Source organism: Quercus suber, unplaced genomic scaffold (genome assembly GCF_002906115.3).
Source record: "Quercus suber isolate HL8 unplaced genomic scaffold, Cork oak 2.0 scaffold_288, whole genome shotgun sequence".
Lineage (NCBI taxonomy): Eukaryota > Viridiplantae > Streptophyta > Magnoliopsida > Fagales > Fagaceae > Quercus > Quercus suber.
The window spans coordinates 1-71,052 of record NW_027069744.1 but is presented as its reverse complement, the minus strand read 5'-3'; the positions used below and the strand labels follow the sequence as shown (position 1 = coordinate 71,052).

General features: G+C 33.8%; 4 protein-coding genes and 1 pseudogene across 4 annotated transcripts; 2 read left to right on the top strand and 3 right to left on the bottom strand.

The window, feature by feature from the left end:
- Window positions 1-15,362: 15,362 nt before the first annotated feature.
- On the bottom strand, window positions 15,363-16,423 carry LOC136071139 (scopoletin glucosyltransferase-like; annotated as a pseudogene).
- A 12,709-nt stretch (window positions 16,424-29,132) lies between these two features.
- On the bottom strand, window positions 29,133-30,480 carry LOC111997109 (uncharacterized). Its single transcript, XM_065782077.1, is given in 3 exon segments — window positions 29,133-29,831; window positions 29,952-30,157; window positions 30,160-30,480. Coding segments are annotated over 3 exon segments (468 nt in total). The 5' UTR covers window positions 30,263-30,480; the 3' UTR covers window positions 29,133-29,672.
- Window positions 30,481-35,610: 5,130 nt separating this feature from the next.
- LOC111997079 (pentatricopeptide repeat-containing protein At4g19191, mitochondrial) lies at window positions 35,611-40,241 on the top strand. The gene is given in 3 exon segments (XM_024029133.2): window positions 35,611-36,007; window positions 38,122-39,201; window positions 39,204-40,241. Coding segments are annotated over 2 exon segments (1,974 nt in total). The 5' UTR covers window positions 35,611-36,007; window positions 38,122-38,192; the 3' UTR covers window positions 40,169-40,241.
- Window positions 40,242-55,345: 15,104 nt separating this feature from the next.
- On the top strand, window positions 55,346-58,472 carry LOC112026554 (uncharacterized). Its single transcript, XM_065782076.1, has 6 exons — window positions 55,346-55,422; window positions 56,898-57,073; window positions 57,743-57,810; window positions 57,959-58,058; window positions 58,212-58,375; window positions 58,434-58,472. The coding sequence occupies exons 1-6, from the start codon at window positions 55,346-55,348 to the stop codon at window positions 58,470-58,472; spliced, it is 624 nt and encodes a 207-aa protein (XP_065638148.1).
- Window positions 58,473-65,402: 6,930 nt separating this feature from the next.
- On the bottom strand, window positions 65,403-71,016 carry LOC112010827 (U11/U12 small nuclear ribonucleoprotein 59 kDa protein; the record flags this gene model as incomplete). The annotated part of the gene is given in 9 exon segments (XM_065782055.1): window positions 65,403-65,745; window positions 66,621-66,745; window positions 66,997-67,037; window positions 67,262-67,650; window positions 68,074-68,146; window positions 69,141-69,206; window positions 70,192-70,275; window positions 70,368-70,710; window positions 70,866-71,016. Coding segments are annotated over 8 exon segments (1,224 nt in total). The 3' UTR covers window positions 65,403-65,745; window positions 66,621-66,666.
- Between the last annotated feature and the right edge of the window lie 36 nt (window positions 71,017-71,052).

The window sequence follows — 71,052 nt, the reverse complement described above, 5'->3', positions numbered from 1 at the left end:
GGGGTGGGGGTGATGTCGAGCTTCGGTGGCGGCGACGTTAACGATGAGTCGGGCTGGTGGCGATAAACAGAGTGAGCTTGAGAGACCGAAGTTGAGAGAGTGAGCTTGAGAGAGATGAGCTTGAGAGATGAGATGAGAGTGAATGAGAGAGAGAGAGGAACGGTGATAAAAGAATGAAAAAAAAGGAGTGTGGTATTATTTTAATCACCGGGGTAGAACAAAATAATATATTTTTTTTAGTTCTCATGAACAATGCACTTCTATCTATAGATGTGCATTGTAGCAATGAAGTTAAAAAAAATAGATTTTGCTCCACTGCTAGAGCATGATTTTGGTGTTTAAGGAGCTAAAATATAGCAATATAACATCACTGATGTAAGTACTCTAATACAATATAAATTTTGTTAGTATCTATTACAAAAAGAATTAAATTTAATGTAATTATATGGCTGAGTTCAATTAAAAATTTTAGGATAAATCACCTAAGGAATTGGATCAAAGTTTTAAAAAATTCAAGAAAAAATATTTCATGATATTGTAATTGAATGTGATATGTTGTTTGAAAAATAAGCTATATAAAAATACAATTGAGCCTAAAAGAAAAGTCTTTCAAAAAGTTGCACATAAATTGCTCGTTAAAATTAATTGATATTTGACTAAAATGCAAAATACACGTTCTAAGTTTGACTGAAATTTATTTTAGTCATATAACTTTACTTTCGTTCAATTGAATCCTCTAAATTTCAAATTTATTTAATTTAGGTATATTCATCCAATTCCGTTAAAATTTGTCATTAAGTACTCAATTATCTAATAAAAGAAATTTGAAAAAAATATTCTCACATAAAAAATTTATAAAATATTTTATTAATTATATATATATATATTTTTTTTCACTTGAGAAAAATATTTCTAATGGTGACATAAGGACTAAATTGAATAAAATTAAAATTTAGAGGACTCAATTGAATAAAAGTAAAGTTAGAAGACTGAAATGAATTTTAGTCAAACTTAGAGGGTACAATTTGTATTTTAGTTTTGATATTTTTAGCTAAAACAAGCTTTTATCTACCTATACTTAAGAACTAAACATTAATATCACTCTTTTAACAACTATTTTAGAAAGCAATAAAAAAATCTTAAATGCAAAAGACCTAACACAGATGTTAAAGTTGAGATGGTATATAACACGTGTTTTATTAAGAGAGTTTCGCTAAAAATCTTGTAGCTCAATTGATATTCTTGGTATTTCTAATAAAAACATCAAGAATTTAAATCTCCCAACTCCCAACTATCAAATTGTAAAAAAAAAATTAAAATAAAAGTATATCTATTTAAAATGTTATATAAAAATTTCAAAATATTTTGTAATGAAAAATATATTCCTATATCAAAATATAAAGAAAAATATCGAAGTATATCTAAGTCAAAGTAGAGAAGTCGAATCAATAAAACTTCAATTTAAAAAAAAAATAATAAAGAAAGAAAAAGAAAACCACCTTCTATATAAAATTTCATTTCACAATACCATGTGATGAAGAAGAAACATATACAGGATTGGTCCGAATTGAAAGTAAGAAACCTATATGATTTGTAAAGGATGACTTGAGGCCGAATGTCAAACATATAAGAGGATTATTAGACAGAGCTCGTGTTAAGAAAACAGAAGAAAGTTAAAGGGGCCTTCAAAATTACCCAACTGATAAAAAAAATATGGATTTAGTAAAACTCACCATATATATATATAATACTTATTAAAACACATATGAAAATAATAATAATAGTGTTTTAAACTGGATATATAATACATTACACAATCAGAGTACAACTACAAAAAACACATACAACTAGTGTGGGATAAACATTCTAATTTTTTTTTGAGTAAACAGTAATACTTATTAGAATACACATGAAAATAATAATAATTGTGTTTTAAACCGGGTTTATAATACATTACATAACTAAAGTACAACTACAAAAGGCCTGGGGTTATAAATAGCAAACACTAGACACACTCAACCAATGTGGGATAAACATTTCTAATTTTTTTTTTGAGTAAACAGTAATACTTATTAGAACATACACGAAAATAAGAATAAGTGTTTTAAACCGAATTATAATACATTACATAATCAGAGTACAGCTACAAAAGGGCTTAACCTTTGTAGTTGTAGACTGAGGTTGTTAACAGCGGATACTAGACACACACAACCAATGTAGCATAAACATCCCTATTTTTTTTTTTTTGAGTAAACCTTAGTCTACAACTACAAAGGTTAGGCCCTTTTGTAGTTGTACTATGGTTATGTAATGTATTATAAACCTGTTTTAAAACACTATTATTATTATTTTTGTGAATTTTCTAATAAGTATTACTGTTTACTCAAAATAAAGAAAATAAGGATGTTGATTCCACATTGATTGTGTGTGTCTAATGTTCGCTGTTTATAACTCCAGTTTATAACTATAAAGATTATACCATTTTGTAGTTGTACTCTGGTTATGTAGTGTATTATAAACTTGGTTTAAAATACTACTATTATTATTTTCATGTGTTTTCTAACAAGTATTACTCACCATATATGATTGCTTTCACTTTTTCTTATATCGTATGCTACCAATTACCAAACTATATTTCTTCTCAAAGAATTTTTCTTTATTGAAATATTATTTTAAACCTCATAATTTAAGGATGATTTCAAATTAAATCTAACATTTTAAAGAGTTTTTAATCAACCTCTATACTTTTAAAAAGTTTTCAATTCATATCATCAACCCATTAGACATGATATGATGATAATGCTAATAAAAAAAATGCTTAAGCAAAACGACATCGAATGACTTGGAGTGAAATAATGTTAATACACCATCAATATATATGTTAAAATAATCAATTAAACAAACGATGTTGTTTTATTTAAAGTTTTAAACTTTTCCAAAGTAATTTTTTTCCCATGTAAATTGTAACCCAATGAGATTAGTCCATGGGCTTCAAAGGGAAGGAGCCGGTCTGAAGCTGCTCAAAAATGTTAAAAAGCCCAGCGGGGCCCAAAAAGGAAGAAATTGACGATACATACAAAGCCCAAACTAAACTAGCCTTGCTATTGGGGCTAATGCAACAATCTAGAATCCATAATGCATTAAACCAGACCCATCTCTCTCTCTCTCTCCTTACTTTTTTTTTTTTTTTTTACTTCACGATGATTGGTCTTTTATCATTGGATCACTCAAGAAACGAATTGGTTTTTACGGTAAGCAGTTGACTGGTGAACTTATTTATTATTATTTTTTAATAGTTAGAAATATATACATTTTATGTTGTTAACCCTGTCATTCGAACCTCTCATCTTTAAACTCTCAAGCACTTATACATGAAGATGTTTTAATTAAACTACAAGTCTGTTGACACCCCATTTTGCAACCCACATTTAACCTCACATGGAGGGTAAAATGGTACTTTCACTTTAAAAATATGCATCATGATTCTAGCCATTAGACTCATTTCACCAAAATGATCTTGATGTTGTAACGATCAAATCGACTGGTCATAAGCCCTAATCGGACCATTAGATTGAAAGTTATCATCAAATCAAGTTTTAATGGGTAAGATGTACTATCACAAATTGAGTCCGACTATATATGATTATGAACAATTGATTTCAATTGGTTATAGGTGTAATCAATTTGAGAACAATGATGTGTCATAATTTAATTGGTTAGGACTACATTTTATGGTGAGGTTGCATACACCTAATTAATTAGATAGTTAAACATTAATTATTCAATGAGTAATTTGTGTAATTGTCTTTTAATTAGAGTAAATTGGGAACCAATTAATTCTGAAATGGGAGTGATTGGAGCCATTTAATGTTAATTGAGAGCTAATTTGGGACCTATTAATGTTAATTGTGCTGAAACCATTTTCTAACAAATGACCTCTGCTCACTAAGTCTGGCCAGAAGCCTGTGCCTTAATGGTGTTATCTTGGGTGGTACTCGATGTCGAATTGGCTAAGCTCGATTGCCCATTAGACCATTCTTCCAGCTGCTTCGGGTTTGTTCATGGACTTCCTAATGGGTTGGTCCGTCATTACCAAGATGGGGTCACCTGAAAGTACGGTCGCAGCTTGCGCGAAGCTACTATTAGTGTTATTCTTCCTGTGAGCTTCTGGACTTCTTTAACGGTCTTAGGTGATGCCATATCGAGTATGGCTCATACCTTCTTCGAGTTTGCTTCTATCCCCCTTTAGGACACCATGAATCCTAGGAACTTCCCCGAGGCTACTCCAAAGATGCACTTGCTAGGGTTCAACTTCATTTGGTACTATCTGAATGTGGCAAATGTTTCCTTGATGTCGTCTAGATGGGCAGGCTCCTCCTTGCTCTTGACGAGCATGTCGTCCACGTACACTTCCGTATTTCTCCCGATTTGCTTGCTAAACATTTTTTTCATGTACTCGTCTCGGTAATTGTTGCTCCTCACATTGTGTTCAGTCCCTAAAGGGCATTTTACCTTGTAGGCAATTAGAAAGGCCCTAGTCGTGATGAAAGCGGTTTTCTCTGGTCTTCTTTAGCCATTTTTATCTGGTTGTACCCTGAGAAAGCGTCCACGAACGTTAGTATAATCCACCAGCTAATCTATCCTTGGCAAAGGGAAACTATCTTTTAAGCAGGCTTTGTTTAAGTCTGTGAAGTCTACGCACATTCTCTATTTTTTCATTTGCTTTCTTCACTAGGACGACGTTAGCGAGCCACTCTGGATAGTAAACCTCCCGAATAAAGCCAGCCGATAACAACTTGTTAACCTCGTCTGTAACTGCTTGATTCCGTTTTGGAGCAAAGACTCGTTGTTTTTGTTGGACGAGCTTCATCTTTAAGTCCACGCTTAGCTTATATTGGATGACTTTTGGGGATATACCTGGCATGTCCTCATGACTCCAGGCGAAGACATCCAAGTTCTCTTTAAGGAACTGAATCAGCCCCGTCCTCATCTCGGGACTCAATGTCGTCCCTATCCTAGTCGTCTTTGCTGGTTCTTCCTCAACCAATTCCACTGTCTCTAGGGCTTCCACTTTCTCTTCTTCTTCTCATAGATCATCCATGTATGGTTTTCCTTGGCAACTAGCATGGCTTGGTAGTAGTCCCTAGCTAATACTTGATCTCCTTTCACCTTGCCCACACCATTCTCTGTTAGGAACTTCACCTTCAAGTAGTAGGTAGGCGTGGCTGCTTTTCCTATGGTTAAGCGTGGGTCTTCCAATGATCAGATTGTAAGATGAAGGGCAGTCTACTACCAAGAAGTCCAACTGACGAGTCAATTACCCAGGTGAGCTCCTACTGTAACTGTCAACGCCACTATGCCTTTGGGATACACCTTATCTCCACTGAAGCTGACGAGGGGAGAGTCGAATGGGCGAAACCTTGTTGGATCTAGTTTCAACTACTAGAAAGCAGAGAGGTAGATAATGTCCACTGAGCTTCCATTATCTTCTAGGATTCTCTGAGTATTGAATCCTTCTATCACGAGCATTATGACCAAAGGATCGTCATAAGGCTACTTCATTCCCCTAGCATCTTCTCCTGAGAAACACATGTCCCGATCCGTCCGTCTTTGCTTGAATGGGGGCATCCTATGGATGCTGTTCACCTGCCTCTAATACGCTTTCTTGAGGGATTTGAATGACCCCCTGTGGATGGGCCACCTATGATTGTTTTTATCTCCCCGACTACATTAGGCGGGCGTTGTGACGTGTGATCCTCGTCACTGGGTGAAAATTTTCGTTGGTTCTTATTGTCGCCTCTGAATCTGCTAGATTCCCCCTGTTTTACATACTACTGCAGTTTTCCTTTTTGTATGAGCTCTTCTATCTGCTCATTTAAGTCCCTGCAATCCTCTGTGTAGTAGCTGTGATCCTTATGGAACCGGCAGTACTTCTTGTCACGGACGTTAGGGGACAAATATAATGGCCTTGGCCACTTAAGATAGTGCTCATCCTTAATTTATGCCAAAACACTCCGTTTTTTGTCCTCTGTGATCGTCTTTCTTCCTTCCCTTGTCTCCCGACTTTTCCACGTCCTTTGTGGCAACTAATGCATCTTCTGCGTTCATGTACTTCTGTGCCTTCAAGAGCATCTCTGCCATCGTCTTAGGAGGATTCTTCGCGAGGGAAACCACGAACTCTCTTGACTTCAACCCTACTTTAAAGGTAGTCAACTACACCTTGTCGTCAGCTTCGTCCACCTCCAGGGTCTCTCGAGTCAAGCATTTCACGTACGACCTCAGGGTTTCTTTCTCCCCTTGTCTAATGGTGAGTAAGTATTCTATTGGCCTCATAGGGCGTTGTCCCCCAGATGAAGTGGCGCAAAAATGCATTGCTCAACTGCACGAAACTGTCAATGGACAAAGTTGGTAACTTTGTGAACCACTCTCTTGTAGATCTTTTAAGAGTAGTGGGGAAGGAACGACACAGTATCTCGTCAAGAGGTTGTTGAAGGCCTAGTGTCGTCTTGAAGGTGTTGAGGTGGTCCTGGGGGTCCGTGAGTCCGTCAAATGGCACAAGCTGTGGTAGACAAAACTTTGATGGCACAGGGCATTCCAAGACTATCATTGTGAATGGTGAGTTTGTTGCCCTGACCATTCTATCCAAACTTCGGTCTGTTTTCTCTTTAATGGTGTTCCTCAACTCATCCATTTCCTTTCTCATCTCCCAGAGAAGGTCTAAATTTTTTTCGTCTGGAGTAGTTGGTCCTCGACAGTCACTCCTCCTATGGCTGTCCCCCTCATCCTCTTGGCTGGCTTTAGACCGATTCTCCCCCTGCTGAAGTCGTAGCCTCATTTCTTGATTTTGTCTGGTGAGCTCTTCGACAATAGCAACAAGAGCTTGGACTTGTAGAGCTAATGCTGTTGAATCTTGGTTGGGCTCCATCTGAATGTAGAAGTTAACTGGAAACTACGCTTTCAAACCTGTGTACAAAAATGTCGTTCCCCATAGACGCCGCCAAACTAATAAAGTGCAGATTCGTCAGTCGTTGTGAGTGCATCCAAATGGAGCCAAGTATTCGCCTATGTCGCCAAGAAAATGGTAAGATAGCTCCCTTAAAGTGGTCGCTGGTGTGGTGTCTACCACAACGTTTCCAATGCCAAAGTCAGTATAAGAAAACTTTCAAGAAACAACAAGGTATCAGAATAACTAGGAATGCTTTTAGGTGTGTCTATCTACCTTGTACTGGTGCTGTGAGGGTTTTATATATGTTTCCACAGTCTCTAGCCGTTGTGGTTGTTAACATGCCTTTAATGTCTCTCTTGGTAATGCCTCATGCTCAGTAATGTGGGCCTTAATGAGACATCCAACTGTCTGTACAGCTAGTCTTGTAACCGCTTGGGACATTATTGGTTGCATTGAATGGCTTCGTTATTTTCGTCAGTGATATGGACATGTGCTTAGCTCATCTCAAAGGACGGCCTCGTTGGTCTTAATAAGATTGTCTAGGGAGGTTGAGTTCGTCGGTCCCATCAAAGTGCTTCTTGGGAAAGATAAGGAGGACGATAATGATAAGGAAAAATGATTACCTAAAGGGTTTGAGGAAAAAATGAAAGAAGAAAATTTGGGTATAATTGTGAGAAGGTGGACCCCACAGATATTGATCTTGGATCACCCTTCAATTGGAGGGTTCTTAACGCATTGTGGAGTGAATTCTTTGATCAAAGCGGTCAGTGCAGGAATTTATTTGATCACATGACCATTTTATGTTAAGCATTTTTACAATGAGAAGTTGATCATGCAAGTGCACCAGTTTGGGGTGGAGGTGGGTGTAGAGGATTGGAACTTGTGGGTTGATGCTGGGAAGAATTAAGTTGGAAGGAAGAAAATAGAGAAAGCTGTGAGGAGATTGATGGACAGTTATGATGAGTCGATGAAGATGAGGAAACAGGCTCAAGAGCTAGGTGAGAAGGCTAAGAGAGCTATTGAGGAAGGTGGGTCCTCTCATGAAAGTTTGACGAACTTAATTGAAGAGCTTAGGGCCTGTTTGGATGGAGGAGGGAAGGAGAGTGAGTGGATGGGGAGTAGAGTAGAATTAGCTAAAAATAGGCTAATTTTAGGTCAAATCTACTCTACTCTACTCCCCCTTCCCTTTCCTTCAATCCAAACAGACCATTAAGGTGGTGAGAGCTAATAGGGCTAAAGATTGAAGTTTATCAATTGGTCCATATTTGTAGTTTGTAAGTTAGCAAAGCATAGAGTATTGTTCTCGTGGCCATGCGCGCATTTTTTTTTTCTTTTTCTTTTTTTGATTGGACTTTTAGAGGATCCTCCCTAATATGCAAATTAAGCATATTTATCGAGAAACAAATTAGTATGCAGATGCATTGACAATATTTGATAGTTCTAGTGATTATAGCTATGTTTTGTTTGAAAATCAACTACCTGTGGCGAGTAATCTTATAATGCTTGATAAGGAGGGTGAATATTGTAATAGACTTTTATATATATATATATATATATACACAAGATAGAATTTCTACTTTAACCTAATTTAAGTGTATATATGTGTGAATTTCCCTTCTAGAGACTTAAACTTCGACCTTTACCCCCAACACCCCACAAACACTTATACTTGTAAAGTGACCAACGCACCAAGAGTGTGCGGTGGTATATTTAATAGACTTATGACTATCTAATATATGATATTCCTTTTTTTACCAAAAATAAAAAATCAAAGCAAAATAAATTCCAACAATAGTATATATTCAATAATTAATATTTTCATACTTCTGCAGTTTTGCTAAAGAAGAGTACCGGAATGCCACCAAGTGCCCATGAGGTTGTGATGAAGTTGCTATCATATGATCTCTTTAGCACTTTGGTGGAGTGGATATTTTTTAGTTATCCGCTAGCATATTACAAATTTTATTGCATAACATTTTAAAACTAATTTTATCACATAATATTTATAAACTCGTGTATTATCAATCACACAGGAAAAGAATAATTAAATATTCACTTATTTGATTGGAGTTCACCAATCATGCAAAGAGACTTTGTGAGAGACCGCGCCCCCGGCCCATTTTTAATGAATGTTGGGCCAAACCCACGTGAATGGGTAGAGTCGTGTTATTGCCCCTCAAAATGGAGGTTCGACTAGTTATATTTTCCCCTTTAGATTAAGGTTTTACAATGGAGTCGCCACTTATTTAATTATTGGAAAAATAAGAAAACCATAATTAAAAAATTCCTCATTTTATTAATTTGAAATTGAATTTACATTAAACATGGGAAATTACATGGCTTTGGTCCTAGATACAATCTAAGATAAAGTACATGGCTTTGTTTCCTAGTTACAATTTAGAAATTGAAAATTACAAGGATAAGCATTTGATCTACTAACCCTTGATCTAAGTTCGGAGGCTATGTTACAAAGTGGGAAGGTGTTAGGCACCCACCTTGTCCGGTAAAACCGGTCTTCTAGACTATGGTGGCCAACAATCATATCATATCATCCAATATGTCAATCAATTTACATGTTGAATTTAATATGTGTGCATGTGATAAACCCTAATTCAATTTATTAAACATTGCATTTGGATTGAAAAATAAAATTCTAGTGAATGTGTGTGGATGGTGATAACCTAGATTCAAGGATTTGAAAGAATTATGAAACAAACATGTTTTTCATATTTTTTATGTAAATTTAAGATCAAAACTAGTGATATGCATGAACATGTGATGAACAACCAAGAACATGTAAAGAACGCATAAAAACATTTAAGAACATTCAAACATATTCAAGAGAATTTAAATAATCACTATCATGCTTTAATCCTAAATTCTAATCATGGCAACACAATAAACAAGTTAGAGAAAGGGATTATACCTTCATGCAAGATCCATACGGTGGAGGAGGAGACTCTTGGTAGAGGTCCTAAGGGTGGAGAAAAGAAGAACTAGGAGAGGGAGAGTGAGTCTCACTCAATACTTGAGTCTCAGGAAGACCAAGATATGACAAGACTACTCAACTTCACTAGAACTCAAGAGAGAAGAAGAGAGAGGTTTTTTTTTTTGGTCCCTTGGAATGAAGGAGGGGAGGGTTTATATAGTGGTAGTGGAGGGAATATGAATGGAAGGCCATTTAATGAGGGTTGACAAGGATTATGAACCTAGACCTCATTTTAGCCTTGGGGAAAATCTGGTGCATTAAATGGAGAGATTGGTGGGAGTGGGGAGCAAGCTAAAATTCGGTTTTCCGTAGCTGCTGTAACAGCTTGTAGAGCTAACTTCGAAAAATCATATCTGACCCAATTCTGATCGGAATTGTCTCGTTCTTGTGCTCAAATTGAAGCCCGGATGTCTAGTTTCTGGGAAAATTAACCTCATTCACAGATTCAAAATATTCTGAGAGATATTGATGAAATAGTGAGCAGAGGTCATTTGTTAGAAAATGGTTTCAGCACAATTAACATTAATAGGTCCCAAATTAGCTCCCAATTAACATTAAATGGCTCCAATCACTCCCATNAAACAAAAATGAAGTTAATTATTGGACCTGAAATGTGCATAATTCTGATGGAAGCCTAACTCAAAACCAAATCTAACTATAACTAAATCTAAACCAATCCAACCAAGAAATTCAAACCTAAATCATATTCAATCCCCAAATTTGAAAACGAAAAGAAAAAATAAATAAAACAATAACTTTACCAGTTACTGATATACAGCATACCTCTGTGTGCCTTAACTCTATCTGGTGCATGCTATTCCGGCAGAAAAAGCCTAAAATAAGATTGAAAAAGGAAAATAAATGTTAGAAATGGAAATACCCAATGATTTCAATAATCTTTAAACAATAAAAAAAACAATAAAAAAACAAAAGCAAATATCTAAAATTGAGGAAACAAACATTTTGATAGAAAACCCAAAAACCCAAAACAAAAACTAATCAAATCTAAACCCATTCAACCAAAAAAAAAAAAAAATGAAAGAACTCAATTAAAGTAACATTTCATACCCAAATCTAAAAAATGGAAAGAAAAAATACCGGAGCCGATTTCGACGATCTGGGTGGTGAATGTATGGCCTAACGATCATAGTTATCGCAGATATCAATCCAATTTTAAAAACCGTTTAGATCTACAAATGAGTAATCCGCCATTCGACGATCTAGGTGGCGACCCAAATTGCAGTAAACATAAATCATAGTTATTGCAAGATTTAGTTTTTTACTTATAAAAATTTATAAAAAAATCAAAAAACAAAGAAAGCAAAAAAAGAAAACTCACTCTGTAACAGTGCATTGCCAGTTGAGGGAAGCAAGAATTTTGGTGGTCAAAGTTCGACGGTTGTACTGGCCTAAGATGTCTCTAACTCTGCCTCTTTCTCTATTTCTTGCTTCTATTGGTCGCCACAGCCTCATTCCGGGTCTTCTTGGACCGGATCCGACCCAAGGACCCACAGATCTCTGTTTGTGCCTTCATTGCGAAGGCGAACTCGCGCTTGTGACCCGTCCGAACCCGAGATAGCAACACGAACTCCTCCGAATCCGTACCGTTCGCCATACACACACACACACAAAGATCGATTCAAATCTGATTTTTCAAAAAATTTTAAAAATTTGAGGAATTCAATAATATAGAGAGCAAGAAACAAATACGTGAATCTTGAATTGGAAAAAGATTGAATTAAAGAACAAATTTGTAGTCTGGATTGAAGGGATTGAATATTCATAAAGAAAAAGATTAGGGTTCGTGAGAAGAGAGAAGAGAGAAAGAGAGTTTGGGGATATTGGAAGAGACTGTACGGCTCTTCTTCATCTTGATTGGTGTCTGATGTTTTGGTTTTCAGTTTTTGATCTCTTGATCTCTCTCTCCTTCTCCGTTCTCTGCCTCTCTATTTCTCTGTCTCTCTTTTCACTTGGTCTCTCTTTCTCGGAGAAATCTACAGACCAACTGTGTAATGCTTAACAATGTAGTAAGTTAAGCAACGTTTGGAAAGATTATGAAAAATAGAATCTCGAGTTTTAGAAACTCGAGATCCATATTAAAACTCGAGTCCCAAAAACTCACTTTGCGAGTGTTTTAGATCTGAAAATGCCACATAGATCTCGAATTTTAGAAACTTGAGTTCCATGCAAAAAAAAATTTAGTTTTATCGCCTCTATAGTGGCATTTTTAAGTCCTATAGTGACGTTTTAAAACCCTATAGTGGCATTTTCCTGCAAAATTTTTCATAAGTGATCAATACCAGTTCAAGGAGCCCTATAGTGGCGTTTTTAAGCCCTATAGTGACGTTTTAAAGCCCTATAGCGGCATTTTTCTGCTAAATTTTTTTATAACTCCATTTTTAAGCCCTATAGGTGTTTTTAAGCCCTATAGCGGCGTTTTCCGAAACTCGAGTCTTTAAAACTTGATTTCCACGTGGATTTTTTTCCACATCATACTCATCCGCTTCCAAATCGAGACTTAAAAACTCGATTTTTATCTTGGAACTCGAGTTTTAGACACTCGAGATGCTAGTTTTCAACATTCTTTTCCACCGTGACAACTAACTAAATTTTTTAATATTTATTGTTATTTAGAAAAAAAATTCCTCTTTCTCCTTTTTTTTTTCTCCGTTTAGCGATCTTTCTTTTTTCTGTCTAAAGCAGTTAATTTCCTTTTATACCAATAAGGCTCGAACCAGTGTTTTAACGTAGTCAAAGATTATATTTTTCGCATTTAAATGGTGTTGTTGCATTACTAAACAATATAATGTATCGCATTTTAAAGTAAAACGTGTCTGAATTTTAGATAACCACTTTTGCTATTTGTCAACACTTCCTTAATTGTAGGAATCCACTTTCTCTCAGCTTCTGCTATTATATATAGTATATGATATAATATGATATGATATATGATATAGATATGACTAAATTTTAAAATCGAATTCAAATTTATTTAATTCTAATTGAGACATGAATTAGAACCCCAAAGATGCCTATGCTTGGATAAATTTTAGTCAAACTAGGTCAAATTTCAAAAGTTACAGAGTAAAATATAATAATTGACAAATGTTGACCAAGTTTTACCAAGTTTGATCAATTTTAACTAACTTTAACTACCTTTATCTCAGGACCTGTCTATCTGACAGAAAAGATTCTTATGTCAATATTAATATTTTCTGACTCCCTTCATACTGAGTGGTGGATCACCAAGTTTTGAACTAGCACATGATGATCACATGCCACGACTCACCTCAAAATTCAACTGTTATCAAAACTACTGTTATGTTGAAATAAATATTTTTCAAATTTCAATCAAATCAAATGGTAGATCATCAAGATTGGTTGTAGAATGATGGAGTCAATTGTAACATATAGTGGGGACTAGCACAAAATCCAATTGTTAGATCAACACAATTTTTGTGTTAATGCAAATATTTTTCAATTCCCTTTGATTTGAGTGATGGATTACCAAGAATTGAAACGGCAAGCGATGGCCGTGAGCCAACTCGCAATCATCACGTGCCACTTTTCTCCTATAAAATAGTTACCACCCCCATCATTTCTATCAAGCCTCCAAAGTTTTCTGGTTTCAAATTTTATCCTTTAAATGAAACCCTCCCCACATTCTTTTCTTCTGATTTTTCTATTTTTCCACTAAAAAATCATAATTTTGAAAAACTTTTCAAATTCTAAAATTTTGACTTGATCTTGGTTTCTTAATCTTGATTTTGATTTCGAGTGCAATTCCATTAACTTGAGTTTGAAGAAGTTGCATGTTTAACTCTTTATTATGAGAGGGATGCTTTTGCTAAACATGATTGTGAATTTCTTAAATTTAACAATTTAATCAAACCAATCTTTGTACTTTGAAAGTTTTCCCCCATACTTTCTCCGCATTTCCTTGGTTTGCTCTAACAAAAATAATTGAGTCATTCGTAAATTGCAAGTGGCTTACATTAAAGCCTCCATGGGCTAGATTGAATCTCCACATACTTCATTTTGGTTCATCCTCCTAAAGGAGTCTTAAAAGATTTTCAACACTTATGATGAAAAGGAAGGGAAAGAGATGGTCACCTTGCTTTAGACCTCTTTCAAACTTTATCATACCAAAGGGATTAACCATTTATCATAACAAAGAATGTTAGGATAAAGACGCATTCTTCAACTAGAATGATGCAATCAAGTCTCGGAGAAAGCTAAACCTTTTCATTATTTCCAAAATGAATTTCTATTCCATTGTGTCACAGTCTTTCTCCATATCAATTTTAATTTAATAGTTATTAAACCTTGTTTTCATTTTATTTTCCATATATCCCTTATTACATTTTTTGCAATAATGGCGTTGTCTTGAATCATCTTTTGATGTAGAACAGACAGCACATGCCTTCTTGGAGCAGCAAGGGCGCAGGAAGTCACAACTCAAGATCAAATGGGGGTGCCAGTAGGGGCCATTAGAGGGAACAATGTCGGAATTGCATGAAATTTGGCAGGTTGAAGGGAAACGGCGTTCTGATCCAGATTCATGACAAATGCAATGAACGTCGCCAAATTTTAGGCAGATTCCTTCGTTAAGGACCCGAAAACAATGTTTTTGCTATGTTTTTCCTTAATAACTTTTAGTTTAAAAGTCAGAATAAGGTCCCGTCTGTTTTGGGACGACCCTTAAGGTCAGTAGTTTATGATTCTGCGTTTAACTCAATTTTGCTATTTTTGGTAAAATTCGGTAATTTTGTCACCTAATCGCTTAATTAGTGCGAATTAGGGTTTTAAACGTTTTTGCTCAGTATTTATATGTTTTGTAGNTAGCCTAAGGACCTTTCATCTTCTATGATCGTCATGACATGTCACGACGACCACAGAATTCGAGGGCAATTGATGGGACCGACGAACTCAACCTCCCTAGACGATCTCATTAAGACCAACGAGGCCGTCCTCTGAGACAAGCTAAGCACATGTCCATATCACTAACAAAAAAAACGAAGCCATTCAATGCAACCAATAATGTCCCGAGCAGTTACAAGACTAGCTGTACAGACCGTTGGATGCCTCATTAAGGCCCACAATACTGAGCATGAGGTGTTACCAAGAGAGAAATTAAAGCCACATAAACAACCACAACGGCTAGGGACTGTGGAAACATATATAAAACCCTCACAGCACCAGTACAAGGTAGATAAACACACCTAAAAGCATTCCTAGTTATTATGATACCTTGTTGTTTCCTGAAAGTTTTCTTATACTGACTTTGGCATCGGAGATGTTGTGGTACGCACCACACTGGTGACCACCTTAAGGAAGCTATCTTACCATTTTCTCGGTGACACAGGCGAATACTTGGCTCCATCTAGACACACTCACAACAACTGACGAATCTGCACTTCATCACACTCAAATAAAGGGGTGGCCCGAGGACCCGATCCCACATGCTATCTCATAGAGCTGCGTATAAGGGAATCAACACGCACTACCAAAACAAATATAAAGCATTAAAGGATTTGAGTACCTCGGAGTCGAGCCAACTGAGACACACGTGCTGGTCCACCACAGTATCGTGACCCCTACGTACCTTATCTTCAACGTGGGTCCAACATGCCAAACCTTGTGTCCCATGACCATGATGTTCTTGTAATGCTGAGTGTAATCCGAGTCAAACTCAGCGAAATTGTTGACCACCACACCCAAGCTCTTCAACTCAGCCTCTCTCCACTGTTCCATCACCTGGGTATACTCGTTTGGGGTTAGTACATAGTCAGGATTCAGGAAGCTGAGCAGACCGGAACATGGTGAATTGGTGATCGGGTGGGGTAGACCCGGAACCACGAAATGCTCCGAATCAGAATTTACTTGAGGTGCGGAGCGTTTGGTCCTCTCATGGATTCTTTCAATCTTTCATGCACATGGCGAAGATACAAGAGGCATGGAAAACGAGTCTTGGTATTTTGAGCCGGTTGGCGAGGTCGGTGGTCCAATAGAACATTTCAGCTAGCGATAAGGCAATCGGGTCGGTTGTGAGTGATAAAGTGTTCGATTTGGGTTTGAAGGAGAGTCATGCCATGGTAGAGTTTGGCGGCTGTGTCGAGGTCTGTGGCGGAGAAGAAATTTTCGAGGTCTTCAGGGAGGCCTACTTGTTGAGAAGGGAAAGGAATGGTGTGGATAGAGAATGACGATTCTTTGTTGTTGTTGTTGTGTAGTAGGGATTTGTGGAGGAGTTTGGCGTTGGAGGGGGTGGTGATGAGGGTCACATGGTGGCCACGTGATGAGAAAAGCTGGGCTATTTCGGAGAGTGGGATCATGTGACCTGGTGCGAGAAGGGGAGAAAGAAAATCTCTAGAGGACCAGAATGGCTGTCCATTGTTGTTGTTTCAGTGAACTAGCGAGTGTTGTATGTTGAGCTGGCTAGGTGAGTTTCAATGCTTCAGAATCTAGCTGCTTCTCAAATATATAACGGAGGAAGCAATGCTAGCTAGGCCAGGTAATTCACATTATTGTATTTCTATTTCATAATTTGTTAGTGATCACTTGGCAAATTTCTGTATGAATCACAACATAAAATCCCAGCGGTTGTTAAGCTATTTATATTGAGATCCGTTCGCGGGAAAAATTAATGAGTCTTTGGATGTGTGATTAGTGATTGGGTTTTCTGCAGTTAATTTATCAGAGGAATAATTATTATGGAGTACATCCAAATAATTTATCTACTACTCTACGTAGTAGATAGTCAATCAGATATATATTCACATGCAAATTTTGTTTGATAAAAGATATGCACATCCAATTTGATCATTTTGTAGAATTGTAGGATTTTTAGATTACTTTGCTCCCCCCACCCCGAGAATTTCTGAGAAAGACAAATATTCCATGACAACCAGCATCTCTTAATATCCATGCAATCCATAACAACGCAAATGATACATAAAGCTTTAATGAGGCCATAACATGTTATAGTATATATTAAAACGAAAACAAAGAGCTGCTTATATAAAAGCTTTCGAGACGCTAGCTGCAGAATCATAATTAGTGACCACAATTAATGTTCAAATACAAAGAGCTGCTTAACTTAAGATGCTTCTGAGTTCTGTCAACTACCTGATGTTCGAGTTATTGAGATTTTATATATTCTGTTGATCGAGCTAATATCATGTATGTGACTATGTGAGAGAGATAGTGCTGATGACTTTAATTAGGTGGCTTGTTATTCTCTGGCAGCACATGCATGAAGCCATGAACTTGTTACACATTTGTGGATTCATTTATCAAAAAAGGTTTACTGATAATATTACTAGCAGGGTCTCTAAGTTGCTGCTGTGAGTGATGAGCTAGTGCTGTATGTATCTTGTGTTTTGCTTTAATGAAACTCATCTTATTTATAAATAAATAAATAATAATAATAATAATAATCCTGGCTAAAAAAATGAAAATAAAGACAATTTAAAATTTGACACGCAACACTCTATTTATTTATTTGTTAAGGGAGACGGACAACACTATATCTAGATCTTTTACATCAACTGAAGTTCAATTTTGCCATATCACCACGGTTTTTAAGTTCAAATAAAAATTATCTACTAAATATATTTAAAATTCTCACGTACTCTGATTCAAAGCAGTGGGTCCATACTGCGTCGGAGCCAGGATTATGGGGTAAGATCAAAAGAGAGTAAAATTAATTCGAAAAAATATTAATTGATATTAATGAAAAAATAAATAAACAATAATATGCAAATGTAATTGTCATTTACAATTAAAATTTGGGTTTGTAAAAACAAATTTGGGTTTGAGACTGAAAAATGCTGGTGAGGAAAGAAAAAATTGCTATATGTAATAGAGGTGCTATGAGTAGTTTTAGACCATAAATTATTCACAATGTTTTTGTCAAAATTTTGATATGGCAGATTGTGAGTGATTAACAATACTAACACATAAACTCACAATTATTTTTTTTCAACAATCACACACTGCCACGCAACAATTATAATAAAAAGTTGTGAAGAATTTTGTATTCCTTAATTTTTTGAGGTGCTATAATGACTAGTGAGTGAGAGTAGTTTTTTTTTTTTTTTTTTATTAAATTTTTTATTTAACAAAATAGTGGTGGAGAAGTAGTCTGGACAAGTGATTTTTTTTTATTATAATATTATTATAAGGTGGGATTCATTACTTTTTTGAAGAGAGTTGCAGTGACCCCTACGTGAAATTGTTTTCCTACAGTGAACTAATACATAGTAAAAGTACAATATATATGTAAAAAAAACCTGATTGTCCTTGTGTATGCAAATAAGACCTTGTGCTATATATTACTTGAGAATTTTTGGGCATTAGGGGGGGCATTTCCCCCCCCCCCCCCCCCCCCGGGTCCATATTTTAAAATTATGTTTATTTTTTCATGACACTAAATCTCTAATACATCCCTCCTTCCACTGATTTTTTCCCCTTAATTTCTTGACCTTTTCACTGTTGCAAACTTTAAGTTTTGACTATATACTTTGAGGTTTTTCAGCAATAAATAGTGTTAAAAATTGATTATACAGTTGAAAAGTTATCAGGACAACTGAGTAAATTCAACTATATGTTCGGTAATTTGCTTCACTGGAAAAATCAAATCCTTGCTAGGCTCAAGGGTGTGCAAATTGGTCTCTCCAATCAACCCAATGAGTTTCTGGTCTGCATTGATAAGGAATTACACGCTGAATTAGCTGAGGTCTCGGCTTTGGAAGAAGAATATTGGGCCATGAAGTCTCACATAACTTGGTTGGTTGAGGGAGACAGAAATACTGCTTCTATCATACCTCTGCTCTGGTTCGTCGCAACAAAAACTGTATCTCCTGTCTAAACGATCATTTAGGCAACTGGATGAGAGAGGCAGGGGAAATTGCTGATTTTGTTAGGAATGGCTATTCGGAGCTTTTTATGTCTAGCCACACCTCTTTTACTCTCCTTCCTTTGGACCCCCCTGTTGGAATTCTTGCTTGACGGAATATGAGATTGTCAATCTTTCGAATCCGATCTCTGATGAGGAAATTTCGGGTGCCCTCTAGTCTCTTAAAGCTTTCAAAGCTTCGGGCCTGGATGGCCTCAATGCAGGTTTCTTTCAATGCTTTTGGCTACTCGTCGGGGATTCGGTTAAAAAGGAAGTGAATAAGATTTTCTCCTCTCTCACTATGCCGGAGTATCTAAATAGGACCCTTATAACGCTTATTCCCAAGTGCAGCAATTCGGAATCCTTTAGCAACTACCGACCTATTAGTTTATGTCACACTATGTACAAGGTGGTTACTAAGATGATTGTGGCTAGAATCCGACCCATGCTCTCTAACCTTATCTCTCCCTACCAAACAACATTTGTGCCTAGTCGTAAGGGAGTAGACAATGCTATTCTTGTCCAAGAACTTATTCACTCTATGTCGAGGAAAAGAGGAAGAGGGGGGCTCGTGGCGATAAAAATTGATTTGGAGAAAGCTTATGATCGCCTTGAATGGAGCTTTATCCGAGACACCTTAAGCCTTTACAAGTTTCCTAGCCATCTGATCTCTTTGATTATGAGCTGTGTGTCTAAATCTTCCATCTCTGTTCTTTTGAATGGTAGAGCTCTCGAGCCTTTTCTTCCCTCAAGAGGCATTAGACAAGGGTATCTGCTGTCCCCGTACCTTTTTATCCTCTGTATGAAAGTTTTGGGAGCGCTTATCACTGAAAAATGCGATGCCAAGTTGTGGGATCCGGTAAGAGCCTCAAGGGGAGGGTTAGCCTTTTCTCATCGTTTTTTTTTTTTTTTTTTTTTTTTTTTTTTTTTTTTTTTTTTTTTGCAGACGATCTTGTCTTGTTTGCAAAAGCGGATAGGAAAAATTGTGTAGCCATTAGAAATGCTCTTGACTCCTTCTGCTCCTTATCGGGCCAAAAAGTAAGTAGTGCGAAATCCAGGGCTTTCTTTTCTCCTAATGTCAGCGCTGATTCAAGAGCTGAGTTATGTGAAATATTGGGTTTTAGGTCCACCTCGTCCTTTGGGAAGGATGCAGCAGGACTTTCGGTTCATTATTGAGCAAATCCAAAAGCGTCTCACTGGATGGAAGGCAAATTTACTTTCCTTTGCTGGTCGGTTGGTACTCACACAATTTGTTATCACCACCGTGCCCAATTATGTGATGCAGTGTGTAGCTCTCCCTGTAAATGTGCTTAGCAATGTGGATAAGTTGAGCCGTAATTTCTTGTGGGGGTCAACTGAAACTAAAAAGAAGGTTCATCTTGTGAGTTGGCAGAAAATTACTAAGCCCAAATCTGAGGGCAGCCTTGGTATTCATACAGCCAAATCTAAGAACATTGCCCTCTTAGCAAAGCTCAATTGGAGGCTAAAGATTGAGACAAATTCGCTCTGGAGTAGGGTTCTTCACCATAAGTATAGGAAGGATAGAAGACCAGCTCTTGCTAATCTGAAGTTTCGTTCTTGCTCCAACACATGGTCGGCGATTAGGAAAGGCATGGCTGTTTTCAAGAAGGGGTCCAAATGGGTTGTTGGTAATAAAAGTCAGCTCTCCTTATGGAATGATAAATGGTTAGACAAAGGACCATTGAGAAGCCTTATTTCAGGACCTTTCAAATGCGGGGAGGAATTTACCCGTTTAAAGAAGATTGCTAGCTATAGTGGGTGGAGTTGGCATAACTTATCTTTTGCTCTTCCTAATTAGTTGGTGGCTGCCATCAAAGCCACCTCGATTTCCTACTTAGCCTTATATGAAGATCGGCTGACCTGGTCGTCTTCCCCATCTGGTGCTTTTGAGTTTAAAGAGGTGTATAGGTTAGCTAGATTAAAAGGCACTAATGCTCATGCTAGGCCCTTTACAGGTAAGTGGATTTGGAAGACTCCTACTAGTCCGAAGATAAAATGCTTTCTCTGGCAATGTCATCACAATAGCATACCGGTCCGCGCAATCCTCGCTTCTAGGGGCATGGACATTCTGCCTTCTTGTCCTATTTGTAATGAGGCATCGGAGACGATATTGCACGTGTTAAGGGATTGTCCATTTGCTCAAGGTTTTTGGAATTCCTTTCCTCCCCCTTTGCAAGATTCTTTGTTTTATGGCGTTGGTGTTGTGGATTGGATGAGGCTGAATTGCCGTAGCACCTTTCGTACCTTTTCCTCGGGCATCACTTAGGGCAGCATCTTTCCTTTTGGTTTGTGGGGCTTGTGGCTTCACCGCAATAACTTAGTGTTTGGCCGAGAAGCGGTCCGGACTGATATAAAGAAGGATGTGGTGGCTAAAGCCATTGAATATTCTTTACTTGGAATTAATGCTAGAGTGAAGGGCATCTGCACAACTATTTAGATCCATTGGCAGTGTCCTCCGGAAAATTGGATTAAGTTAAACACTGATGGATTGTTGCTTGGAAATCCTGGTCTTGCAAGAGGTGGGGGGTTGCTGCGCAACACCAACGGAGAATGGATGAAAGGCTTTGCAAGAGCCATAGGGGTAACTACCAGCGCTGCTGCTGAGCTATGGGCTCTGCGTGATGGAATCCAACTGTGCATAGCTTTAAAAATCCTTGAAGTGATCATAGGATTGGACGCGAAGGTGGTGGTCGACTTTCTGCAGAAAGTGACTCGTAATCAAACTGGTCTAGATGATATCCTTGGTGACTGCAAGGTAGGTTTGAAGGTAATCCCAAAGGTTGAGATCCGTCATTGTTATAGGGAGGCCAATAAATGTGCCGATGCCTTAGCTAGGAGGGGAGCTCTGCTCCCTCAAGATTTTGTAGTTTTCTTGGAACCCCCTTCTGATGTTGCCTTGCTGATTAGTTTAGACAAGGCTGGGGTCTCCTCTGATTGGATTGTATTTGATCCAAGTGTTAGTGCTGGTTAGTTTTTAATGAAATTGCCTTTTTACCACCAAAAAAAAAGTACATTACACATTACATATTTATTACATTTCTTTTGCCATACATTTATATTACATTTTGTATAATGGTTACATATTGTACTATATTAGTTTATATATTCTTCTTAATGCCGGTTAATTTTATTTGTTTAATTTTACTTCAAATTTAATTTGTCTTTTATGGCAAACTGGCTGTGACATGTGTTATGCTTGGATACGTCAGTGGCTAGAGTCGAGTTCGGTACTCATGCTAATAGATTGTTTGTTGGCCATTACTGTTGTGTTTTTTCCGAGGCAAAAAATAATATAATGAGTGATGAAAATAATGAATTAGTGAGAAAAATAGTCTTTTTCATGTATGGATTATTTAAGAATAAATAAATGGGAGCAGGGGCGTAGCCATGTTTTTTTACACAGGGGGCCGATTTTCTACGACGATGATTATCATCGTCGTATGGATAGTCTATATATTTAGGTTGATATGGACCTTCTTTGAGATAAGCTTGTCGGATTTCATTTTGTTTGTTGATAGGAAATTCACATATTTGTTTACGTGATCTTGGATCATGATCTATCTCTTCAGATTAAATTCTTGAACATTTGGAGGGGTGTTCATTAGGCATTGAAGTATCAACATTTATTTCTATAGCCACATTTGTTTCTATAGCCATAGGTGTCCTAAATTTTGAATTTCTAACCTCTTTTTTCTTTAAGAATGCATCAATTGTTTTTCGTTTGCTCATAATTCTTTTAGCTTTAAGAATATGACTCAAAAATTAACCTAAAAAGAACATAAAAAATGAAATCTTAATTAGAAATTTTTACTTAATTATATGGATGTTATTCAGACTCAAGAAAAAAAATAAAATTTCCACTATAATTTAAACAATCAACCCATCATCATTCCTATTATTCAAATTTTCCTGTATTTTAATTTTTTTAAAATTAAGAATAACCCCTCAAACAAAAGCAAAAATTAAACACACAAGTACACAACATAAACCAAACAATTTAACAACATCCACTGCCACATGATATCTAACTAATCAAAAAGATGTAACAAATCAAAAAAAAAAAAAAAAAAAAATTTACCTTAGAAACTTTATCTTCATGAAGTGCAAACTTTATCTTCCCTTCAAGACTCATCACAAACAACCTCCCCATGCCCATGCCTTCAACCATATATTTCTCTAAAAATCTATGAAAAATTAAAGAGCATGTGAATATTTAAGTGTAGATAGTTGAGAAAAAAAAAAAAACACTAAAAAGAGATGAAGCGGAAACTGAAAACTCACCCTCTGGCTACACCCCTGTTCTGAATGATTTATTTTAAGAAAGTAAGAAGAAAGAAAATAATGGTCATTTTTTTTTGGGATCGTAAGAATTGAGTTTGAGAGGAGGGCTAAGCTGAGCTGAGGGTTTTGTTTTGTTTAGGGGCTGCTGGAACTAGTGGAGTGGGCAGTGGCGTGTACACAATAGACAAGAAGAGAGTAAAAAGAGAAACAAAAGAAAGGATTCTGAATCTTCTAATTTTGAGTTGGAGAATGGGTGATAAAATGTTGTTTTGTTGGTTAGTGCTTTGGGTATTTAAATATAAGTGGGTTGTGAGCCATGTTTTTTTTATTAGAACATAAAAATGCCTACAATTGAAACTAGAGCCTGGGAGTGAATTGAAGTATTGAACAGAAATGGGAGGAGGGAGGGGGGGGGGGGCAGATGTACATCATTGGGGGGGGGGGTGCAATTAAAATTTGTATATATGCTGGTGGACTTTTTTATTTTTTTGCAGGGGCCACGCCCCACCAAAGGGGCAATGTGGCTCCGCCCCTGAATGGGAGAAAATATATATGTTGGGCAACTATAAATATTGCCAAGCAAGTATATTTGACAGTATTAAATGAATATATTTATATATCCCCAAGTTAATATATTTATAGCTTTAAATCCATGCCAATAGATATATTAAGCAAAATAATCATATGAAGATGTGTTGAAATGTATATAGAGAGTAGGGAAGTAGAAACTTATCTTGGATGCAAGCAATCCATGTTCATCTCTTGGCCGAAATAGACGCGAGGAGGTAGAACTCGAAGATTTGCACTAGAAAATGTGAGATGCATGGTGGCAACCATGAATGGATCTTAGCCTTCTTTGTTACGTTGGTGATGACGTACAAGATAGAAAATACAATGAAGATAATATGCACTAAAATATACTCCTGGTAGAAAGAATAGTACGAGTCTCAATGCTTGGGAATCTAGCTGCTTCCAAAACATATAATATGGTACAGAGAGAACTTGTTTCATTCTTACATTATCATTGTATTTCTATTTCACAACTTTTAGCGACTTGGCAAATTTCTGTATGAATCTCGACATAAATTAATATCCCAGCGTTGTTAGAAGGATGGTGAGAGTCGCGAGACATTTTTTGTCTCATCATGACATGACGTTATTGTTATTTATATTGAGACCAGCAGGGGAAAAAAATAATAATTAATGAGTAGTCTCTGAGATGTGTGATTAGTGATTGGGTTTTCTGCATTTTCTCAGAGGAGTTTGTGGTAGTTGGGAATTGTTGAGAATAATGAAAGAGGTCTTGCACATCAGAGTAAGGTTCAAGCTGTGCTTCATGCTGAAACACTTGCTCAACAGAGCAGACCTAGACCTGATGTAGAGAGTGGATGCAAGCAATCCATGGACTTAATTGAAGCTGTGCCAGTTAGCAGAGAGCTAATGGACTTAATTGAAGCTGTGCCACTTCATGAGCAGTTCATGCACTCTTGGTGATATCAGATAGCTTAAGTAATTAAGTGATTAGGCACTCCAAGCACATGTGTACATAGAAATTGGTTGTAATTGCTTTTTCCTCCAAATTCCCTAAAAACCAGGGAAGTTTGTTACTCTGTTTTTTGATTCTTCCAATCTTTATATATGTAGAAGTAGTGATATGTATTAAACTCAGTTACTTGTATTCTCTTTCGATCAATAAAATCTGAGTTCTATATTAGAGAGAGAGTGTTCTAGAATTTTACATGGTATCAGAGCTTTGAAGCTTCAAAGCTTCATCAATGGTGACCTTTGAAGCAACAAATTCCTTTGTTTCTTTGAATGATCAGTTTGCTCAACCTGTTTCTGATTCCAGCAACAATCCAATTCCTTCCAATCCTTATTTTCTCAGTCCTAATGAAAATCCAGGAAGCATTTTGATTACTCAACCATTGCTAGGGTTGAAGAATTACCATTCTTGGGCTAGGGCTATGGTGTTGGCTCTCATTGCTAAGAAGAAAATTGGATTTGTGAATGGAAAAATACCTGTGCCAGATCTTGATTCACCTCTGTATGAGGACTGGCAGAGCTGCAACATTATGGTTCTTTCGTGGATGATCAATTCCATGCATGTAGATGTTGCTAGCAACATCATGTATTGTGAAACATCAAGAGAAATGTGGATTGAATTGAAGAATCTGTTTTCTCAAGGTAATGGTCCCAAGATTTACAATTTGCAGGGGAGATCTCTCGTATCTTTCAAAATCAGATGTTAGTGACTGATTACTTCATTAAGTTCAAACATTTGTGGGATCAATTGATCAACTTTGAGCCTCTGCCAGAATGTTCTTGTGGAGCTATGAAAATCTTGAGTGCAAGTCATGATAAAGCCTATGTCATGAGGTTTTTTATGGGGTTGAATGAGAATTTTGACACTCTTCGAAGTCAAATTCTCAAGACAGAACCACTTCCTTCAATTAGCAAGGTTTACTCTCTTGTTCTTAAAGCAGAGTCACACAAGAGCATTGGTCATGGAGGTTCTTTCTCTTCACAATTAGACATAGTGGCAATGTATGTCAATTCCAAGGGAAATTTTGGTAATTCCAATTGGAATAAGGGCAATAACAACAAAAGGGAGAGGCGTTTGTGCACTCATTGCAATATGCTTGGGCCTACAGTGAAGAAATGCTACAAATTGTATGGGTATCCTCCTGGATAACAATAAAGGCAAGGCCAATGCCTGCAAATCAAGTTTCTTTTGATCAAAGCACAGTATCAGAGTGTGCTTCCATTTCATCCAATCAATGTCCTATTTCTAAATCTCAATGTGAGCAGTTGCTGGCATACTTAAGCACTGGTAGTGTTGAAATTCATCATGTAGCAAATGTAAGTAGTGTTGGTGTTGATGGATTTTCTGGTATAGCTTCTGGTGTGGTTGCTAGGATGGCTTCTACTTCCTCATAATCTCAAGCCAACCTCATCTCACAGTCCAACCTCATCTATACCATGTCAGGTACTCTATCTACTTTCTCTTTAAACCCAATTTAGAACATTCAATTTTTTCTGCCAAAACAGTAAATAGGGAAGCTTTTAGTTCCACTGATTGGGTTATAGACACAGGACCAACTAACCATATGGTAATTCCATTACATACTTTACTTCCATTACTTCTACCTTAACACTCATGTTAATTTGCCTAATTAAGATTGCTCTGTAACCACATAGGAATTGTCAAATCATAGAGAAGCTTGTTCTATATAATGTTCTTTGTGTTCCTTCCTTTAGTTTCAACCTTATATCTATCAGGCAATTGTCTAAATCCATATTTTGTTGCCTTATTTTCTTTGGTAACATGTGTTTTATCCAGGATCTTGCTCTTTAGAGCGCAATTGGTCGGGGTAAGGAGTTCACTAGTCTTTACCTACTAGAAGAGAGCAAATCAGCTTCAATTTCCTTTTCAGCAGTGTTTTCTGTTCATAATGTACAACCATATGTATGGCATTCTCGTTTGAGGCATCTGTCAAATGCCAAGTTAGCTTTGATGTATGAAAATAATATGCCTCTTTTTAATTCCAATAAACAATTTCATTGTGAAATCTGTCCTTTGGCTAAGCAAAAGAAACTACATTTTCCTTCAAGTTCTCATGTATCCGAAGCATGTTTTGATTTGATTCATTGTGATATATGGGGTCCTTACTCTGTTTCTACAATTGATGGTTTCAAATACTTCTTGACTATTGTAGATGATTGTTCTAGGTGCACTTGGGTGTATTTGTTAAAGCATAAATCAGATACACAGTCTACTTTGGAACAGTTTTGTACAATGGTTGAGACAAAATTTAATACTAAAGTGAAATGCATCAGAAGTGATAATGGTACTGAATTTATCATGAAGGATTTTTTTGTTAAAAGAGGCATCTTGCATCAGCTCAGTTGTGTTGAAACTCCTCAGCAGAATGCTATTGTGGAAAGGAAGCATCAACACATACTGAATGTTGCAAGGGCCCTCAGATTTCAATCCAACTTATCATTATATTTCTAGGGTCATTGTATACTTATTGCAGTGTATTTGATAAATAGAATTCCTAATTCAGCTTTGTCTCATAAAACACCATTTGAAATCTTGTTTGGTCATGTTCCTAGTTATTCACAGTTGAGAGTTTTTGGTGTTTGTGTTATGCCTCACTCTCTCACACAATAGATCCAAGTTTGCTCCTAGAGCTAAGAGTGTTTTTCTTATCCTATCCTTTGTGTCAAGGGTTACAAAGTATGGATTTGTCCACAAACACCATTTTTGTTTCTAGGATATGTTTTCATGAGGAACTCTTTCCTTTTGCTTATGTTCCTATTGTTGAGTCTGATCCTTTTATGCTTGAAGTTGGTTTTGACTCTACTCCATAGGTTATAAGACACATTTGTCACTCCTATTAGTGTTTCTGATGATTCTAATCCATCTTTGAGTGTTTTTGATGTTTTCAGTTCCCCATTCAGAGATAATCTCAACAATCCCTTCACAACCCCTACTACTTCACCTCCACACAACTTCCTTTGATCAGATTTTACCGCTGAACCCTCTTCTTAACCTTGTCTAGTTTCTACTGATCAGTCTTTACTTGATCGACTCTTGCCTATTGCTGAGCCACCACTTGTTCCTACTAGAAGATCTACTAGGGTCCATAAACCACCTGTTTACTTACAAGATTATTCTTGTAATGCTGCTGCTGCTGCCAGTTCTAGCACACCTTATGATATTGCAACACTCTCTCACTTATTCCCATTTGGAGCCTACTTATCACTCTTATCTCGTGTCTATCAGTACTAATGCTAAAAAACCTAAGCATCTTCCAAGCTGTGAATGATCCTGCTTGGAGAGAGGCAACGGATAAGGAGATTTTTCCGCTTGAGAGGAACAATACCTGGTTCTCACTCCTTTACCTCTGGTAAAACCCCATTGGTTGTAAATGTGTATAAAATAAAGCTCAATCCTAATGGCACAGTGAGAGATATAAAACTAGGTTAGTGGTTAAAGGGTACACGCAGAGAGAGGGGCTTGATTTCTTAGAAACTTTCTCTTCAGTGGCCAAAACTGTTTCAATTAGGGTGTTACTTGCTTTTGCTACTGCTAAAGGTTAGCCACCGTATCAGCTAGACATTAATAATGCCTTCCTTCATGGAGATCTTGAAGAAGAGGTGTATATGTATTTGCCACTTGGTTTTCACAATAAGGGAGAGCTCTCTTGTTCCTCATCTTCTGCTCCTTTGGTTTGCAGATTGGTTAAAGACATTATATGGCTTGAGCCAGTTTCTAGGCAGTGGTATGCTAAGCTCTTAGCTACAATCTTGCAACTTGGGTTTACATAATCTCAATCAAACCATTCATCCTTGTGTTTATACCAAAGGAGCATTGTTCATTGCCTTACTTTGTCTACGTAGATGACATGGTCATTACAGGAATGATCCAACTTGTGTGGCAACTTTAAAGCCTTTAGTAATCAGAAATTGATTAAGAGAATAAAACTTGGTCAACTCAAATATTTTCTTAGGTTTGGAAATTGCTNAATTCCTTTCTTAGTTAAAAATTTCAGCCTCAATTCTTTCTACTTTTTCTAATAAATGAAATCAATGCATATGCTCAAAATAAATTCAAATTACAGACTAAGCGTATGATCAAGCTCATAGTTATTCATTAAAGATCCATCCAAAAGTAATTTAAAATAATGCCTGCATCTTTCTGCTATATGTTGGTATATACATGATCATCAAAACAAAAGGATTTTTAGAATTTATTTTTTAAAAAAAGGGCCCAAAACATTTGCATTAACGTTCAATTGGCCTACGCTTTTGGAAAACAGATGATGCTTTACAAATTTGGGGAGCAAACACTTATTTAAAATAAAAGAAAGCAACAGAAAGTAATAGGATCAAGAGAGAAGCGGCAGCAACATTTTATGCTTTTTCTTTTTCTGTTTCTCCCCCACCTTTATCTATTTTATCTGTTTCATAATTTTATTCTCTCTTTTAGTAAACTCACTCTACTGCTTTTTTTTTTTTTAAATGAAGTTATTAGTGTCTATTACGAGGTTTAACAGGAAAGATAGATTTTGGTACATTATTGTCATTAAGCATGAATTGCCCGATATAATCAATTTGATAGAGAAACTAGTACATTATAAATCCCCCAAGAAAGAATCAGGCTGTAAGTAGTCAGACTAGAACTCTTACAATCCAATACCAATTTCCTTTTGATTGCATTACTTGCTTACCTTTGAGTCATGAGGGCAAAACTAAGTACAATTTGCCATGTGTTGTGATTAAATTTAAACATGTGGTTGCACTGACTAATTTTCCACACGGTTTAACTTATTGTCCTTGGAAAAAGATAACATTGGCTAGATTAAATTAGGGAATCTAAAGATACAGCATATAGGGAATTGTACCTAAACTCTACCCTAATAGAAAAAGGCAAACACGTTCAGTCTACATCTTGTGAATTTCTTCTATCAGCTTTTTTCCAATATTGAACGAATGTGAAGATGGTATTTGAACTCCCTTCAACCACAAAATAACTATAGAGATAAAAAAAAACAAAACGAATATCTAACCTTTACACGCTTTGTAGCGGCAACTTGTTCTGCTTTATGCACAAACTGATCGAATGAGTAATAAGGGAGTAAACGGGAGTGCCATTCACTATACAACCCAATTAGGTTTCCCAAATCGCTAACCTGCAAAGTACAACAGAAAAAAAAACACTCTCAATGCTCAAAGGTCGAGAATTGAAGGCTTGAAGGCAAAGATTTGATTATGATAAAATTACACCAATTGTCCCAAAAAGAAGAGAATACCTCGTGACCGTGGCCGCGGAACTTGAAGGAGCGAGGAAAGTGGCGAAGAACGTAGCCAAGGCCATCATCGGAGAGGATGAGGTCAGGGGTGAGCTTAGGCCTAGTTCTCGGTGCCTTCTTAGGCTTTTCAGTGGATTTAGCTACGCCGGTGCCTGTGGTCTTGAAAGAGGAAGAAGGTCTTGTGGATTCCGAATTAGGGATAGGGGGGAGGCGGAGGCGGAGGCGGAGGCGGAGGAGGGGCAGTCACGCGACCAGTGGCCTGGGCGGCCGCACTTGTAGCATCCTGTTGGTGCTGCCGCTGCATTCTCCATTTCTTCTCAACAACAGCAAAAAAATCACTCGTATGTATTTTCCTTTTCTTTCTTTATTTTCCGCCGAGGATTTTAAGCATTTGCTTTTTTCTTTTTTCTTTTTTTCTTGGCGGGAAAATGAGGAGGGAAATATGTTGGGTCCGATACTCTTGCGTCTCAGATGGCGGTGGGCCGAAACTGGGTTCAGAATCCTATCCGTCTCAGCCCATCACGAATGAGGCAAGCTTTCTTGAGCGAACAGACTGGGTTTGGGCCTCCTCTTCCTATTTAAAACCTTCAATTTTTTTTTAATTTATAATTTTATAGTTATAATGAGAATTATAATGAGAATGAGGTAGTTGAAGTTAGGTGTTTTTGTTGGAAACACAATAAATAATGAAGTGTCAATCAATTAAACTACAAGGCTTTTAATTTTTTTTAAAGAATAATATAAACCACACAAAATCAAATAAATGTCTCACATCTAGCTACAAATTTGAGAGAATTGTACAAGACTATTAATTTTTACAAGGAAATGATCTTGTCCCATAAATATTTTCTAAATATGTTTATATAATCTTATAATGAATAAGAATTTTATTTATTTATACAGTAAATGAGGATGAGAATTTGAGCTTATGTTCTCATTCATAGTAGTATCAAAATTTAACATTGTGTTACAAGACTCTTGACCAATACTCTGATACTTTCTTTTTTGAAAGCCAATAATCTGATACTTTATTTGTATAGATGCTTATCTAATTGAAGATTGAAAATTTGCGAGTAAGGTTCAATCATCTCCTCTCTAGCCTTATGAAATAGTTTGCATACAAATAGTCCATAGTATGCCAATCATCAATATCAACAATGAAGAAGACATAAACAAGTGGAACAATTGTTGGACCATAACTGCACATTCCTTCCAAAATATGGAATCCAAAACTTTACCCACTAATTTTCTCTTACTTGCTTTAGTATATGCTAAAATAATCCGTTCTCTATATGTTAACCATAGCTTTCATGCGTCATTGTATAGCAAGTTAAAGTATGTCCTTTTTACAAATGTGTTTTCTTATCAAATGGGTCAAAATGGGCATTTGCCTCTTCCGCCAAAACTTTCTAACAAAATGCCCATATTTTGAAACTATTTAGAAAAATACCCCTGTTTTAAACTTAATTTTCTAAAAATCGAGTTATGTGAAATCAAACTTAAAAAATAAAAAAATAAAAAATACATGGAACTCGAGTTCCATGTAAAATTCCTCACAATTCTCGATTTTCATCAAATTAAGTTTCGAAATAGGAACATTTTGCTATATCTTTTGAGCAAAAGAGGCAAATGCCCATTTTAGCCCATGAAATACAAAACAATGATCTATACATACTTCGTGATTTTTGCAACATATCCGAATTCTCTATATTTTGTAACATCAAATTAAGTAGTGAGCTACACAAAAGACCGATGACATGACAGTTATTAACAGAAATGTTTCCTCAACATTCTTGGCTAATAAATGACCACGAAAGAGTGTAAAATCCATAACGTTTATAATCGTCACCCATGCCAACAATAACATCGATCATTGGTTGATAATAACTGAATTACCTACATTAAATCAATAGAAGCATCAATCATCCACTTTAGTGTTACAAGGTCACATATTTTTATTGCCTCCTTACTTGGCAATTCATTTTCAATGGTAAGTTGAGCTCCATAAGTCGTTCTTGGCATGTAATAGGCTCCAAAAACCCATCTGGTGTTTTACTTATTTTCTCAACTAGAGTATTCATCCTTTCTAATTGAAATACATTTTCCTTTATCTATAAAACTAGGCAGGGGAATAGAAGGGCAGGTGGTTTCTTGAATATCATTATTATCATCGAACTAAAGTTTATTTTCTTGTAGAAATTATATCTCGTACCAAAAAGACCCGACCCATATTTGTTGTGTTCCACGTATACTTGTTGTGACTTCCTCTTTTTCGCACTGTAGTCCTCCATATTCTGCAACATTACTAGGTGAACATCTAAAAGCACCTTTTTACATATTCCCATTTCTCCTTTATCCTAACTGTAAGAACCAGAAAAATAGCACAAAAAGGGCCCACGCCCACTCAAAATAGTGAGAGGTTTCCCTCATACTTGGCCCAAATCAATGAAATTTGCAAGAGATGAGAAGGATGACAAGCCTTTTAATGTGGGAGGGTTTCTTGTTTCAGAGGACAATACTTGCTAATTAGGGGCTGAGACATGAAACCCTCCCACATTAAAATAACTGATGGTGCACTACTCCTTTGACTTCACGCTTATAAGGCAGAAAGTGGGGAGAGATTCTTTCGATGTAGGACTGCAAAAAGTTTCCTAGGGAGTACGCAAATAGTTTCCCTGCGAGTACAAAAAAGTAGCCCACACTAACTATATATTGTTTACGATGGTCAATATATATTGCCACCTTCAAAACTCTACTACAAATATAAACACACAATGGCGACTCCAGAAATTTTTTCCAAGGTGTTCCTAAATTTTTTTTTTTTTAGTTGAAAGATCCAAAGCCATCATCAAGGAGATGAAAATGAATCTTGCACAAGAGATGAATCTTGGGTACGTGGTTTTCTTATTAAATATTTGTCCATAATTCTAGCAAAAGAATAAACAATAAACTATAAGTTCATTTAAAATATTGATAAAATTATTAATTTTTGTTTTTTTTTTTTTTTTGAGAATCAATTATTGTTGTTTAATTGTTTCATTAATTTGTTTGTCTTTTATAAACTATAACTTGTTATATTATTGTTTATATTATTGTATCATTAATTATAAAATTATTAATTGTTATTTAGCCTAACATAATTTATCAAATACCTCACCTGGCCCCATGTGCCATATGCCCATCCACCCCCACTCCACTCAACAGACAATGAGACAAGCCCCTCCAATCACAAGAGCCAGCTGCCAATCAGAAAATTTCACAATCACAAATCACAATAAGACAATTAATTGTATCTCACCAAGTCTCACCAACACCAACAGATAAAACCAAAAAGAAAACCAAGAACAGGGCCAAAATGTAATAAAGTTAAAGCTAAGCTGAGCCAATCACAATTGTTCAAAAGAATCAAATAAAGTATTAAAGTTAAACTGTTAAAGTCTTAAAGAATAAAGAGAGAGAAAGACTCTTTCATTTCATTTTCATTTTCATTTTTTAGATAAAGAGAGAGAGTGAGAGAGAAAAAGAGAGAGAATTTATGAAATACCTTAAGGTTGAGGTTGAGGTTAAGGGAGCATCGGAGCAAGCCGAGTGACGAGCGACGTGACTGATCGGGGATCTTCGTTCCAATCCAATGAGCGATCTTCGATGCCCGAATCCTGATGCGATGTGCTCTGGACTAGAGCTCGAGTTGTGTTGGTTGATCGATCTCCGATGCGACGATGACCAATCTCTCTGTTGGCTTGGGTTGCAGCGTTGGCTACATTGCTCTGTTGACGTTTTTGTCTTTATGTTTGCTTTAGTGATTTGAGGTTTCTAATTTAGTGATTTGTAGCGTATATTGGGTTTGGGTTTTGGTTTTTTTTTTTTTTTTTTTTTTTTTTTTTTTTTTTTTAATTCGTGGGTTTGCTTTACCTGTTTACCATCTGTTGGGTTGTTTTTTTTTTTAGATTGGGTTTGCTTTGCGTTTAGGATTGATGTTGGGCTTTTTTGTGGGCTTCCTCTATTACAATTTTTTTTTTTTTTTTCAGATTATAGTACAAAATTTTTTTTGCTTTATTTTTTTGCTTGAAAGTAGAACAAATAATTTTTTTTTATCATTTTATTTAAGGGTGTCCCTAATTCTGCTTTGAGGATGTTCCTCAGTTTTTTTTTAAAGGGTAAACAAATAAAAAAAATTAATTATTATATATAATTTTTTTTTTTCAAGTCAGGGTGTTCCTGAGAACACCCTAAGTCCAACATGGCATCACCACTATAAACACGCCATCTATCTTCTTCCCAAGGGCAGCTCCATGTGTATCTCCTATGACAACCTTGACTTGCAAAAAAAAAAAAAAAAGTATTTTATATACTCGCAATATATATGTGTGTGTGTGTGTGACTACAACAAAAGTGGACTATAGTGACGAAATTTTTCGTTACAATATGTTGTTATTTTGTTGTCGAAGACATATGGTGATGAAATAACGTGTGTATACTAAACTAACCTATTTTGATCGCCTTTATAAAAATATTGACTATCTTGACTAGAGAATTATAAGAATTTTGGTTCAATAAAAATAAGAATAATGCTATTTTCATAACATTTTTACAATAATTTCATAACAAATCTTATGTGATAAGTAGAAAGTGGTTACTAATTCTAATTTGGGTTCAATATTGACATTACTTTTTACCACTGTTTTAAAAACCAGACCGGACCGGTTGGTTTGACCGGTTCAATCGGGAACCGAGAGCTAGTCTGGTCTAGTTAAAAGCCCCAAAACCGGTCAACAACCGGAAAACCGGCCAAAAACAGGTCAAAAACTGAGGTTGAACCGAAAATTAAAAAAAAAAAACGATTTGATGCCTGGTTCAGTTTTTAAAACCATGCTTTTTACCTCACTAATAACAAATTGTTACATAAGATTTGTTTTTAAAATGTTGTAGATGTAGCATTACTTTAAAAATAATTCTGACTCTTCAAGAAAAATATTGTAGTCGTGAGTTCTCTTTGGTAGTGCCAACAGTTTTACTCTTTTTGGCTTTATAGTGGCAATAATTATGCTTTCCTTAGCTACTTACTCTTAGTTGTAGCAAACAACATCCGTTTTTCTTTTTCTTCTTTATTATCATTTCAATTTTCTTACTTTATTATTCTTATCTCAGCGTTCTCAATTTCTACTTTATCGCTTATTAATCTTTTTTGTTTTTTAATCTCTTTGTTAGTAGAAAAAAAAATGTTAACACTTCATGTATTTCAGTTTTTTTATTTATTTTTTTTTTTTAACATTGATATATTTAAGTTATCTCTTTATTAAATTTTGTATAATTTAAGTTTTATTAGTAACCATCTTAAAAAAAATTCCAGGTACCTCAGTTGCTTCTTCCATTAGTATTAAAAATTGCTTGTAATGTCCCCAAGTTGGATAAGTTTTCTCTATAGTAACACTTTTTGGGAAAAAAACAAATTTAGGGCAAGATGTCGTATACACAACAAAAATTGAAGCCCATATCACTTTATAATTTTAATTCATTATTGGTAAATGTAATACTTATAATTTTAAAAAAGTACAATATTTTTCCAAAATATTATTTTTTTTTTTGTTTGACCATTAAAAGTTAAAACATCAGTAAAACATTTTCCATGTTACCACCGGGCGCGTTGGTCAACTGGTAAGGGGTTGTCCTAGCTTAATCAAGGTCTCATGTTTGAGCCTTGGGTATGCAGCTGTGTTAAAACTCGGTTGGGAGAGTTTTGCCGCCCTTGTGGTCCTACTTGGCTCGAATCCGGATTTAGTCGGAGGCCCTGTGGTTCCGAATACTGGGTGGTTTAACCAAAAAAAAAAAAAAAAAACATTTTCCATGTCTCTCGAACAGTCAAACCCTCCTTGTTCTTCCTTTTCCTCACACAAAGTGCCTCATCTCTCTGTCTCTTCCTTCAACAAGGGCCAAGCCTGGTACCATCTCAGCCACGGGCGACAGCTTTGAAGTGACTCACCCGCATTACAGCCCTGGTGTTGGCCGCCACGTACTTGTCGCTGATCTGCCGTGTGGTTACATATAAGTCCGAACAAGTAAAATTCTCTCTCCTCTGTCTCTCTGTTTATTTTTAATTTGGTCTCTTTTCGACATATCTGATGTTGTTTGCTGATTGCTTGATTATGAGAAATTTATTTCTCTCTTCCGCTGTATGGTGGTGATACTTTATAAATTTAATTAAAAAGAAGAAGCACACTTTGCTTTCTAAAAGGAACAACTTTCTTTGCATAATTGATGTCTAAATGTTGTCCTTGTTAAGTCTACAGATAATGAGAGAAGAAGATTTTGGGTTGGATGAGATGAGTCGTATTATCAGCGTCCTTGTTCTAGCTTCATGTGATGTCGCTAAACTTTGATAGCTATCTTTTCTGATTTTGTCACTTTATTAAGCGACGCATCAATGTGATTTTTGTGGATTAATATAGTTTTTAAGAATTTTTCTTAAATTTTATCATTTTTAAAAGTAAGTGGTCACTCCAAGGTAAGTCTCTTTTAGTGAAGGGAATGTATCCATAGTTAAATATTCACCATGAGATTCACTGTTGGGGATCCAAATACTCTGGGTCCTCTAGGGTCACAGTTTTCACACCAGTCTATGTTCCAGTCACTGATTATGCATCGTAGAGAGTTGTGACTTGTGACAAAGTTCACCAGTTGTTCTAATGGAAAAAAAAAAAATATATATATATATATATATATCACTAACTTCTAATTTAATATCCCTATCCGTATCAACCAATCTTCTTCTTGAGACCGGAGTAATGGTGGATGATAAGGCTGATTCTTTTCATAAAGCCAGCATCTTAATGTGTGAACCCAACATTGGATTTTGTTTGCTGTGGGGGCACCTGGCTAGTGCTTGGTCCATAGGAATTTAAGGAAGAAAAAGACATTGAGCTTGAGGGAAACATATGGGCAGAACCTGAACATTATTTTAATGATTTAGGGTCTTGATCAATGGTGGTTTCAACAGAAATTTTATCAAGAAAAATGGCTGACAGCCTATCCAAATTTTGTTTCATAGTGGATAATTCTTTGAGTATTTTATTGAATTCACCTTCGTGTTCAACTGATTCAAAGACTTCTTTGCAGCTTAATAGTCTTAGCAATAGGCTTAAAGCTGGAATCCAATTCTTTGAGTTATTATTATCTTGGATGAGAAATTTTGTTGAGTGGTTGGCGGGAAAAAATTTCAGCAGAGAACTTGTAGTATGATTTTGGGTCTAGTATCAAATTGATGTAGAACAAATTGGGGAGTTGTCTGTATGTGCTTGTTGTGGGTTAAGGTTTTTTTTTTGTTGGGGGGGGGGGGGGGGTTGTTTTGTGTGTCCAGGTTTTACATTTTTTAAAAGAAGAATTTTGTAGGCAAGTGGAAGGATTTGATTTAGGGTTGAAAAGAGGTCAGAAGAAATAGATATCGAATTTATCAACAATATGTGAAAGAGCATGTGAACAGTGAGCAAATGTCAGAGAGAGAGAGAGGGGTAACATGCCTCAATACTAAAAAGCACTCAAATTTTATTGATTCACTCCTTGCTTGACTATAATAGCACACTTATGTAGATGGTAACTCTTAACTTCTAATAATATTAGGACTACTACTTTGTCTAGTAAACTAAACCTTAACTGAATCATGCCAAAGGCCACACATAAAGTCCCATAAACTAAATAAGGCTTTTGAATACAATAAAATCCAAGGCCCACAATTATGGCCCATACCCAACACATTTACAGAATTACAAAAAATACTCATCTCTAGAATAACCAAATAAAACATAAGATGAAATAGAAAAACCTAATTTACTACTACGGATACCTGTTCTTGGGCTTTGCCTTAACCTTAGGCTTCCAAAGAAGCTATTCTTTTGTTTTAAAAAATAAGCTGTGTAAAAGTACTAGGGCATCTATAAAAAAAATGACTCTAAAATATTATGCATACCCCCCCCCAAAAAAAAAAAAAAAAAAAAAAAAAAGTAACACAAACAGACCCTTTTTTTTATTAGCATTGATTTTGAAATGTAATTAATTGAATTGAATTTTGTTGATTTCCTGTTTATTTCAAGCAGGTGAATTGAAGTTGCAAATCTTTTAATTGGAATTCTATCTATGTGAATTCATTTTAATTCTATCATTATATGGCTGTAAGCAGGGTCCAAGAGAAAGTGCGTCATCACAGTTGAGTTCCACATTAATCTTTCTGCACCACCAAAACAATGAGAAATGGTCAAACATCCTGTTACTCCCCTTCTCAACCAGTTTTTGAATTTCTCAACCATCAGTCAATGGAACTCCAGCATCAGAGAAGCTGTGAACCATGGTTATGCTCACAAAGCCCTCACTCTCTTCCGTCAAATGAAGCAAAATGGTGTGGAACCAAACAATTGGACATTCCCCTTTCTAGCAAAAGCGTGTACCAAGGTCTCCAATTTCAAATGTTCCCAAATCATTCACAGCCATGTCATGAAATCTCCATTTTGGTCCGATGTCTTTGTGCAGACAGCAATGGTTGACATGTATGTCAAATGCAATCAGTTAGATGATGCGTACAATTTGTTTGTGAGGAAGTCCATGAGGGATGTGGCTTCTTGGAATGCAATACTTCATGGGTTTGCTCAATCGGGTTTTCTTGATACGGTGTCACATCTTTTGCATGATATGAGGTTTTCGGGGATTCAGCCTGACTCGGTTACAGTTATGGGGTTAACTCGGGGAGTTTTGCATACAAAGAGTTTGAAATTGGTGAAATCACTTCATTCGTTTGCAATTCAAATTGGCATAGATGTTGATGTTCTGGTTGCTAACACTTGGATTGCTGCGTATGCCAAATGCGGTGACTTGGGTTTGGCAGAGGTGGTATTTAATGAAATTGACATAGTTACACGGACTGTTGTCTCCTGGAACTCCATGATTGCAGGGTGTGCAAATTTTGCGAATTTTTTTGGCGCTGTTAATTATTACAAATGCATGCTGCAAGAAGGATTTAGACCTGATTTAAGCACCATTGTTAGTCTACTTTCATCATGTGTGCAACCAGAGGCACTATTTCAAGGTATGCTGATTCATTCTCATGGAATCAAATTGGGTTGTGATCTCTATATATGTGTGGTCAATACTCTTGTCTCTATGTACTCGAAGTGTGGAGATGTGGATTCTGCAAGATTTTTGTTTGACAGCATGTCTGATAGAACTTGTGTTTCATGGACTGTTATGATTAGTGGTTATGCTGAAAAAGGGATATGAATGAGGCATTGACCTTGTTTAATGCCATGGAAGCCACTGGTGATATACCCGATTTAGTTACCATGCTTTCTTTGATCTCAGGTTGTGGACAAATAGGGGCACTTGAGCTTGGAAAATGGATTGATAACTATTCTATTTCAAATGGATTAAAAGATAATCTAATCATTTGCAATGCATTCATTGACATGTATGCAAAGTGTGGTTGTATAAATGATGCTCGAGAGCTCTTCTATGCCATTCCTGTGAGAAGTCTCGTCTCTTGGACAACTATGATTGCAGGTTGTGCTTTAAATGGAGAATTTACAGAAGCTTTGAACCTTTTCACTCAAATAGTGGAGTTGGGATTGAAACCAAATCACATTACATTTCTTGCTGCTCTTCAAGCTTGTAGTCATGGAGGTTTGCTTGAGAAAGGGTGGGAGTACTTTGGTATGATGACTAGGAAATATAATATAAGTCCTGGAGTAGACCATTATTCCTGTATGGTAGATCTTCTTGGACGAAGAGGAAAACTAAAGGAAGCACTGGAGTTCATTCACCTCATGCCTATCAAGCCTGATGCAGGCATATGGGGTGCATTGCTTGGTGCTTGCAAGGTTCACCGTAATGTAGAGATTGGTGAATATGTGTCACATCGTCTCTTTGAATTGGAGCCCCATGTGGCAGTTCCATATGCGGAGATGGCAAACATATATGCATCAAAAGGAAGGTGGGATGGGGTTGCAGCAATAAGAACAATGATGAAATCTAACAAAGTGAGAAAATCTCCTGGACAAAGCCTCGTTCAAGTAAAAGGGAAGACTCATATATTTACAGTTGAACATAGAGATCATCCTGAAGGCAGGCTTATATATATGATGTTGGATTCTTTAAATTTGCATTTGAAGAAAGCAAGATTGCAACTTTCATCTGAAGCTGATATGAATCGCAGTGAAGCCACATTGTTTTCAAGTTGACTAGAAGAATAATATAGCCTTCTCTCTCCTGAAAATTTCCTTCCCAATAATATTTATACACAATTTTATTGAAGCTTTTCTGGCAACTAAAGAAAATATTTCAATATATAATCAAAATTGAATAAGAAAATTGATGGTAAATGTAAATGAATAAAACAAAATTTTAAGGTACACGTCAGAATGTACATAGGGTAAGACCACCTTTTTTATATTAAAAAGTAAAGATTATAATAGATCATAAAATAGTTTAAAACAAATGATGAAACTTGCCTCCTATTGTATGTATCGAAACTATTGATGTGATATATGCACATTACCTTAATATCACATTACGGTGTTTGGTTCATTACATTTGATTGATAACATAAGTTATTTGATAGGCCAAAAACGTGTTGACCTATTGTAATGAATTAATTGATTAATTAGTCAAGTTTATTAATTAATTAAATTAACATGCAAAGCGTGTGGCAGTACAAATAAATCACCAATTAAACTAAGTATGTAGCAGAAAATAAATTGACATGGTGATTTGTTTACAAGTAAAGGAATCTTAGTATCTTATACTAACTTATAGTTGAACATTTACCTCAATACCCAAATGGACTTGTTTTGTAATGACAATTTCTCATTTTCAATACACGGTTCCTAGTACGTGACTAATCAATTGCGTGGATCTCAGTATGCGACTTGATCACCAACTTGAGAAAGATGTTGACTGCAAAGTTCTTCAGTTCATTCAGACGATGAAGATCATAAAATTGCTCGGTCATAAAATCCTACGGTATACAAATACAATAGCTTCTTGAAGAGAAAGAAGAATTATGACAAACTAGGTTTTCGGTTATACATTTCTTCACACTTGTGGAATTGTGCTCTTGTGCAACTTGTGTCATCTTTTACGGCTCTTAAAATAATCTTTATATATGTTTAGGGTTATGAGAAAAGAAAGCTCAAACATACATTCACAGATTGGATGAAAAACAGTCCTGAAAAATTGAGTTTCATAAACCTTGATAGATACCCTATCTATCGAGCTAGCTATCGAAGCACGGGTTTCAGTAGTTTTTAAACCTCGATAGATGCTAGTTGTCGAGTTTTAAAACCCACCACTTTCTTACTTGATTCTTGGACAAACTTGCATGGCTTTAACACTTGAATTTGAAATTTTGTTTCTTGAAACATTAAACACACTCTAAATTTACCCAATTACAAGTAAAGTGCGTTTTGTCAAAAAATTAGCTAATTACATAAAATAGTAACACACTCTAAACATATGTCCCTATTATTGACTCACATATGTCCTAACACTATAGATCTTTGATATTCTTGAAGTTTTGCAAGTACGAAGGATATAAGAAAAAAAAATGTAATATAATTATGGATTTGTCAAAATTTGTATCTATTAAAAAAATATCGAGTGGAGTTGTAATCTTAGTTTATAACCAAGTTGATTTGTTGCTAAACTTTGTCTAAAGTTTAATCATATTGAGTTTAAAAAAATTTAAGGTGGTCACACATTTTTTTAAAGGTAAAAAAATCATAAAACCTTTAAATTATATATAATATATATATATATATATATATTTTTTTTTTCAGGTAAGGGTGGTCCTATGACCACCTGGCTTTAACATGGAGCCGCCAGTGGCTATCAGCATTGACAAAGTTTGATGCTTAATTCCACAAACCTTTTTTTTTTTTTCTTTTGGAAATTGAAAGACCTTGCCACTGCCAATGAGGCTGCCATTCTTTCCCAACAAATTTAATCACAAAGGCCTTTATGCCAACCCCACTTCACCCTCATCTTTAAACTTTGTGCCACGCCAATAGCCGCTTTGCAAAATCTATGAAGACAGTTTGTTTATGATGCTCATCATGATCTAGAACATGTCTAGAACGCATTCAAAAACAGATTAACGTAGGAAGGACAACGTACATACGCCTCTTCAAAAACAGATTAAAATCACTCCTGCTCCGCATATTTTTTGATATTTTATTCAAATTTTCAACCTTATTTATCTCTTTTTTCTTCACATATATATATATATATATATTATATCAATTATTAAAGGAATTGTAGGCTTTGGTAGAAATTCTTGTGCTGTGAGCATTATATGTGTTTAATTTAAAGTAAAGTTATTGTTCAAATGACAAATATTTTAATTTTCCTGAAATTAAAAAAAAAAAAGTATTAATGCACAAGAATTTTAAGGTTTTTGAGCTTAATTTCTTGAATACAAAAATGTTATTTGGAATTTGAATAATTTTTCGGATTTGTAATTAGTGTATAAATGAACAATTAAGAGAATGTGGTCGTTATTCTCATTAATTCTGTGAAATAATACGTTCTGTATTATTATTTTTATATAAAAGAACTAGCTCACTACAATGGCTACAACAGAAAGAATAACAGAAAATCCCGCCAACTCTAACAGCTTATCACCAAACAACACGTGGTAAAGTCTGTAACTAAAAAATAGTCTAAACGACGCTCAAGTAATTTAGTTTACAATGAAATTATTTACACGACAAGTAGCATAACAATAGCTTAGAACTAAGCAACAAAAGCACACTGACATGTTTAAAATTGCTTCAATCTTTAATATATACTTTTGTAGTGGATCAAATTTGAGTTAAGTTTATATAAAGTAATAATCAATGACTGGCTGCAATAATAATAATAATAATAATCATTGACGAAGATTTTAAGCTTTATTTTTATATTAATTTATTTTTCTTTTCTAATGTTCTCTACAACTTTATAATGAATATTTTAAATTCAATATATCAATTTCTTTTACTTTTCTTCTGTCTCTTTTGCTTTTTTTCTGATCTGGTGTTGGCGTGTTGCGGGCCACATACAAGAGCTAGATTCGCCAAATACAGAAATTATGTTCACCAATGCCTAGGAATTATGGAATGCAAGAAATGAAAGACTATTAGAGGTGGTAACAGGAACATGGCATGCAAAACTGGCTACCTTCTAATAGGGATTGCTATAAATGTGACTGGGAAGTACCACACAGCAACTAGCAGAGGTGGCTTAGGCTCCTTCATATGCGATCACCATGTAAGGGGAAGCACTGCACTTAGTACTATTATCCCTTCAGGTGGCAACAATATCTGCAGATTGTGGCTTGGGCTGTTTATCAATTGCAAGTGAGATGGGTCTGCTGTCTGCATTGGATGGTGAATTGGTGATTGCAAGGAACTTTTCATGCTGACATTTGCACAATGGTCTATTTAACTAGACTGCACGGTTCCATTGAACAATCTGATTTACAGATTGTAGTAGTAGCAATACCTATAAAAAAAAGGTAATAATAATATATTTATCATTTTGATTCCAAAAAATCTAAGTGATTAATTTACTATACATCACTTAGAACACTAACGATATTCAGATATCATATAGTTACTAATGAAATTTACCATTTATGATCCTATTTCATTTTATTGATCCTCGAATTTTGTATACAAGTAATAATCAAAGAAATTTTCATCTAAAATAAGTCGGACTTTTGGCAAAAGAACTTTAAAGTTAGTGGAACTAGAAGTTTTATCATACATATTTTTGGCATGAATTTCAAACGAAACAAAACAACGTGCAAATTGTGAACAAAACCACTAAAATAGATAATAAACAGAATAACTAGAACACCACTTCATTTCCCCTAAACATCACAACATTATGCACTCACTGCTTTTTTTTTTTTTTTTTTTTTGAGAAAGATGAACTTCGTGTTTGAGGGAATTTTGAAATTAGGTTAATCTACCAATAGTGACTCTAATGAATTTAGGAGAGGCCATTACTACCTAACATCAAAAAAATTTGCCCATATCCATGACACGTTCATAGAATGCAGTCTTAACATATAATCTCAATTTTGGTCCTAAAATAATCACAATTTTGATTAATAATTACTTCACATTTTCACTGTAAAGCACATGACCTTTGGAACTAGTCATACTAAACTTTTCATTAGCTAGCTAAAACAATTTTACAATATCAAACAAACCCTTTGTATATGATAGGAAACTCCAATGTCACCTATTCCATCAAAAGAATGTTGAATTGTTCATATTTCACACTAGTATTGATTAGGAAAGATTCTGGGCCAGAGCATCACACATTTTCAATTAACTTGGATGACAATTTCCACAATATATTATCTGATGGGAAAAAAGCTAGAGTATATAAACGTTAGTGTGCATGGGAAGAATTGTTTTTCCTAGATAAATCTTTTCTAAGCAAGTTGCATTGAGCATGAGGAAGCCTTCCAAGATACAAACACTTATAAGAAAATACTTGTGTCAAAATATTTGGACACTCGCATATTCATGAACTTTTGATTTTCTTCCTGGTAAAATTAACATTGTGTTCCAGCATTTTAAAGCTAAATAATCCATTATGGTTGACCCCTTAATGCAATAAATTTGTTTTGCAATTGCAGGTTAAAATCAAGAAATTCAGCCCATTGATCAGTTAAGTTAATGATAATTTACTTTTGGAGCTTTAAAATTAGTTCAATCCAGCATAATTGTAATTTCAATAATGAGTATTTGCCTCCCCTTTTTCTTTGCTACATTTTAGTAAGATCCATCTAAACTCCACACAATATACTATTATTATTATTATTTATTATGTAATTTTAGCATACTATATGTTCTAAAGTTCCAGGTAGTGATATCACACCTTAAACATTGTTGCTAAACATTCATTATCACTACCTTAAACGTTGTTGCTAAACAATCATTGTAGTAATAGCCAGAGATTTAAGTCACAATGGGACATATTCTGTTTTAAAGATTGTTGAATATTTGAATGACAAATCAAATTTCCCTCTAAAATACGCTGCAAGTTTCACAAGTTTGAAAATTTGGATGCATCCAAAATTTCAAATATGAACCTAATGGACAATCCATCTACAAGACTTACAGAGTCAATCCATAATTTAAAAATCTAGTTGTGCTCTCTTTGGGGTATAATTTAATTTCAGGTCCAATTCCGTGGTCTACAGGGAATCTTTTGTTTTTGAGATCCTTGAACCTTGAGACTAATCAAATTAACAGAACTCTCCCTCAATGTTTTGGATAGCTATCCAAATTAGAGTATCTAAATATTGATTCAAATATATTGGAGGGTGTAGTATCTAAAGTCCATTTTGCCAATTTAATGAGACTAACAACACTTGTTGCATCTCGAAATCGGCTGACTTTAAAATTAAGTGACACATGGGTCCCGCCTTTTCAGTTGAACGCTTTATATTTGAGATCATGGAAATTGGGGCCAAAATTTCCTTTATGGTTTTGTTCACAAAAGCATCTTGAGTTTTTGGATATATCTAACACAAGGATTTCAGATGTGATTCCTTGTTTGTTTTGGAACTTGTCTTCTTAGTTTACTTATCTGAATTTCTCTCACAATCACATTCATGGAAATATTCCATATCCCAATGCTTTTGTCCATATCATCAGTGATTGATATGAGTTCAAATCAATTCATAGGTTCATTACCTTATATATCCCTTAATGTGAGTTTTCTTGATCTTTCTAACAATAAATTGTCTGGATCTATTTCTCACCTTTTGTGTTACAAGATGAATGACGTCAAACATATGAAATTTCTCAATGTTAGAAAAAATCTCTAATCAGGAGAAATAAGTGATTGTTGGAAGATGTGGCAAAGTTTGTTTGCCTTAAATTTGGGAAACTACAATTTTACCGGTAGTATCCCAATATCCATTGGTTCTTTGGTTGCTCTTTCATATTTGCACCTACACAACAACAAATTCTCTGGAAAAATACCACTATCTTTGAAAATTTGTGAACAGTTGGTGACCATTGATATTGCTAAGAACAAGTTTGTTGGAAGCATACCTTCATGGATGGAATATAATTTGTCAAAGTTGGTGATTCTCAACCTTCACTCAAATAATTTTCACGGTTACATTCCGAAAGAATTGTGCCTTCTAACTTCACTTCAAATCTTGGACCTTTCAAAAATAGGCTATTTGGAAGCATACCTAAATGTGTTTACAATTTTATTTCTATGACCCAAGCCACATATCACAACTCAGAGTATTCCTTTCTTTTATATTAGCAATCACTAGGATATAATTCTATACCTTTCGAAAGTGAATTGCTTGTGATTAAGGGAAAAGTTCTTGAGTACTTCACCACTCTTCAAATGGTAAAAATTATAAATTTTTCCAAGAACAATTTATCTAAAGAGATCCCCAGAGAAGTGACTAGTCTCACAGGATTACAATCATTGAATTTGTCATTTAATATCTTGACTGGAAGGATTCCTGAGAATATAGGTGATATGAGATCATTAGAATCTATTGATTTATCAGTAAACCAACTTTCAGGTCAAGTTCCAAAAAGTATGTCAAGTTTGACATTTTTAAGTCACTTAAACTTGTCAAACAACAATTTAACTGGGAGAATTCCTTTAAGCACTTAGCTACAAAGCCTCAATTTGTCCAGTTTTTTTGGAAACAAACTTTGTGGACTTCTACTTATTGAGAACTGTACTATAAAGGATGTAAAACCCATCTCTGAAAACAAATGGAGCAAGCATTTTCATCCACTTAAGCTGGATTGGTTTTATGTGAGTATGGCACTTGGATTTGTGGTTGGGTTTTGGGTTGTATTGGGTCCCTTACTATTGTACAAGCAGTGGAGAATCATGTACTTTCAATTCCTTAATCACCTAGGGTACAAGCTTTGGAGTGTTGTGGCACAAACTTGGTAGTAGTGTAACTAAATGTTGCAAGTTTCATAATATTTAGTGCAAAAGTTTTATAAACTGTATGGATTACAACGTAAAATCACTTTTCAATTAATAAAAGAAATTTATCACTTAAAACAATGTACAATTCGTTCAGGTAAATAATTTTTAAAAAACAGAGAAGTATAAAATTGCTTTTCTCTAACCCTCTCATGGGTCTCCATTTTGGGGGCAATGAGTCAACGGTTGTGGAGATCGAGCAAAAGCAGTTTGTAGAGAAGTGTTTCTTTGTCTCTAAGTATGGTATTTTTTTTTCCCCACTTTGTTATAGGTATGGTTCCAAATTTCCAATAGGTAAATTTTGTGAATAAACCTGTGAATTTTTATCATTTGTTTTTTGCTTTCATGCTTTTATTGGCTCTTTAGATTGCTACTTGTTATTGTGATTGATAAAGCCCACAAGTTGTTCATTGGATTTGGTAATTTCGATTTTTGTCCTATGGTTATATTTTGAACTTTTACACTTTGTAACTTTACGAATGAAACCGTATCTCCCTGTGTTCAATGGTGATGGGTGAGATCCATTTGCAAGCATGGACTGCTATTTGGGCCTCCCAATTTGTGTTTATATTTATTCTGCTTTATGACCTATGATAACTTCCACCAGTTTTATTGATTCTATGGATTTTGTTTTATTGTTTGGGCCATAGTGGACATTTGCTTGCATTTCCCCTTTTAATATTTTTGGGCCCGTTTGGCCAATATTTTTGGTTCAGGCTTTGTATAAAAGGTTGTGTAAAAACGGTAAATTTATCAATAACTTTCTCCTAATCAATCAGAGTAATTTTGACTGGATGCCTCTCGTAGACTCCCACTCCTATCTTTATATATTTACGCCTTTGGTCCTATACACAACAACATGCACCAAGAGAAGACTAGTTATGTTTTCTTAATGATTGACTTCTCCTCCAAAATTTATTTTAATTAGGGATTACGATTCCAATTGATTATTTCTTGAATGAATATTTTCTGACAGACTGAGTTTATAAGGGAAGGTAGTGTAAATTACATAATTGGTCCTAAAATTTTCAAAATAAAAATTTCATTTTGATTATTTTCTACCTAATCTACCAATTGGATTTATTTGCTTTGCTATTAATATACTCAATCGAAGCTTTAAAATAAGTGGGATTGAAAGTGTGATCAGTATTTGGATGAATTTAAAAATGAACAAAAAATTATTGTAAAATGTTATAAGATTTTTTATTTATTAATGTGCATAAGACCGCTAAAATAACTTTGGCAAAAATGCAAAAACGCCTGTCCAACTTTGGGTCACTTTCACACAAACTCTGGTAGTTCCAATTTGATGTTATTTTACTCAACTGGTTTAATGAAATTTTCAACCAAAAAAAAAAAAACCATGGATACAAACAAAATGCAGTTCTATGGAGGGTTTTTTTTTTGAAACTTGTCCATGGTTTGTGTTTAAATTATAGGTAAATGAGCCTAATATTTTCTGTTCAAATAACACATATTTTAATTTTTCTTCAAAAATTATCAAAAGAAAATAGTATGCACGCACAAGAATTTATAGGTTTTTAGCTTTTCTTGAATTCAAAAATGTTATTTGGAATTCAAATAAATTTTTCTAATTTTAATTAGTGTACGCTTTGTTGTGGATCAAATTTTAAGTTTATAAGTAGTAATAATAATCAATGACGAAAACTTTTAGATTTATTTGTATATTAATTTATTTTTCTTTCTCAGTGTTTTATGCAATTTATAATGAAGATTTTAAATTCAAGATATCATTCTCTTTTACTTTTCATTATCCCCTTGGCATCTTCACTGACGTAAATCGTTTTTTTTTTTTTTAATTAAATTTTTTGTTGTAGGAAAATTACCAGCTAGTCAATAGTACAAATCTTTGGCTTGAGTTTACCTAAAAAAATCAAGGAAGTCAATACCGCATCGAAAGCTGTACCGGTTTAGCCAGCGGTATGATATATTTCGGGTACTAGTCAATATCAGTATACCGTTTCGGATTTACCGTTATTTTTTACTATTTTATACAATATACAAAGTTATAATGATATTTTTTGATAAACATTTAGTTATAATGATTATTTTATTGGTATTTTTAATGTATTATATAATACTTTAGAATAAATAAAGAGAGGTTTTTTTTTTTGAGAAAAAAAAAAGTAAATAAAGAATACTCTTCAATAAATTAGATAGAAAACTATCTACTTTCTACTTTAAAATCTGAATCAACAAAAATAAAAATATAAAATTCTTAACTCATTAAAATCAAATGTCTTCTCACTGTCACATCAGCTAGTTCAAGTTTCAGCATTGGGTGTTTTAAATTAAAGATAATTTAAATAAATAATGAAAGCTTGTGAAACCTTGTTAACTACCTTATTGCCCACATGGCAAAACGGACGGGTCGGGTCGGGTTCGGGTCGGGTCAATCGGGTTGCGGGTCAAAACGGGTCACGGGTCAAAACGAGTCATTTTTAAACGGGTCAAACGGGTCGTGGGTCAAACGGGTCGCGGGACGAGTCAAGTTGACCTGTATTTTTCAAACAAGTTTTTTTTTTTTGGAAATAGATGCAATTTGTCAATTGTTTCTAAGTTCCTTAACTGTGATTAGATTTTCATTGGTGATACTATTACTACTTACCAATTACCACTAAACACTTGATACTTAAATTTGGTGCAACTCTTATTCCAGCTTTCTAGAAGCTAATCTTGGTATAATTTTTGATATGTTTAAAGTAGGAAGAGAAAATGAAGGTGGCAAGTAAAGAATGACAAATTATAATGGAGTACATAACATATTAAGTGAAGAAGAATAAGTAAATATCTTATAAGAATTACATCTCAATCTCAATCTACTCAACGTTGGTAGACGTGAAAAAACGGGCGGGTCGGGTCAGGTTCGGGTCGGGTCAATCGGGTCACGGGTCAAAACGGGTCATTTTTAAACGGGTCAAACGGGTCACGGGTCAAACGGGTCTGACCTGTTTTGCCATGTCTAATTGCCCTCTTGACCCAACGCCCCAGCTGTCCTCATATCACCACTAGCCAACTCATTTCCCTCTTGACCCAACTCAATGACTCCGTTGTGGAAAAATTGAAACTTTTATATCAATCATTTCGTCAGCTCAATGACTCCGTTGAAACCAAAAAAAAAAAAAAAAGTAAAATATAATATAGATTTTTTTTTTCATCTTCTCTACCTTATCTCCTTCTTCCCTGTCATGAAACACACAAAAACTCCTATTTGCCAAGAACCCAATTAGCTTTATTCCATTCAGGAAATTGAGACATCAGTTACCTATATTTGCACCGAAACTTTGTTAAGAAATCAATATTGTCACATGTTTTAACCATGTTTCGTGCTTGGGCAATTGAAGGTGATAATGTGTAGTCCTTGAAATGACTCATTTTAATTTTAAAAAAAAAGTTTTCTTATGAAAATTTAATTTAAGATGATAATGTGAAGTAACATTACTACAAGTTTCGAGCTTGGGCAACTGAAGGGGTCTTTTTGTATTTTGCCCAAACTCCAAACAACTAATTAATAAGCAAACTTCATAAAATGAGGAGGAGAGATAGTTTTCTATCTAATTTATTTATTGAATTTAAAAAAGCTATATATTGATTGAATTTAATGTTAGTGTGCAACTAATCATATATACTAGAGTTTTTAATTAGTACCTACAGCAATTTCACAACATCAAAAACAAGTGCCATTGTATACGGTGTTAAATTTCATCATCTCTTATTACATCAAATGAGTGTTTAATTTTTCATCCACACAAAATATTGAATAGTAAAGCTTTTGGGCTAGTGTCTACTACAACTCTTAAGCATATGTTGGACTTGGATGACAATTTCGACAACTAATCATTATGAAATGTAGAAAAAATTTGGAGCGTACACAATGGAAATTTCATCCAGTAATAATACATTAATAGTATAATACCCAGCCACTTTGTTGGGTTAGTGAGAGACTTATTCCAATTCAATGATCCTTGAAATTTTCGTCTAAAATAAGTCAAACTTTTGGCAGGGAAGAAAATTGATATCTAGACAAATCATGCTACAAGGCCGACCAAAATATGCCAAAAGTCCAGCTTATTTTAGACTAAAATTTCATTGATTATTACTTGTACATAAAATTCAAGGATTTTTGAATTGGAATAGGTCCCTCACTAACCCAAAAAAAGTGACTGGTATTAAACTATTAATGTATTACTAGGATAAAATTTCCATTGTGTACACTCCAAATTTTTTTGCATTTCATAATAATTAGTTGTGGAAATTGTACATCCAAGTCCAACATATGCTTGAGAGTTGTAGTTAAGACCATGGCCTAGAAGCTTTACTATTCAATACTTTGTGTGGATGAAAAATTAAACACTCATTTGATGTAATAGGAGATAATGGAATTTGACACCGTATACAATGGCATTTGTTCTTGATGTTGTAAAATTGTTGTAGGTAATAAAAACTCTAGTATATATTAGTTGCGCACTGACGTTAAATTCAATCGATATATAGCTTTTTTCTCCATATAATAATATGTTATGGAAAGTGCAATCCATGTCAAGTCAAAACGTGTTAGGCCCTGGCCACGATCTTTGCTAATCAAAATTTGTCCGAAGATTTCAACATTCATTTGATGAAATGAAAGACATTGGCATTTTTTACAGTATACACTAGGTTTGTTTTTTTGATGTTGTGAAGTTCCTCTAGTTGGTTACTAGAAAGTCATGTGCTTTATGTGTGAAGAGGTGAAGCGATTATTAACCAAAATTGTGATTATTATTAAAAATGCCTTTTATTATTATTTTTTATTCATTTTTTATAATTTAATATTTAAAGAAATGGGGAGATTTGAACCCTACATTTTTACTTTCTAATGAAAATATCTGAGATATCAGATTATCATCTTCAATTGCCCAAGCACGAAACTAGTAGTAATGTGATGCATGCCATGATGAGTGAAATCCATCAATGATCAAACGCCATTTTTTTTCATCACTTTCTTTAGATATATCCCTTTTACTCTTATCATATGACTTACTTATGCCTTGTTTAAGAAGAAGTCATCTGTGAACAAAAAGAAGATTAGGCTGTTGAAGATGATATTAATTTCTTAACAAAGTTTTGGTGCATATATAGGTAACTGATGTCTCAGTTTCCTGAATGGATTAAAGCTAATTGGGTTCTTGGCAGACAGGAGCTTTTGGTGTGTTTCATGAGAGGAAAGAAGGAAATAAAATAGAGAAAGGAAGAAGATGAAGAAAAAAAAAATCTATATTATATTTTACTTTTTTTTTTTTTTTTTTTTTTGTTACGAGTCATTGTACTTTTTTTTTTCCCAGTCATTGAGCGGACGAAATAATCAATATGATAAATTCACTTATCCTATGGGTTAAAAAATTAAATTGAAACAACCGGAGTATGTGTGAAAGTGACCCTAAGTTGGAGGGTCTTTTGCATTTTGTCATAGTTTACTCACATAAAACATGGTTAAAACATTTGACAATATTTTTTGTTCTTTTTCAAGTCAACAATTTTTTTTAGTAAACTCAAGCCAACAATTTGTACTATTGACTTGCTGGTAATTTTCCTACAACAAAACAATTTTGTATGAAAACGATTTAGGTCTGTCAAAATGCTAAGGGAATAAAGAAAAGTAAAAAAGAGATTGATATCTTGAATTTAAAACAATTTTGTGTGAAAGCATGCACTACACTTTGATCAAGCGTGTGTTTGCCCTTTGCGCCTAGGCTCCAAGAGGCCTTTGTGCTTAAGTGCGACCCTTGCTTTTACCAACACTAGAATAGACTATTTATATCATTAGTAAGCTACAAATAATAATTTTATATCATATGAACCTTGATAGACTTATACAATCCAGTTTCAAATCTATATAAAAATATTTTTAGACAAATATACATATAAAAAATATAATATTATATATAGTTAATCGAACTCTCATGTTCACGAACATATTATTTTGTTTGATCTTGGCTTGTTATATATATATATATATATATATATATATAAATATAAGGCTATTACAATTGTATTCATCCTTATAAGAATTTAAACATAGATGAAATTTTCATTACTTTTTGACAATTCTTTTTTTCTTTAATTCCTATATAATTTCTTGTTTTGTGTTGGTTTAAAATTTAAATGGATTTTTTTTTCTCAAGCTTTNAGGGAAGAAAATTGATATCTAGACAAATTAAGCTATAAGGCCGACCAAAATGAACTATATTCTTAATTTCTTATCTCGATTTGTTCCATGTATAGGACTTATAGTCAATGCTTGGAGTTTAAGAGTTGAACATCTCATCTAAAGTCCATGCTCTAAAGCTTCAGGAAAAAAAAAAATCCATTTAATTTTTAAACCAATACAAAACAAGAAATTATAAAGGAAATTAAAGAAAAAATAATTGTCAAAAATAACAAAATTTTAATTTATGCTTAAATTCCTATAAGGATGAACACAATTGCAATAGCCTTTTTTAGAAAAAAAAAATAAAGATAAAAAAAAAAAAAAAACCCATGCTTATTTTGTATGCATGATAAAACATGTTATTAATATCAGGCGTAACTATTGCTCTTACCCCCCACATTCTACAAACACTAATACTTGTGGAGTAATTATCGCACCAAGAGTGTGCGGTAGTATACTTTTTGAACTATTAGTATAAAATAGGTTTCACTCTATTTAATAATTTTAATTCAATAACAAAGTGTGTGATAACTAGTTTGTGGTCTGGAAAAAAAAAAGAAAAAAAAAAGAAAAAGAAGAGAGAGAGATAGAAAATGGATGGTAATTTCCATTTCATCACAGCAATTTTCACTTTTCAGAGTTTAAAACTTTTTCCTTATCCTTTTCTTGTTTTCACCAAACGCAAAAATCATTGGTGAAAATCCCTTCATGGCAAGCTCTGATATATCTAACATAAGCTGAAACAAACAATCAAGCCTATGTGCATTTTTAAGTTGATATCATGAGAAAGCTTTTGGTGCTAATTCAAAGCAATATACCACACATTAAATTGCTGGTTGAGAACGTACAGCACAGCGGGATATTGACCGTTTTTTCCTCCTAATGGGACCATGGGGCAGCCAAATTTCTCTCCAAAACATTTTCATAGGAAAAGTTTGGTCTATTTTCTTTGGTAGTCTCAATTAACTTTGCTCGTTTTTCCTTGAGAAATTTCATGGGGATTACGAGACTTTGCCTTGTAAAAACCCTTTAAAACATAATAATTCTGATTTGATGCCTCTCCTAGACTCCCATTCCTGACCCCACATTTAGTCCAAAACAAAACGAAATGCACCAAGAGAGGACTTACTGGTTAGATATAAGATGACTGACTTCTCCTCCAAAATTTATATTAATCTGGGATTACTATTATCCCAATTAATTTAAATATTCTATATTAATGATCCTTGAATATTTTAAATTTTTTTTTGATAAAGTAATGAATGATGATGACAAATCAAAGCTCCGTGTAAAATGAGTAGCACTGCACTTTTCTCAAGTTAGAAAATTGATATATGAATCCAAAAATGAAACTATTAATATCCTACAAAATTGTCGCATCTACAAGACTTACAAAGTCAATGCTTTATGCCAAATCTCTAATGTGCGGTACAAATCTACAGCATTAAAAACTGATTAAGCTCAAGTCATCAAACAGAAATTCCCGTCAACTCTAACAGCCTATCACCAAGCAACACGTGGTAAAGTCGTAACTAATAAATAGTCTAAACGATGCTTAATTTAGTTTACAGCGAAATAAAGTACACGACAAGTAGCATAACAATAGCTTAGAACTAAGCAACAAAAGCACACTTGGATGTGTAATTGCTTCAATCTTTAATATATACTTTGTTGTGGATCAAAATTTCAGTTAAGCTTATATACAGTAATAATTAATCAATGACTGGTTGCAAAAAAAAAAAAATAATAATAATAATAATCATTGATGATTTTTATACAACATTACACGTATTTTCATACATTTTTTCACTCACACTTCTTTTCACAAATATTTTAAAACAACAATTTTCAGTTTTTAATCACATGTACCAAATGGGCTCCATTTGAAAGTAACCTGCTTCCTGCTTTCTGTCTCTAGCGATTTCGCATGTAAGAATCAATGATTGAGGGAATATAAGTTCAGGGAAACAACAAATGCTTCAAAGCCTTAGCTTTAATCTTTTCAATTATGAATTTTGTTTTTCTTTTCACTTTCACTGTCTCAAATTCTCGATGTCGTTTCTTGGGAACGTTCTTGATGTAAAATTATCTTATTATATTTCATAGGTTGCTTGCCTTAGTTTACGTAATGCATGTTTTTTTCACGTTGTTGTTGAAGTGTAGGCTGAATTTTATGATGAATATACGTTGCTGTTTCTTTCAAAGGAACTTCTCTGCTTCCTCTCTGTTCCCGCTACAACTTCCATCTCCAATGTATGACACTAGTTTTTATATACAATTTTTACAACATGTACAGCATTCACATTAGTTTTTGTATGATAGAAAAAGATAGAGGTAGAATTTACATAATTTTGCCTAAAAATGACCCACATCAATGTGTATAATTGTGTAAATTTATAAGTTTATTATAGTAACCATGTAAATTTGCATTGATACTGATCATTTTGAATTTATTTATTTATTATTTCTTTACGTATGTTGAGCATAAAAAAAGTGAGTGAATGGTGGTTGTTGTGTGTGAAAAAAGAGAAAAAATTAAAAAAAAAATTAAGAAAAATTGATATTTTAATGAAATGTAGGGTAAAATGGATAATCTAATATAAGATATTTTGAAAGATATGTAAAATAGAAAAAGTAGGTTTTCATACTAAAATAGACATGAATTTTTACATGGACTGATGTAAATGGCAATGCTCTTACATAGTTACAAAATTTGTAAGTTTTTAGTACTAAAATTGTTAGTATATTTAACATTTTCCTTATATATATGGACAAAATTGGGAAATGTCCCGTTTGGGTAAAAATAGCAGCATAATGCCCTTTTCTCCAAACTATATAGGGAAATGCCCCTCTTTTATAACTCGATTTTCTCAAAATCGAGTTAGGCCCTATAGCGGCGTTTTTTAGGAGCCTATAGTAACGTTTTGAGAACCTATAGTGGCGTTTTTTAACTCGATTTATAAGAAATCGAGTTATAGGTAAAAAAAATTAAAAAAATTGCCTATAACTCGATTTTATGGAAATCGAGTTACAAAACCTCACTATAGATCCTGAAAATGTCACTATAGGTCCTTAAAAACGCCGCTATAGGGCTCCAGAAATTTTTTTTTTATAACTCGATTTTGAGAAAATCGAGTTACAAAAGAGGGGCATTTCCCTATATAGTTTGGAGAAAAGGGCATTATGCTATTATTTTTACCCAAATGGGGCATTTCCCAATTTTGTCCAAGCAATATTGATGAAATTTCCAATGCTACTTATTTTAAAGTTCCATTTGGATGTAATAATAGCGTAATCAACTAAATTCAATCGGTTGATTAGGACAATACTTCATTTTTTTGAGTAACCTCACTAAAATTAGTAACAAACCAACAAATCAACTAATTAAGTTGTTGTTATCCAAAAAAAAAAAAAAAAAAAATTTGAGTTGTAACGTATAACTTATGTGTCTAGCTTATTTTGATTAGTAGTTGATGAATAATAATAGGAATTTATTGTGTTAATTCATTGGGCAGTTTAATGTGGGGCACTTTGAGATCCATTCCCTGCCTACAAACTACAAAGTATCTCATGATATTAGCTTAAAAATGAATATTGGCTTGATTGTTTGTTTCATCCCATGTTTGAAATATCAGAGGTAGTCATGAAGGATCTCACCATGATTTTTGCATTTTTCGAGGAAAAAAAAAAGATAAAAGTTTTNGAGTTTTTCTATTTTGGGTTTGCAGGGAAACCCATTTATGGTATATAATAGCTAATGAGGTGAAGAGGACAAGCCTTCTTAATCAATATTTGGAACTTCTGTCACCATGTGAGAAAGAAAATGTGTTTCGCATATGTGGTAATCAGCCCCAGAAAAGAGCCCTGCTAGCCTGTGCATTGGTTCGGACTACCATTGCAAGATGTAGGTCCTTTTTTTAGCTTAATGCTTTCTCTTATTCATTCTTCTTATTATTTTTCACTTGCTTTGTTAGAATAATTGTTTATTATTCAACTGTACGTAAAACTTTACAAGGTAGGCTTATTTATGGGCTCACTATGCATGCAGTACAAGTAACAAGAGTGCTGTACCAATAATGGGCATGGGCCTACAAATTCTTTCTTTTAGATTGCACTGTTGAGGTGAAATGTGGCGAGTTAGCAAAGAGGTTCTTCTTCTTCTTCTTTTTGGGAGTTCAAAATGACATAGTGAAGTGGTTCTTCTTAGTTATATGTAGATTGTGTAGTCTATGGTTTTGATGTATTTTTGTTGTGGCAATCTAAATTTTTTTTATTTCACTCACGGTGTAGATTAGTAGTATTGAGGGGCACTTTTTGTTAGTCTAATGAAGTACAAAGTAGATAGTAACAAAGGTTTTTTTTTTTAAATAAAAAATTTTAAGTGTCAAGTTGCTGTATTAAGTTATGTATACATGTATGCAGAAAGTATTTTTGGTTATTAAATGCTATCAACATCCTTTTATTTGAATACTTGAATATTTATTTTTGACATAGGAAATGTTCTGATTTCCAATTTTTAGAAATGTTGTACAGAGAGGTTGGTGTATATCTAAACAATTTTGTTTATTACCAGATCAGACAAATTTTCAAGTCGATCCAAGATCCTTGAAGTTTAAGAAGAATATCTATGGTAAATCTGAGGTGAGTTTGTTTTCTGGCCGTTGATGTGTAATAAAACTTGTTTCCTTCTTTTTCATGGACCTTGCTCGCTGTTTCTTATCATCGTATCTCATTAAGTTCATTTTGTTTTTCAAATTTGTGTAAGATTTATGATAGCATGTGTGAATAGGTAGAGTGGCAAGATGTTGATGACTCACACCTACCAACATTGCATTTCAACATATCACTTACCTCTTCTTTAATAGCCTGTGGAGTGACTCTGAATTCACCAATAAGTATTCTGTATATTCATGGACCACATGTACCTTCTGCATGTGTGATCATTAGGTTCTCTTTTGATTTTGTTTTATCTATTTATTGATCCGTCTGTTGCGTTGAAGAAACACTGACGTTAGGCTAATATGATTCACTTCTCTTATTGTAGATTGGTATTGATGTGGAAGAGAAGCAATGGAAGTTAAAGAATAACGTCTTAGCATTTGCTCGAGGGTACTTTACTCCTTATGAAGTGGAACTTTTAGCTGCTATTCCAGACCCTGAATTTCAGCGTCAGGAGTTTCTAAAATTATGGTTATGGACTCTCAATGTGAGTTAGGTTGTGTGAATATTGATTTACATCAATTACTTTCAGTTCATTGTTATAGTTGGATGAAAATCTGATAAATCCTGATAGAGTTTCTTGATAAGTTCTGCTGCAAATGCATGGGATGTTGTAAAGTTTGGTAGCATACAATTTTGTCTACATTGCAATAAGACAATATACTTATTCCATCTTCAAGCAGTAATTCTAGTAGAAAATTTTTAACTTGTTAGAAAGTTTTACCATAGACAGTTCAATGTTGGACACTCAGCAGAAGTTTCAACTTTAAAGAAACTAGATGGACTACCCATATCAATCAATATATACATACATACACATATATATATATATATATAAAAGCAAAGATCTCATGTGGGAGAACATGAGATTCTACTAAATGGCACATTAGTTGAGCATCTCTCATTTAAGCTTTCATCTCATCAAAGTTTACATTTAGTTCATTGAATGTGTCAATGAAGTGAATACACATTAATTATTTATAAGTATGAACTAATTATATATATGTAAGTGATATATATATATATATATATTATATATATGGTTTTAAAAAAAAATATATATAGAGAAAGAAACATCACGTGAGAGACCATGCAATTCTGTCATGTGGCACTTTGTAAGAGTAATTTTTCATTTAGCTTTACAACCAACTTTTTATATAATCAATCAATCTATATATTACTAAAAGCTGAAGCGTAGCATTTAATGTTGCTACGCTCACGTTGAGCCACATCAGCCGCCACGTCATCATTTTTTGTTTTCAATTTTTCTTATATATTTTTTTAAACATTTTCTCATTTAAGGTGACTTAATTATTTAAAAATTAAAATATCTTTTAACCATTATTTTTATTATTAATTTTCCAAAACTCTCCTTTCCTTTTACTTCTTCATCTCTCCACTACTTTCTATCTTAATATCATTCTTTCTCTACCTTTTTATCTTCTTTTATTTTGACTCTTCTTATTCTCAATATCTTACTATAAATTTGACATTTTCTTTTTCATTCTATGCATAGTTTTCTCACACAAAAAAGGTTACTTCTCTCTCTCTCTCTCTCTCTCTCTCTCTCTCTCTCTCTCTCAATTTGTTTTTCATTTTTTGTTTGATTTTTTTTTATTGCATCAATTCTTTAGGTTGATGAATTTTTGTGTTAATTAGAATTTTACTTTGAGTTGATGTAATTTAGTTTTGTGTTTTAAGTTGTTATCTTCTATATTCTCTTTGATTAAATATTATCCTACTGCATTATACATATAGTGTATAATAATATATTGTTATTATATTACATAGAATGACTTAGATAATTTGATGTTTATTGCTATTGAGAATGAACTTTTTGAATCAAGTCTAAAAAAATATGAACTACTATATATCATTTAGATAAAAACTTTATCATAGATACATTAATACTTTTTTTGCCACAAATTTAAATCACGCAAGCTTAATAATTTTATATTATGTGTTAGCATTGTCTCTACTTCTTCTTCTTCTTCTTCTCAAAAATATTATGTATCATCTTTAAAGGATGCCAACAATATTGATCTTATGGCAAAAGTTACATAAAATATTGAGAAAAAAATGTTTTATATTACAATCTACTAAAAATGTTTTTAAATATTTAAATCTTTCTATTTTTCATATCATTGACGTGTTTTACAATTATCACATGTGTTAACTTAAGTCTTAATATCCTTAAGTTGTTTCGGCAAAAAGAAAAAAAAAAGTTGTCACAAAAGAGGAGTTTGTGTAAAGTTTTTTGCAAAATGAAAGTAAACAGTGAAATAATGATTCATGAATTAAAAAAAAAAAATTATCTATACATATTTATCTTGTGCTGTTGTAACTTTACATATAATTTTGCATTTATATGTTCATTTACTTTAATTTAGATGTTTATAACTTAATAATGAAATCTATAAACAAGGTAAGTAAAACAATCATATTTCTACCATTCAAAAAGTCACAAATTCTTTTTTATGAAAAAGGCATTTTACATTTCCTTGGAATTATTTTTAAATTTTTTTTATAAAACCTTTGACATGCTACTAACCTAACCACTTCATACATTAAAAATATTTAAGGCTCATTATTATTTCCATTAATATATTATGGATATCTTAATTGATTGAGACCAAACTAGAGAAATGCCTTTCATATTTTCTTGAAAATTCAGAAGGAAAAAAAACCTTTGACATACCACTAACGTAACTATATCTATAACTATTTAAGCCATCCATGATATCTATTTTTTATTGATAACCATAAATTTACAACTAGCAAGTGAACATACAAAGTAATAAAGAATAAATGAAGGAAGAAAAAAGAAATGAAATCAAACGTCAATTAATAACCGTTATTTGGAAAATAAAAAGGTGGTCTAGAGGAATAATAAATAAAATAAAGATGGCTATACAAAGGACATTGAAAACTTTATAGTGCAATAAAATCAACCATTACATTCACTTAATTAAATCAATAATCAACAATTAAATATTATAATACAAAATTTAAACTTAAGACTAATCAAACTCTAACTAGGGAAATTATATAAATAAATAAATATATATATATATATATCATACATCAATTCTTACATACACAATAAATAGTTTTACCTCTTATTTAATGTTTATTTTATGCAAATCATCAACCAATAAATATATGATAATGGAAAAAATGTTATAGACAAGATTATGAAAAATATGATGAAACTTTTTTTTTTTTAAAACTCTTTATATAAAGTCTAGAGACTAAAATAATATTTTATAAAAATTAACACGCGCAATGCGCGGGTCTGCGACTAGTATATATATAAAAGCAGAGACCTCATGTGAGAGTGCATGAGGTCTGCCACGTGGCACTCTAATATTGCATTTAAATTTTTTTACCTTTTTTCATTAAGTTTTTTTACTGTTACTCAATAAATCATAGTAACTTATTTTTACTATTATATAAATTTAGCATTTTTTACCTCTTTTTATTAAGTTTTTTTTTTTTACTGTTACTCAATAGATCATAGTAACTTATTGCATTTAACCTTTTTTACATTTTTTCATTAAGTTTTTTTTACTATTACTTAATAAATCATAGTAACTTATTTTTACTATTATATAAACGAGAGGCTTTTAAACAGTGTTGTAGCATTACCAAACAATATAACGTATCGCTTTTTAACTTATATGTGTCTGAATTTTAGATAGCCTTTTTTCCTAACGTGGCAGCACCTCCTTAAAGCTTCTGCTATTATATATAGTATTAGATTTAGCATTTTTTACCTCTTTTTATAAAGTTTTTTTTTACTGTTACCTAATAGATCATAGTAACTTATTTTTACTATTATATTGATATGAGTTGTTCTTGACAATTAGACCAATTAGACCAAAAGTTATTCACTATAAAATTGATTACCTTTTAAAAGTAGACCAAACCTTATAAAAAACTCAGGCCTAGTTCTTACTTTACATATTATGACCCAAGTTTGACCATTCTCACGTGTAAATCAAAGCAAAAACTCTTATCCTCTTACAGACTCTCTTCTTCCTCCCCCATGTATATATGATACTTCTAGAAAATCTCATTCTCATGAAATATCTCTTCATTTTTCCCCAATTTCAATTCAATATGCTTTTGTCTATTAATAATATTCTATGAAATTTATGTAGACAAATTCTCTATCATCGACCAGTGCAACAAAAATATATATAAATATTGAAATCCCTTAGGTTGCTGAAATAATTGACAAGTGCATATTTCTAAAATTTATAATAACAAAAAAGTCTAATAAAGAGCATATACTATCTCACAAAATGCCATTAACTTAATATTTTCTTTAAAAAAATTCAATGATAGGAATGGTAAAAAACATGATCCTATACAAGAAATACCAAAAATACATGCAAAACAATTTTCATATGAGGATTTATCTTTAAATAATATGAAGACAATAGTAAAAATAAAATGCATTGAATGAGATCCTACGAAAAAGGTTTGTTACTTATTTCAAATTATACTCATCATTTATGTATAAAAATAATAATAGATCATATTATTTACATTAAAAAAATACATATTAATTTCAAAGTTTATTGGAAGATGTGAACTGCTAAGGTATTGCAATAATAATTTACATTGATACAATAATGGGTTGGTATTACATTTTGTACATACTTTGTGAAATGAATGTCAAATTACAAACAATATCATTTTGGTGTGCAAAATGTAAAAAAAAAAAATCTTTCTATCCCAAAGTTAGAGGCACTCACATTAACTACATACTCTCCAAATATTTATAATATATTTATCTCACTATAACTACTATATATATATATACAATTGCAAACTACTTTAGATACAAGATTTAAATTGAAGTTTTTAATGCAACTAACAAAACAAAGTTTGTGATATTTGATCAAGATGCCGAGAAAATCTTAAATAAATCTACAAGATCGAGATCTTGCTGAAAAATAAACTAAGGTACAACTTATTTAAATTATTGTAAAAATATTGATATTGGAGAAGAAATCTCACGTTATTTGAAAAAAAAAAAAGGAAAAAAATGGATTTCTCTACTTCATTTGAATGAATTCGATCTAAAAGATGGTTTTGAAAATTATATAGTTGCTAAGATTTTTTATGCGCCTTCAAATGATAAAAAGGTATGGAAGAAAAAAAAAACAAAATTCAATATGCTATGTTAATTCTTTTTGCTGCACTATTCCAAAATTAATAAATAAAAAATTTACAAAAAACTGTCACATCATTAAAATTTAATATAAATGCAAATACCTATAAAAAATCTTAGTGACAAAGTCCAAACTTTGTAAGATCTAATCAAAAATCTCTCAGTGCCAATTCATTAGTAATTAACACAAATGATGCAACAAAAGGAAAAAATGATGAAAGTTCAAAAATTGAACAAATATGGACGGACTTTTCAAATGTTGAAGATGGAGAAACTGATGATGACAACAAGTGTCACCATATCACAATAACAAAGCATTGAAGGAAAAAAAATAATTGTAATGAAGTTTTTATTACATCACATAATAAAAATCAATAATATAGAATGAATTAATATGCTTTTATTAACTTTTATTATACAATATTACTCCAAGTTGTTTTCATTATTGCTCATTACTTGAACAAAATAATTATAATAGATATATGTGTGCAATTTATAATTGTTACTTTTTATTATGAACTCATTACTAACAAAGTTTTATAATAAATATGCTATAATATATGTATAATATTTTCCAAAAACAAATTTACATAAAATATTATAACATTATCCGTGCATCGCACGGGAAACTTACTAGTATATATATAAAAGCAGAGATCTCATGTGAGAGAGTATGAGGTTCTGCCAAGTGACACATTTGTTGAGCCTCTCTCATTTAAACTTTCACCTCATGATCAGAGTTTACATTTATGTATAATCATTGAATGTGTTAATGAAGTGAATACACATTAATTATCTATAAGTATACACTAATTATATATATATATATATAAGAATTTTATATGGTTTAAAAAAATTATATGAGAAAGAAAAAACATCACGTGAGAGACCATACAATTCTGTCATGTGGCACTTTGTAAGAATAATTTTTTCATTTAACTTTACACCCAACTTCTTTATATATTTTGGATTATAGTAAAATTCTAATAATAGAATATCACTATTTTCACCGAGTATTTAACTTACCACTATCATACTTCAATAACATAAACATGACATCATAAATTTTAGATGATATTTCCATAAGCCAACTAAACATTTACATGAATTTACAAATTTTTTATGCTAACTCCAAGCCAATGTAGAAACAAAAATTATGATTAAAAATTTCAGAAAAAAAAAATGATTAAACAAACAATCAACTTATTACACCACATTTTTTTTTTTTTTTGAGAAGATATTACACCACATAATAACTAATTTCTAATTTATGTAACTTTTTCTCTATAGTTTAAATTCTCTATCCCCTTAATTTTGTATTACACGATTAATTAAACAAAAAACTTTTCATGTTATGGCAACATTACTTCATGTTATTACTTATTATTTTAAAATATTTAGGATATTCTATATAAGTTTTTCATATAACAGTTTAAAGCATTATCCGCGCATCATGCAGGACCATGGTAGTTGTTTATAAAAGCAAAATTAGAAAAAACACTCTTTGATGCACTGGAAAAATTGATGTTTCAAATTTCTTTGGATTTCATAAATATGTGCACGGACAATTCCTTCTGGAAATTTTGTGAGAAAATTGGGAGCAGCCTAAACCATGAAAATGGGGTTGTGGGAGAGCAATACAAGCATTGTGCTACTCAGCGAAGCAGTCTATATGTGTTTTTATTATTTGGGAATTCCTTCTTATGTGGCAAGCATATGCCTGCAAGTCAGTCTGCTGGGTTCGTATATGTTGACAAATCCAGCTTGTTTACCAGATTTTCTTTTATTTTCTTTGTATGTGATCAAAATATAAGATTTGTTCTTTCTATGTATATAGTTCATTAATTGGGGAATATCAGAGAAAAGAAAGAAGCGTCTAAAACGTTGTCCTAGAATTTACACGCTTTATAGGTTCCACATGTAAATAATGCAAGGCAGTATGCATTTGAGCAGCTGGATATAGTGGAGTACACATACAATCTAACATGAACTCAAGATAATACAATTACAGAATGATTTGAGTTTTGAGGCCAGTGAGCACTGACTAAAAGGGCACCTCCTCCTGAATAGGAGTTGAGATCGCAAGTTCAAGACTCATTGGGTGCGTTTAAATTACCATCGACAAAAGGGAAAAAAAAATTGATTGCGCTTCTTTCTAGGCATATTACCTATGAAATCGTTGAATGTGAGAAAGTCACATGGAAGACATTTTCTCATTACACGAATTAACAAAATCAACAAGAGTCGCAAGTATGTTGTGCTTGATATCCAGTTTATTTGTTTGTTAAATGGACGATCATATACATACATACGTACATGTGTGCGCGACAGATTAAGAACATGAAGATGAGCTTTATTTCTACAGGATAAAGTTTTTTTACAGAAAAAAGAAAAAGAAAAGAAAAGTTATTGCTAAGATAAATACTGGCTTTAATAGGCAAAAATAAAAATATTCAGTTTCCGGAGTCTCATCTCATATCTAGGATGATTGGCCGCAACTTCCAACAAGAACTTGCTGTGACAAGTAGCAACCATATATAAGCCTTCCTGCATATGGATTTTTGATCCCATATGTAAACTTTCTTGTTTCTGAATTGATAGCTTCAAACTTAGGTCCGGTCCAGCTCTCTAACATGCTCAGGCTAACTACCCCAGTTTTCCTCATTGTGCCAAAGCTGTCAAAAGAGTAAACTATAAACTACACGTACACTCCTAGGTGACTTTAAACTCTTACTTCTGCTTTCTATGAATAATGTACATGACAGTATGCTTAGGAGTCAGCATATAAAAGAAACCAAAGATTTTAAATGGGTTGAACAAACTAAAAAGAGGAGCATGTTGATACAGACATCTAATATATAAAGTGACTACTAGACTAAGAAACAAGTTTACAAATATATATATATATATAATATCTAAAAGCTAAGTTTACAAATATCTTGTTGAGCCACATTAACGTAACATTTCAGTCTACTTCAATCTATTTTAATTGTAAAATCTACTAGAAAATAATTAAATAAGTTATTTTTTTAAAGAAGAAAATAGTTAAATGAGTTAAATTAATTATTTTGTCAAGATCTATTAGTACATAAAGTCATTTAAGCTTTTAAAAAAAATTAATATTAACCAAAAAATAAAATCTTCTATATAACGCATCTTATGAATGTTTTCATTTAAATTCTTAATAGTAAAAAGAACATTTAAACAATATCATTTACTAACTAAAAAATTTACAAATTGACATGATTGGTTAGTTTCATATCAACAATATAATAAACAAATTCCTAATTATTTTTTAGTGATAATGTAGTTAGTAGCATTTTGGTCTACTTCGGTCTAACTTGATCCATTCAGTCTAATTCAGTCCATTTTGGACTAATTTAAATTGATTCTCTTTGTAGATTTCCTTCTTATAAAAATAGAAAATACATTTAACTAACACATGCATCATTTAACCTACAAAATTTCCTTTATATTCTTATAAAATAATTATATTACATTTTCCCACGCAGTGGATTTACAACTAGTGTTATTAAAAAGGGCAGCATACCACCATCTTTTCAGCAAAATCTGCCACATAATCTGCTGTCAAGTTGTCATTTAGACCTCACCAGGTAGGATGCCCATGTCTCATCTGCTGGAGGTGGTGGTTGAACCCAATGCCCTGGTATGCGGCTGCACCAAATTTGACAGCATTTAGAAATGGTAATGCTGGCAGTAAAATCATAATGTGGAATGAATGGGAGAGGCACTAATGTTGATTGAAATTTGAAGCACTAGCAAAACTGGTGGAGGTATGGTGGTCATGTGTGGTGATGCTGAAATTTGTGGGGTCAAATGCATACACTGCTGCCTTTTAAGGAAAATATAATCATAATTATATCAAGCAAGCTGCATGTAGCAAAGAGGAGTGGTAGTATCCTTACCTTCCTCCTGGTCTTATATATGCATCCCATGTTCTTCTCACCTGCATGAAATGGTCCTTGTTATGATTCAAATCTGAACAAAACAGTTCAAGCACCGCCCAACAAAAAGAGGGGATGCTGGTTTGTACATGGCAACATGGGGCTATATATTACAGGCCATCTGGGAAGCAATTAATTAAACTTGCACCCTTGTGCACATAAAATGAACAAAAATGCTTCCTGAAATATCAGGCCATCAAGTACATTGCAGTATGTAGAAAATCACCTCAATAAGTGTGCCCATATCAGTGTTACTGCCATGATAATAATGATAGAACTCCAACGGTAGATTTGCCACAGAGTCATAAGCTCCACTGATTCCTTGTCCCTCTAATGCTTGTGGTTCAGATTCCCTCATAGTGACTGAAGTAGAGCCTTTATTATTTTCAGTCTCAATGATTTGGTCTTCACTTTCCATATTACTGTCTTTATCGCTGCTTAGATCTCTTGAGTCAAGTCCCTGACTCAGGAGAGTTTTCCTAGACTCCTCCGCACTTGCAATGGCATCCTTAGCAGCATCTGTGTCAGCTGCAGCAATTGCTTGGCGCTCTTCTTCTTCAACGGCAGCCCGAACTCTGTCCATAAACTTGTCATCCTCTTCAGGGAGAAAATGACCTGCACATATATATGCAATCAACAATAAGTTCGTGTACAATATAGGATAGTATATATTTGTTTTTTTTTTAGTAACAAATAAAATCTATTCATTAAAAAAATCTTAGAGGATGCTTCCAAGTACATGAGCAGTATATATAGGAACACCCAAAAAAAAAAAAATGTAAGTTTTGCAAATATAGATGTTGAAGAATAACAACTTAAAATTGCAATGAAATTTAACTTCGATGTTGAGAAAATTATCATGGCATGATTTGTAATGATAAATTAGTATTCACATTCTATTTTTTATTATGTAAAATCAATTCCTTTGCAGTTCAGGTAACCTGATCTACTACTAACAAGATTTACATTTTAAGCAATAGAACAGTTGCCACAACAGAGACAAGTACAAAGGTGAATAAGAAGCATAAAAGAGCAAACCTTGTTTCTTCAATTTTTGGATCCTGATGGAACGTAACTCTTGCAACTTCTCCACAATCAATACCTGCTCAAGCTGAAATATGAACCTAGTGTCAGAGAGAGATCAGCACAAATGATCAACAATATTACAGAATGGAAATTTTAGCATGGTCCCTGACTCAGAGTCTGGATGACAGCAAGGGTGGAAGCCCTCTAGCAGTCCATAAATCGTAGTCCCCTTTGAGGTACATCAGATCATTGCTATCCAAGCAAGGTATTTCACATAAAAGTGTGCTTTATATAATTTGTATTTTCTTTCTTTCTTTAGAGATTCTATAGTGGCATTAGTGGAAAACACATAAACAGCATCTCATTTTCGAATGAACTCATATCAGTATATGTTATGGGAAAAAGGTAGATTGAACCAGTTGGAGAGGAATGTGAAAAGACAGATTGAGGACAAGATGTTGAAGCAATTCAGATGAATAAGTCTATTACTTGATCCAAGGACCCTCATCAAAAGTTTAGTAGATTTGTTGTTGATGGTAAGTGTTATTTTAAGCCACAAGCAGCACTACCTTAATATAAATCATATACTGCAAATTAAGCAGGCAACGCAAGAGACCAACTATCAAAATTAATGTAAACTTGGTATTAGTAAATCGGATCCCAGATAAAAAGTAAAGCAAGAATGGCCGACAAAATAAAGTATCTGAACACTGAATAAGAAAGTGTACAGTTATTTGCAGGAAAGACTAATCTCTGCATGAATATGTAAGAAAGCTGTAAGAGGAAAGTCAATAACAATGCCAGTCATGACAAGAAAATGTTCACAGGCTCGGACCCAGAAAAGACAGAATGTGGGAAAAGGATTCGCACAAGCCAATTCAAAGTCGGGATGAAGTTTTCTTGAACTGAGAAAAGGGAAAGACAAGAATAGTAGTACATAAACCATTTCAGGAACATCATATGGGAACTTTTACCATAATTCAAACAAATGACATGCTCAGTATTGAATGAGTAGAAGAATCTTAACAGTCTCCGCTTATTGAAAACATATTTATGTAGCATGTTCTACCAATGATCACCTCAGATTCTAGCTTCTTTCTCTCTTCTTTTGCTTTAAGCTTCGCAACTTCCTTCATCTTCTCTACCTGCAAACCCACATGCCTCAGTTGCGGAGTAAAAAATTATTAAGCCTGCACTTCAGGCAAATTGCAAACCCAACTAGTAATCAACACAATAAATAAATGCAAGATATAATGCACATATGATCATGTCAGTGTTCCAGAATAGCAAACATTTTACATGTTGCTGTCAAGAAAAGGAAAATACAGTAAGTACAAAAGCAGGACAGAACATAAATAAATACAGATGATTATTGTTTATTGATATGCACCATTGAAAACCTTATGTTTTAACCATTTCTCTGCTCCTTCATTTATTTATAAAATACTGTAAAGGAAACAGAAATGTTTCCATACACGTACTAAATGTTCCTGAAAATGCTAGACATTCTATAAAATGGGCATAGTTTGAACTTCTAAATGTAAATAGAATGAATCTGTTCCAGAAAGGAAGTACAGAATGTACAGAGTTTAAATTAGAAAAGAGGGAGTTTAAGAGTGCAGCTATTCTTGTAGACAGAACCATTATTTGTGGTGGCTAATGTCAGCATTTAGATTATGCTACATAAAAAGTGCCATACTATTCTAGTTTGCTAAAATTTTAGAGACGACATCTTTAGTTAAAGCATGAAAATAAATCTCATTTAACATGGTTTATTGGTGTCCCTTAAGCCACCCAGACCACATTTCATAACTATCATCTTGATTTAGTTTAATCCTATCATCAGCTCCTTAATGGTTCCATGTATGGGGTAAAATCCTAATTTGTTTCCATCAAAATGGATGAATTTTTTTCCACTCCACAGAACTGGCAGGATAAAATAACACTGCAATATTTGAACTAGAGACTCTTTAAAACAGATGTTACATTGGCTGCTAACCTATATCAATAATTAATGTCATACCATACAAGATCAAAAAAGTGATATCTAACTTCTCAGCAACCAGTGGATGACTAACACAAGCACATGCTGCTCAAAAAGTGTGGCCTAACATGTAAAAATTCCTGTACCTTCCGCTTTGCAATATCCTTGGCAATCTCCCTTGCCCTCCATTCATCAGCTTCTTTATCAGCTTGTTCAAATTGTTCACGCTCCTAAATGTCATAAAAGTCAAACGAACCAAATAAAATATGCATTTGTCCAACATAGGCAGGAATGACATCTAAAACAAAGCACAAGAAACTACCTTTGTGAGCATTTCTGCAATTCTTTTCCTCTTTCTTTTTCTCCAAAGTTTATTTCTTTTATTCTTCTGTATTTTATTAGACAATCTAACTACTGCAGACTTTTCCTCCCAAGGAGTTGCTTCATCCACGATCACTCTGAATGGTTCAAGCTGAGCTCTTAATTTTGACATCAAAGCATTCACAGCATCCACTGAGAGAGACTCTTGGGATTCCAAACTAATCCTCTTATCTTTCAAAATTTTTTTGAACCTATCAATAAAAATGGCATTGGTTCCAGAATCCTCATCTTGAACACATCCTTTACCATCTTTAATCATCATCAAGATCTCTAGCTCTTTTTTCCTATTAAGAATAGTAATTCAATCATCATAAATGGTACCAGCTTGGTGCAATGTAGGATATCATAATAACAAACAAAATGAACATGAATTGCTAACAAATGGGACACTAACACTTTCACAATTAAATGAAGAATTTGCATTCAATTTGGGACATACATTGCTTTTGCAAGATCAAGATTATCTTGTAGCTCTCTTAGCCGTTCCTGCACATTCTTAGACTCCCAAAAAGCACTTGACGTTGGCGGGTTAGGTGGTAACATTGGAAACCACTGTGGTGGCACAGATTGAAATGGTACCAGATTCATAGCTAGAGAAACATATAAAAGCATTATTAAAAAAAAAA

Bases quoted from the DNA above. Each gene is read 5' to 3' on its own strand.
- LOC112026554 (XM_065782076.1), top strand. From the start codon at position 55,346: ATGAATATACGTTGCTGTTTCTTTCAAAGGAACTTCTCTGCTTCCTCT. The intron at 55,423-56,897 runs GTATGACACTAG...TTGGGTTTGCAG, and splicing joins CTACAACTTCCATCTCCAAT to GGAAACCCATTTATGGTATA. The intron at 57,811-57,958 runs GTGAGTTTGTTT...ATGTGTGAATAG, and splicing joins ATATCTATGGTAAATCTGAG to GTAGAGTGGCAAGATGTTGA.